General features: G+C 38.3%; 2 protein-coding genes and 1 pseudogene across 4 annotated transcripts in view; 2 read left to right on the top strand and 1 right to left on the bottom strand.

Annotated features, from left to right (window-relative positions):
* Positions 1-1,892, top strand: part of LOC148847743 (kinesin-like protein KIN-7L) — a 13,498-nt gene extending 11,606 nt beyond the window's left edge. Inside the window, exons 18-19 of the mRNA XM_088951537.1 lie at positions 1,195-1,353; positions 1,442-1,892. Coding sequence (XP_088807663.1) covers positions 1,195-1,353; positions 1,442-1,807 — 525 coding nt within the window. The 3' untranslated portion in view covers positions 1,808-1,892. The remainder of the gene's footprint in view (positions 1-1,194; positions 1,354-1,441) is intronic.
* A 10,068-nt stretch (positions 1,893-11,960) lies between these two features.
* LOC148847742 (uncharacterized) lies at positions 11,961-13,939 on the top strand. Of its 2 annotated transcripts, none has more exons than XM_088948821.1 (3): positions 11,961-13,029; positions 13,131-13,224; positions 13,370-13,939. In XM_088948821.1, exons 1-3 carry the CDS (start codon positions 12,442-12,444, stop codon positions 13,915-13,917), a joined length of 1,230 nt encoding a protein of 409 aa, XP_088804947.1. In that variant the 5' UTR covers positions 11,961-12,441; the 3' UTR covers positions 13,918-13,939. The 2 variants fall into 2 exon arrangements, with proteins under 2 accessions (XP_088804947.1, XP_088804946.1); XM_088948820.1 differs by having other exon boundaries at positions 12,080-13,029; positions 13,131-13,245.
* An 11,036-nt stretch (positions 13,940-24,975) lies between these two features.
* Positions 24,976-61,326, bottom strand: LOC148847741 (pre-mRNA-processing protein 40A-like; annotated as a pseudogene). The gene is made up of 30 exons (XR_016101162.1): positions 61,202-61,326; positions 60,524-60,572; positions 53,180-53,268; positions 52,951-52,997; positions 52,785-52,846; positions 52,305-52,637; positions 52,015-52,212; positions 51,737-51,813; positions 51,444-51,513; positions 42,109-42,161; positions 41,978-42,029; positions 41,537-41,877; positions 41,364-41,436; positions 40,359-40,457; positions 34,481-34,549; positions 34,317-34,394; positions 34,152-34,208; positions 33,992-34,026; positions 33,711-33,816; positions 32,821-32,901; positions 32,654-32,746; positions 32,265-32,498; positions 32,039-32,137; positions 31,261-31,308; positions 31,058-31,150; positions 28,394-28,501; positions 28,217-28,281; positions 28,036-28,138; positions 25,402-25,724; positions 24,976-25,279 (listed from the first exon to the last, which is right to left on the bottom strand). The product of XR_016101162.1 is annotated as a pre-mRNA-processing protein 40A-like (transcript).
* Positions 61,327-72,089: the final 10,763 nt, after the last annotated feature.

Here is a 72,089-nt window from a genome sequence, read left to right as displayed (position 1 = left end):
TTCTAAGGTTTTGGGCTTGCAAATAGGTCAGCAAAGTTTCAGTAAGGTCACTAATAAATGTTTGCCTTAAAATGCCTAGGCCTTCACTAGATGTAGGCAATGCATCTAAAACAAGAACCACTAGGTGATGCCCAACAACAAGGTCATAGGCTTGGCAATCATGATACACTTCTTTCAATGTTTTTACCTTTTCTTTTTTTGGTGAACACACAATAACTGCACTTGCAAGAAAGAAGTATGTCTTGTGTTAGAAATAAGTTGATTATATTATGTTGAATTTCTTAACACTTACTTACAAAGAAAAGATGTAAAAGGGGATAAAAGTTTGCAAAAAGAGTGATGAGAGTGAAAGGATCTAGTGTTTTGAAGAAGAAAGACTAGAACAGGGAACCGGGTAAATTAGTCCCATAGGAGACGATGAACTATATATAGTAGATTATATATCATTCATAACATGAAAGACTGCGTCTTTGGTAGGACTTGTCCAAGCCTGAGCTGGCCCACTCAGCTTGAAGGTTCATATGGTCAGGCCCTGCTTTGGGGCCTAAAATGAGTGAAGGTCAAGCTTGATACGTGCTTATCACTTGCCTTTTTAACATGCTGAATTCTAGCCCATGCCTCACCAAGGTCTTCCATTTGCCTTAACTATACTTGTGTAATTAATTATTCATATATTTTTGAAATTTTTAATTTCCTCAAACCAATAGGCAATTGCTTTACTTCTCCCTTGTTTCTCCATAGTGAAATTCTAATGTCATCTGATACTAGGAGTGCTAAATGTGACTTAGAGAAAACATGTCACAAGGGTCTAGTGAAGACATTCTGGAGATCTTGAATTAAAACTGATATCTTGCTAAAACGCATTGGATGGTACGGTTTTTTTGTAGCTGGGATCAACAAAGCAATAAAATGTTTTAACACTAATCTTTTGCTATTTCTGTACTATATTTGATGCCATCATTAGGAATTCCATATTATAATTGGCAGTATATAATTTCAGTTTTCACAAACAAAAGAGCGGTTTTCCACTCTTCTCTCATCATGCATTACATTTTTGTCAACTTTTATAATTGCAAATAAGAGTCAACTCTGTTTGTAACTTCTCTCACTTTTGTTGCTTGTTCCCATGTAATAAGAAACTTGACCTCATTTTCTTCACAGCAGTTTAATTTGTTTCCTATGAATTATTTGCAGAGAAGTCATGTAAAACAGCTATTCTTGAACAACCAAATATTGGTGGAGATATCTAAACTTCAACAAGAGATGCTATTGATTCGAGGGATTCCACAAAAGCTGTGTGTATCTGTAACACATTGCAAAGACATCTATAAGGATGCTTTATCAATCATGCAGGTAAGAATTGTGCATTGTTTCCAATCTTGGGCCTCATTTTCTTTTTAAAGAAATGACTCTTAGAATTGACTTTTCCTCACATGAACAGAGTTTTGTAGCTGATAAAAAATCTTCAACTGCAAGATTGCTTTCAAGCACAGGTGACATTGGTATCAATTTATTCTCAACTTTAGAAGCCCATTTCTCCATGGATATAGGTGGCTACAAAGTTTTAAGCGGGGAGAATTCTCTAATTCATGAACAATGGAAAGTGCTTGTTGAGCTGTTGAACAATGTAATTACAATTTTAGTATCTTCACAAGCATTAAATGTCAAACGTGATTGTCTAAAGATTCCAATGTGCACTAGAAAACATGTGGTAGCTGCCAAGTCACAACCATCAAGATTTCAGTTTTCCATTTTGATTATGTTCTCTTCCATGATATTAGGAATAGTTTATTTTTTGTGCTTCTAATGGTTTGGTTGTTATGTACTCTACATAGACATTGCTAAATTAATTCATTATGCAATTATACAAGCAAAAATATCTTAAATAAAAAGAAGTCCATGCACAAGTTTTATTTCTTGCTGCTTGATTTGATTGCGCATCTACGAGAACAGCTCACAGCTTTATGGTTCAACTCTTGTCTCTAAAAGTGTGTCATGACATAATCCACAAATAAATCAAGTTGTCGGTATGAGTTATCTAGACACATGCAACTTTTGTACGTTAAATTCTACATCAATTCTGGACTTCTTTTTCTATATTCCCTTGGTTTTTAATGCCAAGACCTTTTAATGACCTGCAAAATCTGCTCCAGCCTATCCAATTATTTTTTAAACCATTCTCATTGCAATGGAGAAACCCATCAATGGAGAATATGTTGAATTAAATGAGCATACTTATTGGTCCATACAAAAAACGAAAAATAAGAAAACAAATTCAACTAGCAGGGCTGTTCATAAGAAGCCCAACCCAATGATTCGGGTTTTCATCAGCATCGGTTGGTTTTAGGTTGTATAAATTCATAAACCGATGGTTCGGGTCTGTTCCGGTTTTCTTGTGTGAAAACCGAAACAGACCCGAACCGACTTAGTTCCTACTTAACTAAAAACTGAAATATCTGAAAATATATATTCCAATATCTATATTTAAAAAATATATATTATGAAATATGTCATATATATTTTCAGAAAATATATATTCCAATATATTTGTATGTATATTTTTGTTTATATTATATATATATATTTCCAAAAAATTAGATAGCCATGGGGGACATGGATGAACTTAGAGCCGAAACCAACTCAACCCGACCAGGTCAGTTTTGCTTAACACTGGATCGGTTTTAGTTTCCATCTCAGGTAACCCGACCAGGTCGGTTTTGCTTAACACTGGATCGGTTTTAGTTTCCATCTCAGGTAACCCGATCAGGTCAGGTCGGTTGGAAAAGCCTTGGTAAACCGACCCAACCCGACTCGTGAACAGTTCTACGACTAGCAAAGGAAATACAAAGAAAATAATGTTTGCAGAGAAACTCACCTTGTGTAATCAGCCCAAAACCTGGCTTCTGTGTATACTATATATGGATCGAAGGGGCAACAACAGACATTTGTCCTTTCAGACCTCATTAATGATTCAATGTAGTGAACCATGATGAGTAATTCCCAAATGGGTCGCAGCAATAGATGCTCTTATTTTGGAGGCCCTAATCTCTGTAGTCATTTGATCCCCTTTTACTATCTTAGCTTAAGTAATTCTAACCCTAATACCAAAAGAGCTTGGACAGAAATCTAATAGGATCATTTCATCCGCCATTATTAACAACTTCTAAGACTAACAAGCTGTAAAACCACAAACGCCATACCGAATTTCTTTCTTGAGTTACAACAAAAAATGTTCCCCATTCTCTCGACTAGGTGATCAAAGTTGAGTGTGAATTTATTTATTTTTTCTTCCTCAAACTGCATCATATTTAACCACTTTCTTTTCATGCGCAATTGTAAAACCAGAGCTTTTCTGGTTGATTCTTTCTATCTTATTCATTGAGAATTCAAAAATATACATGGTTATATACCCATCAAAATTCCCAAGCTTATGGCAACTAGAACTCCTAAGTTTATGGGGACTAAAACATATGTTTCCTATCTTAACTATACATGATAAGGAAAGGATAAAAAGATATACACTGAACGGAGTCCTAATTCAGCACATAATACTAACAGCAACTGATGTGGCTGAATGAGTAGAAATGCAGCGTGATATGCAGAGCATGAATTGCAGGAAATCTGTACTCCAGATCTGCTGCATTTTACGAGCTGAAATTTGGATTGCTTAAATATTAGAAGTCAGAGAAGATGTATGCCTTTAAGGCGTCCGTCATTTAACATTCTTTAAAAAATAAAAGAAAAAACAGAATAATCAAACTGAAGCAAATCCGAATCAAGTAGCAGCCATCTTATACCTGCAGAAGTGCAGAACATATTGTTATCATAAACGAAAACTTTTGAAAAATAAATTATGTATCAAACTGAAAAGAAACTTCCCCATTAGAATTTTATTAGATGGGCATACGGATCGGTCTTTTAAAATATTGTTCCTGAGCTGGGTTAGCGAAGATACGTTCATTAACTTAATTTTAAAGATAGTTGGACAATTCAATGCGTGAAAAACTTAAAATACCTTGAGTTTTAACGTACCGAAATTTTCAAATAGACTTATAGTTGATTCAATTTTTTTTTTTAATTTTCAAAAATCCTGCTTTGCCCTCTATGCGTTATTAATAGCTCATATTGTACAGTATAAATCAAACTGGGTTGGAAGAAAGCAGCTGACCCGACCCTGGGGTGTTATCAAGCCGAGCCGAGCTTTTGTATGTCTTGACTCAGTTCTATTAAAATATTATTAGGTTTGAATTTGTTTTTAACCCTATTTCCTAATTCGAGCCTCGTTCAATTAAATATTCAATAAATTTAAATTTATTTTAAAAGCTTGAAAATCAATAAATTATTGCGGTCGAATTCGAATAATTTATTTATCTTACTTTGATATTCAATATTGATTAGAATTAAACTCAAACCGAGTCTAATCGAACTTAACCTGAATATACGATTAGAGTTCAGTTGAATTGCATCCTAGCTGATCCACCTGTGGTCAAGTCTGCAAAATTCCTCTGCCAAAATGAAATCTTTTTGCATTTTTGCAAATTCCTATTTGACGTTTAAACTTCCCAGAAAATTTTTTGGTTCAATTATTTTAGGCCAAATACGCAAATCCATATCGGATTTCAAATGGGTTTCTCAGATTTCCAATGTCTTTTAGGGAATTTGTCTCCGAATCATCAAACCTATCCATCTTAATTGATTCTAGTTTGTTCCACTAGAGAGGGAAAACCATCATTTCATTTTTGCAAGGTAAATTCTAAAACGCATTCAACCATGAAACTTCCCTTTTCCATTAATCTCAAGACTGACAAATATGTTTTACATTTTAACAAAAGGAAAAACTGTCTTTTCATTTAAACTACTAACACCATGAAACTTCCGTTTTCCAAATTCAATCTGCAAGTACAAACCTTGTGATTTTGTTTACTCGTACTAACACCAAACCCAGCATTAATTCCAAATGGATAAAAGCCTTAACTTGATAGCAAGTGGACAGTTCTTCAAGCAGTTCCACGGTATATCATGCAGTCTTCCCTTCTGCCAAAGAAGAAGTGCAATGATCTAAACAATATCTGCCGAAACTTCTGGTGGTCCGACTCTGTTCTGTCAACCAAAAAAATGTGGTGGGCTTGGTTTTCGAGATATAGAAGCAACTAACAGAGCCCAAATTATTAAGTTGGATTGGAGATTGCTCAGGAGTCCATCTTCTCTTCGGGCAAAGGTGCTCCATGCAAAATACATAAAAAATTCTAATTTCTGAAATTTAAAATCCAAAGCTGGTGACTCCTACATTTGGCGGAGTAATCTCGCATGCAGATCTCACTTACTTAAAGGATGCAGATGGATTGTTGGAAATGGCTGGGAGATTGATGCTCTTTTGGATACTCGTCGGCCAAATGGTGCTTCTCGAGCTCCCATCCTTCAGCACAGAATGAATAACTCTTTCAAAGTGGCGGCCCTCATTTAACAACATTCTATGAAATGGTGAATCCCATATTCTCCCCCAATCAGCTCAAGCAATTTTTCTTTGGATTTTCCGTTGCACAACAATGGAGGATCATCTTGTATGGACCTTCTTGGATTTTAATCTCATAAGAGATTAAATCTAATGGGTTTGATTGGTCAATTACATGAGAAATTGCATCTACACATTTAATTGAAAAATTAGTTTTTCTCTTACAAAATTCAGTTTTGAATTTATCTCACATTGGAAAAATTATAAACTTTGTTCTCAGTATTTTAATAAGAGTTGATTTACACTCCTTAGAAATAGTAGAGAAGAGTATGGGGGTTTGATACCACGCAATGTGCACGTGCGTGCATGCACGTGTGTGCAACGCAATGAGGCGCTTTAGAGGTGCACTTTGCTCGCACTTCCCGTGCACTTGCGTGGCTCGCGAAGGGTAGCTTTGATTTTGTTGCAATGTTGACCGTTGATCACCGTTGATGAGATCAATGATCACGATTTGATCGAGTGTGATCAAGAGGCATAATTCAATCTTAACAGACATTAACTATTAACTACTTTTTAAACCGTCACAATGTTTGAAATTGTGATTGTTCAATGTGCCTTCTCTAAACCAGCACCTACCTTTTCTTTATACCTTTTCATAAACTATTTGAGCATGAATCAGACTTCAAAAACACACTTTCGAAATCCTCTCTCTCTCTCTCTCTCTCCGGTCCACTACAGTCTCACAGAAGGTTTCTCTAGAGATTCTTCAACTTTGCTAGTTGCAGATTCTTATCAAAGGCTCTGTTGTATCTTGGGAACGGATTTGCCTGTAACCCAACAGCAAATTTAATGAAATTGAGTGGGGGCAAATAACGTTTTAAAGACAGTTTCTTCAGACACGCCTCAGAGCTTCTCCTCCAAAATTACAGTGATCCCATTTTCCAACAGGCCTTTACTCCACATGGGCAGCTCACTACTGCATCAATTCATCGCCTCCTATTTTCGGAGCTCCCTAATTCATCAAAAGTGGGCATCCAATTCGGGAATTGTGAATGGTTCAAGTTTTAGAGTTTAAAATGGACTTGTCCCTAAATTATGATATTTTTGTGGAGATCCTTAAATGATGCTCTTCTCACGAAGAATAGGCTCAGAATGTTGAGGAAAAATATTGACCCTTGCTGCTCCCTTTGTATGATTGAGGAGGAAACCATCGAGCATTTGTTCCTCAAGTGCTGTATTGCAAACATGGTTTAGTTTGGATCTGAACTTGGCTTCCAATATGACCTTTATTAACAAAAACATTTATCAGAGTTGATTTCAATATGGATTTTATCAGAGGACTCCCCCACTATCTCATACCCTCTATACCTTTTGGCCTTCTCCATCCTTTGGCACCTTTGGTTGGCTTGAAATGTTGCTACTTTCCGAAATGAAGTTTAGTCTCCCGAATTGATTCTTGCTAAAGCCCAGACTTTTGTTGTCCAATCTCTGGACGATGTCATGCCCAATCAAGAGATTCCTGTTCCATTGGCGCCAAGCCCCCCCTTGCAGATGGTGTAAGTGTAAGCAGTCGGTTGGTCTGGTAAAATTTAATTTTGATGGGGCCACGTCTCCGAATCGGTCAGCTGCCGGATGCATTATTAGAGACTATAGTGGTTCCTTGATTTATGCTCGGGCTATGTCCTTTAATGTGTGCTCTGCCTTGGAGTCTGAAGCTCGTACTCTATTTGAGTCTTCAATTTGCATAATATATCTGAGTTTCTAAGGCAATTTTTGAAGGTTACTGTGCTGTTCTCATTAAACTCTTGTTGGAGGATTTTACACTCATCCGTAATTACAAAAATATCCTCAATCACCATCGTGATTTCTCACTAGTGTTTTCAGATAGGTCATCTGTCTCAGAATTCTTGAAGAAATTTGTAAAAAACGATACTACTGAGATTTCTGATGATTGTTAGGCCTTCAGGCTCTTTTATTCAAAAAAAAAAAAACAAGCAGAGAGAGAGAGAGAGAGCACATTGGTGGTATGTAAAGAAATCAATGAAAGAATAACACTGCTGGTGGTTGATCTCAGTAACGAATCGGAGGAAAAAGTAGTAGCGGGATGAAGTGGAAGCTTTTTTTGGCATTTAATTAGATATTCCTTGTATTTTTATTTATTTACTAAAACCTATCTTATATAGTATAATAGTGGGGAATCATACGAGATGCTCAGTCATTTTTAAGTAAAAGTAAAATAATAAAAACACATAAGAATAGATAATTTTTTTTTTTATATATTTTTCATCATAACATTATAAAGTAATAATATCCTAGGGAAGGATTATAATGTTATATTCTCCATGCAAAATATATACTATAAATTCTTTGTAATTTATGATAACGTTGAACAGTCTTGATCACCTCCTCATTGCCATTGAACATATAAAATAAAAAATCTTGTACACATTAGCTTATTGATATAGAGTAAATATTTATTAAATTACTCCTTATTAATCATTCTTTACCATGACAGAAGCAATTTTTCTTCTATAACAAAGGAGTTAAAAGACAATATTGTCACGTTGTTATTTCTAACACGTAAGTATACCTATTCATGGGCTAGGCCAGGCTTTTACCTTTATTAACAAATTTTTCTAGGCTCAAGCCCGAGCCTAACCCGACCATCGGGCCTACAATTTGGACCCAATCCCGACCCTCACAAAAAGTCCGAAGTTGGGGCCCGAGCCCAAAGCTTGATCTGACAAAATGATTGATTTTTTTTTTCTTATTATTTTTTACTTGAGTATGACCGATAACCAACATTCTCACCGAGCTTTGACGAAAACAAGAAGTTCGAAGATCGACTGTGTTGGAACCAATATCCCCCATCAAAAGAAGAACAACACATTGCAAAAAAAGAAAAAAATAAATAAGTATTATTATATGAGCAAATTGACCTTAAAGCCCACGGGAGAAAATCAAGGCACCCCAACCAAAGGAAAAAATAATAATCCTGCAGGAAAAAAATATATATCTGCCCATTCATAATCAAAATGACCAAAACAGAAGGTGAAGGGTCGAAGGAGTGGCTTGAATTTAAAAATAGGATCCTCCTTATCTTAAGTTCAAAAACTGAAACCCTTTGAAATTCCTCCAACCATAATGTTTCAGGGGCTCTGGGGAAACCAGAGAAACGGATGCAAATGATCATACGAGCTTGGGCATAAGTTTAATGGTAGAAAAACTCAACCCTCAAGGAAATCCAACCTGGTTCGGACATCCTTATAACAGAACAGAGAGAGAGAGAGAGAGAGGAAGATAACGAGAGGAAATCTAACCTGGTTTAGACCTGGTCGCTCGCCGGCTGCTGCTGCTAGCCTATGCTTAACGGTTGTCGACGCTTTGCCGGTCATCGTTGGTTCTTTGGTGGTGTTGGTGGTTACTACTTGCTAGCTATCTTTCGTTAAGATAGAGAGATTGAGAAGTGAGATCGATGAAAACTTAAAAAGAGGAAAAGGGTTAGGGTTTAGAAATTATAAAACATAATTATATATTTTGTATTATGGAAAAAGTCGGGCCAGGCTTTTTTTTGACAAATCTCAAATTCGACCCAAAAAATAATTGAGTCAGGCTTTTAGGCCTGCGGGCTAAAGAACATGTCCAAACCCGTCCAGGGACCAGGCTAAGTTGTTGGGCTACCTGGCTCATGAATATGACTACATGTGAGAAAAAAATTATATTATTAAACAAATAAATTTAAAATTACCATGTGTCACTTTAACACAACTTCCAAAGATAACGACAAATTCTTTTTTTATTTATTTAGCACAAAAGTCAACAATATTTGCAAATCTATTCCATAAAGTGAACCTCATTCTAATCTTTCGGTCACCGATGATATATTTAATCACAATTAAAGAATGTTTAAATAAATAGTATGAAACATTTATGATCCAATAAAATAAATTCCTTTCTTTAATTTAAATAGTAGAGAAGTATCACCCATGTAAACAATTATTTCAGTAACATACAAGTTAGAATAAAAAGACCTATTTTTTAATATATTCATTAAAGATAATAGCAAACTAAAACATACCTATAAAAACATTTACGTCTGCATAATCTGCAATATGATTAAACATAACAAAATTATAGTTGTATAGAAGGATTTCTGTGAACTTATCCATACTATATATAATCTTTATATTCATAGTGAATTGAAATTTTATATCAATTTGGGTTAAGATATACTTAGACAATCCTTAAAATTTGATTCATTTACTAAAACCTAATTTATATTGTATATTACTAAAACACCCCTATAGTCTATAACTACTTTACTTATCACTACTTTATTTATTACCATTTTTCTTAAAAGAAATAGAAAATAAAAAATAAAATATCAAATTTGCACAAGGATTATTTTTCTAAAATGTTGATCATCAAAAACTGAAAAATCAAATCGAATTGAGAAAAGTTAATCAAAAAATCTAATCAACCAAATTGATCAATTTGGTATTTTCAAAACACTAAAACTGAATGACTAGTTCGATTTTCAATTAACCTAAAAAATGGCGACTATATTAACCAGTTAATCGAAGAATTGAACCCATCAAATATCAAAACCAATCAACCATTTAAATGATAGTATCGCTTTAGTTTCTAGAAAAAAAAAACCACAGTTTAGTTTAGCACCCTTACATGTACATGGAAATACAAATAGTACTCTATACTTTGGATCTAATGCCACTGTAGTATTCGAACTTTAAAATGTGACAATTCAATACCCAAACTTTTAAAACGTGCTAATTCAGTACCTATCGTTAAACAACTGCTAAGTGGCATTTGAAAAAGACCCAAATGCCTTTAAGTGTTATCTAATTTTCTTTATCAACTAGACAAATGTTGACAAAAAATTAACAATCCCAAATCTTTGCTTCTTTCATTCAAGAATGTTGGGGTCACATCTCAGTGGGCATTTTGGACCCCCAACTTTCTTGAATAAAAGAAGCAATGATTTAGGACTGTTTTTTTTTTTTTTTTTGTCAATGTTTAAATAATTGATAAAGAAAATTAGATGATGACACTCAAAGGGTATTTGTATATTTTTCAAAGACATTTAATAAATGGTCAACAATTGGTTAACAATAGGTATTGGATTGACATGGGATACTGAATTATCACATTTTAAAGTTTGAAAATCAAAATCACATACTGAATTGGATGGTGATGATGGATATACCTGGCCCCAGAGATCATTAATGGGTAAGAGACCGATGATTATTCTGTGGTTAAAGAAATAAAATGATATTTTACAATTTATTTTTTTGTTAAACGATATTTTACATCATTTTACAGAAATGGGATCTAATGCCGACGCACGGTCACAACAAACGTCCCAATAAGCCATTGCAAGTTTGCAACCTGCATGAACAGGGTGGCTCGGGTATCTGTTTCAAAACCTATATACGGTTTAGAATCCATAACTAATATCTTATTATTTCTTATTATATATAAATAATAAATAAATAACAAAAAGTTTAATTATTTAATTAATATATAAATTATTAATTATTTTTTATATAAAATTTAAAATATTATTAAATTTAACACCTAAAACATAAAATTCATATGTTTTTAAACAATATGCGGGTGAGAAAGAATTATGGTTATAAAATCCCAAAACAAAAAAAACACTAAGACAAATAATGAAATTACCATCCCTAAAACATCTTCCCTGTCCTTCACGCAAAATTTACTATGGCTAATTGGCTACAATGGTTTGTGGGACCAGACCCGAACTCCATTTTATGGCCGTGGCCCACCATGTGGGTACTATTTGCCGCGTGTCTTCTAAAATTCTAATGATCCATCGGTGTTTCTGCACTATATATCCAATAACGGTAATTTTTTCCTTTTCTTTTTCTTTTTTTTTTTTAAATTATGTTTGATTTGAAGCAAAAGGTAAAAAGAGTAAAAACCTGTACAAAGTTTATAAAGATTTCCCTACCTTTTATTTCCTTTTCCTATTTTAATTGATACGGTGATTCAATTAAGGAACCCGGGCTAAACCCATAACCATTGGGTTGATTGAAATGGAAACAGTAAGATAGGAATTCATGTACGTACAAAGTAGAGTTTTAAAGGAAAAATTCTCTAATATAAATTTTATAAAAATAAGAACAAGGTAAATAAACATTGTGTGGACCACCTGCGCATAATCTTCAGATATGGTATCCCTTCACATGGAATTAATGTATATGTATTGTCTACTTCTAGAGTTCTAGGTCCTCCTGAGCTGCTTTAAAGAACTATGGATAAGACATAGGAAATGGTGGATAGAAGCCAATTTTGTATGCTTGTCATTCATTCTCTGCATTTGCAGGATAATTGAACCCTTAATTTCTGATTCCGTTGCTAATTAGCAAAACAAGAAAAAAGTAATTAGCATCTCATAATATAGGGTCTACTCCATCCACACCCACCTACATGATTACATTCTGAAGTAGCATCATTTCATAAAGCAGGCAGAAAGAGAAAACATAAACATTGATTTGGTAACCCAAACCCAGGAGGGCTGAAAACTGCAACCAAGCCCACCTCCCGCGCAGAAATAAATCCTTCAATTTGTCTTTTTTTTTCTCCAACCAGAGGGGTTGACGCGTTGTTGTGACTCCTCCTACAGCTGGACGAATTTTGGATGACTGTATTATATGTTTGTGACTTCTTCTGAGAAATTTTTTATTTTTTTCTTAAAAAAAGTGAGAGATATGAAGAATTTAATACCCAGGTGAAAGTCCTAACCTTCGCTGACAAACATTATATACAATCTTCAGATTCTATATAGTTGTTTAACTGCTTTGCTAGCTGTCGAGGATTGCCTGGATTCAAGGTGACTTCTATTACAGACCCCCCTCTCTCTCTCTCTCTCTCTCTCTCTCTCTCCTGACGGGTATGCTTTGTCCATCCCATTAAATATCCTGCACCTCATTGTCCTCTTCTCTCTGATGGTTAAACTTTCACACATCTTCGTTTCCATCTCCTCCTCTAAGCCATTAATCTTGAATAGCTTAATGGCAACCTCCGTCTCCAAACCAGGCCGGGTAAGACGGCTTGGCGAGCTTCTCCAAGAGCAACAAGAACCTTTTCAGCTGCAAGATTACCTTTCGGAGAGAGGGTACTTGAAGAAAATCTCGAATTCGGAAGCTAGAGATGGTTTCTGCACTTCCATTTCACATAAGAATTCTAAGAGTTCGGGCAGTTATGGTTTGAGGAGAAGACCTCCGCACTGCCCGAAGGTCCTCAAGTTATTAATTAACAAGCTTGTTTTCGTTGGTAGCAACCGAAAAACATCGAATTGCGATACTAGAGCTTATGAGGATGAAGGTGTTTGTGTCTGTGAGATGGGAGGCGCGAGGGCTCAACAAGTTGCAGATTTGGATCAGTTTTCGTCGGCCAGCAGCGTCACGTTATTTGATTCTTGTTGTGAAAGCGATGCAGAAGACTCTCCCTCACCTCAAAGAAGTGAGCACATTCCATCTTCTTCTGCAGACACTTTCAGAAGCTTAGAACTTTGCAATCTGAAACAGAAAGAGGTAGGATTAACGTCTTGTGCATTCTATTTTTACCCAATTAAGTGTAAAGTGTTCTTCTGTTTTCATGTACTGAGTTTGATTACTCACAAAGCTAATAACAGGATGACACGGATAGAAAGCTTCAATGTGGATGCATGGAAGATACCAAGCAACTCAGTCCTGTGTCAGTATTAGAAGAACAACCTTACCATGAAGGTTCTCGAATCCAAAACCAGAGTTAAATCTTTGCAACCTTTGTCTGCTTTAAGTTACACTAAAATAAAATGTTATCTTTATCCATTTGATTCTGAAATAGAAAAAAAAAATCGTTTTTATTGTTGTTTGTTGGACAACAAAACAGTGTGGTGCTGCCCCGCTACAAGAAGCAAGGAGACACGATCAACTTCAAGTTTCAATGTACCCAAGGAAGTAGCAGAAGATTCCACATTCTCGGCTTCTATGTGGGATTTACTTGTACACTCACTGGAAGAGAAACAGGGTTCTATTGGATATGCAGAATTACAGGAGCTCCTTGGACCTGGTTCTTGTTCTCAGTACCTGAAGACCAGATGGGTATTGCAGCAGACAAGGCAGCTTCTCTTTGACTGCGTAAGGGAAGCGTTGGAGACTCATGGAACAAAACGATGGAGTCTATTTGATCGTCAATTCTTAGGGCCTGAAGATCTTGGGAGGATAATCTGTGAGCAGATTTGTTCGTGGGGCAAGCAATGCGGAGATAAAACAAACATAACCCAACTGATATATTCTGATTTTTCATACTCAACAGAAGAGTGGAATCATTTGAAGCCACGGATGAGAAGTGAGATAGCGGTAGAAATAGGCGATGTTATCTTGGAAGAAATGAGGAGTGAGATTGTAACAGACATGATTGACTTTTTTTTGCAATAATAGCATGCAATTCATTCCATCACTCATCATCTTTTCTTTCTACTTTTCTTTTATTTCTTTTTACTCTCACCTATTTTTTCATTTCGTGAGTTGCAGAAAGTGTAGGTTTAGTGATATTTTCTTTCTGCTTTGATTTGCACACTAAGCCTCATTTCCACATTCTCGTAAGTCTTAACGACCGAGAATGGCTCCATTTTAGATAGCCAAAACTTGCGCTTTCAAATGCAAATTAAAAGTTTGGGTGATTCTTCATACAACCCATGGCAGCAGGTAAATTCTCTGAAGCACAGCATGATCACGCCAAGGTTGTAGGTGGAGCAAAAATGAACTCACTGCACGTGCTAAGATTAATCTCTTCTTTTTTCTATATATCCCCAAAATTAGAGTTCTGATCAAAGGGAAAATACGTACCTAAGTTAATAAGCTAGGTATCTTTTCTTGTCTTGCACAGGGTATATATGCCCAACTGTATCAAAATTAGGATGTGCCCTAATCAGCCCTCTTAAGTTAAAGATTAAAACTTTAGATGGCTAAATTAATCAGTTTGGAAAAGTGTCAATATTGTAAGTTACGGCATATTGATTGGCTGATACAAAAAAGGAGGATTGAACAAGCTCTCCTATGATCTGGCGGTGGGCGGTTTTGCATTAGTCACACCAACTCTCCAAAATATGATAATTGGCCTATTTATTTTATTTCTTTAATTTTTCAATATAAAATGGAGTTATGGAGCACTCCCCCTCATCAATAGTCAAGTAGTTTTCAGAAATAAATCCTTTTGAGTACTAAGCTTTGTTCTTTATTTATATATGTGATGGGTATCCTTTGTCCTTTCATTTGGGGTGTGGCCAAGGACAAAAAAAGAAGAGGTGTACCCAAATTGGAAGGGCACTCTACACAGAGAAACTTTTTAAATTATCTGTGATGAGAGGGGTAACGTGTGTGGAGGTTGATGACTTGATGTGTTAGCTCAGCGACCTTCATCACCTCCATGTAGAAGAAGGGAACTCCATGCAAATAGCAATAGATGTTGGCCTGTGCAACTCATCCATCCCCCTTACATTTAGTGTGGAAATTGCGTACTTGTACCACATGTACGTGAGTCTGCTAGTGGAGATGAAAATTTTCTCCATCAGAAATTGCTCAATTAATTAAATACACTTGCACTGTTGCACACTTATTTTGTTTTCAAGTTTTTTTTTTTTTTAATATTAAAGGAAACTCTTCATTGAAAGAGACACAAAGAACAAAGTTGCCAAATGCCCTCAATTTAAAATAACCTTAGTCTCGATCCCGTCTTGTGCTTATTTACAGTTAAACAAACAACTCCCTTGTCAGCTATTTATTCGCTTGGTGTGGTCAATGTGACCCTCTAGTCTACCAATAAGACATACGTACAAGATATCTTGAGAAAACCTCATTGGGAGTGCTGCCTCCTTGGATTATAATTGTTTTTCTCTAGTTTCATGTTAGAGGAACTGAGCAAGTGTTCAGCCCATTTGATTTGTTCACAGTTGCTTTTGCATAGTCTATCACAATGAACCCAAGACTAAAACCTATAGCTATAAGATCGAAAAAAGCAAACCAAATCCAATTAGACACCACCACAAAGAAGCAACAACCTACAACAGTTGAATAATAAGCAAGACCTCTGAAATCGGCATCAACGAAGAAATCATTAACAAAGAAATGAGGTCACAGAGACCACAAAGCCACCGAAGACTCCCGAAACAATGAAGCACAACCAAAACCCTGAAACACTTAAATCTAAACACACCATGCAAAGACTATTGACAAAAAAATAAGTAAAAACTTCAGTGAAAGCATACATATAGCTCAAGGAATAATTCTGGTTAATAAATGTTAATAGTTACTGTCTTTTGGTACACCGAAGGTTGCCTAGGTGGGTCGTCCATATACATGTTTCTTTAGTCTTTACTGCAGGATTGGACCCCTCTGGACTTTTGGAGGCACAAAATTAACTTGGTTAATTCAATCCCCAGAAATGCCCACCAGCTCGATTCAAGTCCGGTTTCAAGAAAATCCTTGGCCAGTTGGCCTTGTGATGAATTAGTTGGGTAAGGTTATTTAATTAGTGAAGATTCCTAAACGACCAAAAAATTTTCCAGATGGTAAGATGGTTTATGGCCCAAAAAGAGCCCCATGTGCTCCTTCTCCCACCCTCTATTTATTGGGAAAGTTTCAATCTTAAATCCCTTGTCAATACAAGGTTAAGATAGGATGGGCTAAGATGATCCAGGTTTAACATGTGGCCGATTCAAAGGGTTCCTTCTGCATTGACCTTTCCACTTCATCTCTCTACATGGAAAAGAGTAGATTGTTCTGACCCGACGACTAGTTAGTTAGAAAACAATTAAGGGGGTGTTCTATTTGCTTTTGTTCTAGAAAACAGTACATGCTTTTAGAACCATTAAAATAATGGTTTTTAAAACATAAACTAATTTTCTAGTGTAGAAATTATATAATTTATGTATTGTGATCATGGTTTTTAAAACTGGATTGGAAAAACCAGAAACTGGTTATTTGATTGGTTCCATTTTATCCTAAAACCACTTTTTGCCAAAAACTTTTGATTTGGTCAGCGAATCCAGGTGGTCGAACTATGGACCCAAACAACAGTTTTTGGCTGTTTTTATTTTTTATTTTTCAGTCAGAACAGGCCATCCGTTTGACCCAGGAACCAGTTCCCATAATGGTTTCCTGTCCAGTCCAATTTTAAAAACCTTGATTTTGTATTAAATAAGATGAAAACATGTTTTTTGACACTAAAAATTCAATTACATATTCCTTTATTTCAATTTTAAAAATAAAATTATAAAAGACATACACACAACCAAGCAAGGTTCAAAGTATTAGAAACGCTATGCCTATCGGAATGGCAAATTTAAGAGATGTATCGGGATACGCCTTGAATACACATGAATACGGATGAAAAATTAAGATACGCATGGAAACACATGGAAATGCTATAAATACTCTAATAAATCATAAATAAACATCAATATCACTAAATATAAGACGTAAATGAGCTATTTATGCATAAAAATAACACATTTTAGTGGGTTTTATGAAAAACATATTATAATCAATAAACGGGAAGTTGGGAATAGAAGCATACTATCTAATTATGGACATAATAGATCAAGTAAATATTTTACATGTTTTATTCTAATTCTCTAAAAGCTAAATAATTATTTATTTTTATTCAAATAAATATTTTGCATGTTTTATTCTATAAATTAAATTAAAATTAGGAAAAGTAAATATGTAACAAAAAATTGAATGGATTTATGGACACAATAGATGAAATAACTATTTTGCATATTTTATTCTAAAAATTAAAATTAAAAAATAAATATCAATGTTTTAAAACACAGAGGCATTCCACTACCTAGAGGCATGAAGCATAGTTTAGAATGCAAGAGGCATAAGCTTCCTTAAGAGGAGGAAGGAGAAAGGAGGAAGGGGGGATTTAATTTTTTTCTTTATCTTTAATAAAAAACTTTTATATTAAGAAAAACAAAAATGCATAATAGTTGTTAAAAGGGGGGTCTTGTCGAAGTGAAGCAAGACCCCCCTAACTCAAAAAAATAAATTAGGCTACAACGAAAAGGGGGACAGGGGGGTCTAGGGGGTGAAGCCCCCCAGCGAAGGGATAGGGGGCAAACCACTTTCTTTCCCCTTATCTTTTCTAACATTGGCTGAAAATGTAAAAGAAATTTGAAAAAACATATTTAGTTTCACTCCTTTTTTCACAACCTTGAAAAACTTGTTGAATCTTGCAAATTTATAGATGTTTTGGCAAATTTTTACAAGATTTGAGTCTTTAAAAAGGTTAAAAAGCTTTTTGAAGAATTTGGAAAAGAAAGAGAGATTCTGAATTGGGTTTAGAAACCCTCTTTCGAAAGGAGTTTTATTTGCGTTTTTGCCACATTAAAATCGTATTGTATCGGCCGATACACTATCGTATCAGTAGCATATCAGCCCATACAGTGCCGAAACACACCGATACTCAACGATACGGCCTCAATACGATGAATGGATACGGCATATTCAATTTGGTACCATGTGCCGTGCCAAAAACTTGCTGATCGATACGTATCGGTTGATATGGGCCGATACGTAACGAAATTTTGAACCTTACAATCAAGAACAGATATTTTGTACTTTTAAAAAATAATATATTTTCAAACTTAGATGAATTAAAAGATTCAATTTACTGACAGTTAATTAAACACATACAACAATAATGCATCATAGCTCTTTTATGGGAGATGAACCGACTTTATTGGTAACACTGACTGAATTAGCAGATACGCCATGATTCATGCATCAATTCAATGGAAAATGGGAGCCGTCAAACAAGACCAAGGGGAGATACTTAAGTTTCATCTTCGAATATTGAGACCTGGAAGAGCGGCCTTTGGTAGGGATGGTCTTTAGGCCCAGGCCCAACTTGGGTAGATCAGGATTGAGGAGTCAGAGACCAAAACTTGGCACATGTATCATTTTTAGATCAACGGTACCCTCCACTGAATTACTTGTCAAGAGATGGCATGGACTACGACATGGCTTTTGGTAATTTTGTTTGCAGTTAAAGTGTGGCCTATTCAATTGAATGGTGGGGTCTTAGTTCTCTCAAGTCAGACGTCAGAGGTCAGACCATTATACATGAGAGTTATCAGCCCTCTTCTGAGTCTCTGACGGTTCGTGAGGGTAGGATCTGCTACCAACAAAACGCTTCTATTCTGTAGGTATTTCCAATGTACGGCTGTAATAGCTGATTGGAACATTGTTATTGTTGTTGGGAGTGTGTATAGGCAGCTGATCCAAAGTCGCTTTTGAGCCTTGAAAGGCATTCATCCATTGAAGTCCATATTACAGTAGTTCTACTTCTACCAACTGATAGTGCTAGCTGTGATGTTTCACCAACAAGTGTAAGTGTAAGTGTAAAGAAAGATTATTCATGGGTAATTTGGTGAATCATGCATCATCAACAGTCTGTTGACGAAAGATGATGAAAAGTCATGGTGAGCCCTATTTTGATTTGAGCGAGGCCTTGGAAGGACAATTATGCCCCTCACTGAACGAGCGATAATTTAATGAAGTAATAAATTGTTTGAGGACTGGTGAGTGGTGGCACAAACAAAATCGTGAATCGTGATATGGGTAGCGTTGTTTCAAATTTCAATTCGTTACTGGATACTAGCTCATAAAAGCTGAGCCATGAGCCACCATGGAAATGTAAACCCATAAACCCATAATTGATGATGCGGTAAGGTAAGGATAACATGACAAAAGTATTTAACTGAATCGGCATTTGAAGCACAACTCCAATGTTTAAAATACGAACCAGATGTAGAACTAAAAAGCCAGCTTGAGGGTGGGTAGAGTTTAACCATACACCGACACAGCTCATCTCAAATTTGTCTACTAGTCGGTTGGACCTCAACCTAATTCAGAATTGAATACAAGATGGTACAGACTTGTGTCATCAGTTCATCTTTTACCAAAAAAAAATGACGGGTTTTATTATTATTAGTACAAGGCCAAGTTACTGGCAGATAGCCAGTCTGCTCGATTTGTTTTTCAACTTATTTGAATTTCCAATAGATGTTTTAATTACTTGAATTATAACTTACATCACGCCCCTCAGTCAAAGACTTCAGTTGGTGTCCAAGGATTAGGCTTCTTCTGCGTTTGTACATTACTCATGGTAGTTTCAGGTTTAATGTTATTGACCCACATAAGGAATGTGTTTAAATTTACAGCAAATTTGGCTTTTTGATTCATAATTCAATTCTTATGTCATGTGATCCTGTAACTCAAGTTCTCCTCTCCGGTGCTGAATACACATTTATCTGTTTCCAAATTAAGTCAGATGTGTTCATGACAGTTGGATGATGGAACTAATGACCAGAACAGAACAGCTGACCAGGTCCTGGGTGGGTCTATACCGGCTGAAACGCTAAGTCTAATGGTGTAAACTTATGTGAGCAGCATCCGATATCCCATTAGAATAAGCCAATTTTCGTTTGGTCGTTGACAAAATCCCAAGGCACAACCAATGAAGGGAAGCTTGGTTCTTCAAATTAAGTCACCACCACTTGCTTAGCATCCAAACATATTTACAGGTTTTCCTTGGACTAATGCAGCGCTTTCTCTATTCCTAATCCCTGTGAGATTGCAAACAGTTCAGCTTCCTCGATAGAATGCAAGATGGTCCTGTCCTGCCTCCAAAAATATATAAACAAGATAAGTCCGGAGACAAGCAGATAGCCGCATAAGATAAATAGGATTGAGAAATTAATTCTGCACACATTCAGGGGGAGTTTCCCTCTTTCAGTTCCTGAAAGTAAACCTGAATGTGGATTGATGGAACAAGCCCTGAGTGATGAAATACAATATGTAATGTCTTTTTATTTTTCGATTGTTGTATTATCAATCATGTAATAGAACCTTAAATGTAGTAGCTCATACTTGAATAACCACACTAGTGTGTGTGACAACTGTATCAGCTAATTCGCCTTTCATCTTAACGTTATTGTTCCGCTAGGAGTTATCTATTGTTTTATTATTTGTGTTAAAATAATTAAAAATAAAAAAAAATCATTAAAAAGGAAAACCTAAACGTGTTGGGAGTTGGAAGTACTTGGAACTCATTGGATTCTCGATTTCCAACCTTCTGCCGCTTAAGTTTCAATTATAAAAAAAAAAAACCTTCTATTGTTTTGACCGTTTTTTAATTTTTTTATTTTTTTGTCAAAACGGGCCATTCGACCCAGTAACCAGACCCTTGACCGGTTCGATTTCCAGGTCGGTTTTAAAAACTATGATGTTATGTCATTCGACCGTCTGACAACAAAAATTAAAAAATAAAAAAAGGCCAAAAACCATTGAATGGGTCAGCGGGTTGATGGTTCGACCACACGGGTCAATGGGTCATTGACCGACTCAACGGTTTTTGGCCAAGGACCGGGGTTGGGGTAAAATGGAACTGGTTGCCTAGACGGTTCCCTATTAAAAAATAAAAAAAAAATGGATGACATGTTCTAATAACAAAAATTATAGGCAAAAAATTGAGTGAGTGAGATCAAGTAAGTAGTACCATATGTGTTATGTCACTCAAGCGTGTGACTCGTACGACCTAAAAATGGAACTGTTCTGACCACCGGTTTTCGGGTTGACAGTTCAATTGTTTGGTTCGAACAGATGGCCCATTCTGACAACAAAAATAAAAAAATAAAAAAAACGACAAAAAATCATTGAACAGGTCAATGGTTCAACTGCTTAGGTCAATGGGTCGTTGACCGATTCAACAGTTTTTGGCCAGGGACCGATATTAGGATAAAATGGAATCGGTTGCCCAGATGGTTCCCAATTAAAAATAAATAAAAAATGACAAAAAACTATTGAACAGGTCAACGAGTTGATGGTTCGACCGCTTGAGTCAATGAGTCGTTGACTGATTCAATGGTTTTTGGCCAGAGATCGGATCGACAATTATCCGTTAGTTTATATGTATTACTACTAAAGCTCTTCATGTGTAGGAATCTTCTTTATTTTTTAAAATTTTATAATTTATACACTGAATCAAAGCTATCTATTATAAACAAAATAACAGTAGAGTAAAAATTAGTTTTGAAATTTCTAAAGATAATAGAGGATGAAAAAAGATTATAATTAATAGAATTAAATGCGATATTTATTTCAACGGTCTTCGAAAAAACACATGCAAATAATTGAATCCACTCCACCCAACCAAGTAGAATGCTTGCCCCAACCAACCAGTTGCAGCGGCTGAAGTTCCAGAGGTGGGAGAACCCTAAACGGCAGAAGGGTGGAGAGAAAGGCACATTAAATGGGACAGGTTTTCCTTTTTCATGATTTTTTTATTTTTAATTATTTTGGAACAAATAATAAAACAATAGAGAACTCCTAACAGAAGAAAAACGTTAAGATGAAAGGCAAATTAATTGGATCAGTTGTTACACAGCTCATGCTTACTTAGCTTACGTACATCCGGACCCGAATAACCATGGAGAAACTCCGTATCTTAGTAATAGTGAAATGAGATTTTACAGAACATATGGTTTATGCAAAAAAAAAAGAAAAATATCATTTTATACCAGTCCCTTTTCCAATATGAAACCTTTCTTTAAAAACATTACTTCAGCAAATACTGCCTAAAATTAAAAATGGTTAAAAACTAATTTTATCTTTCCAAATGTAAAAGAAATGCGCACCCGCAGCAACTGCTATAACTTAAAGCTCATTGCTCCGTATCTGTAGACTGTAGCAATGCTAAAACAAAAACTATAATGGAACCATTTCTTGCATTAGCTAGCCATAAGCATTTTTTATAAAATTGTCATAAACTGATCCAACCACCAGAAATCACTTCTAAATTTGGCATTGCAGACGGGTCTTTCACAACACTCAAGGTGTAAGTTATCTTGCTGGTAAATTATCTAGCTAATTGACAGGGAGAGTCAGAGACCCAGAATTGAGTTCCACCTTCCCCATTGGTTGCTTGGGGTTTAGAAGTTTGAAGGAAGACTACCCCTAAGGTGTAGGCCATTTGCCCGCCAAACGTATGTAGACACTAGTGTAAGGGCACGTGCACAAATGTAAGTAAAAAGTAAAGATATAAGCTAATATTATATAATCAAATTTAAATTTCATAAATTATGATTTGCACTAAAATCAAGGCAAATATCATCTTTATATAAATACACAATCGAGGTTCAAAGTATCGGCATGTATCGGCCGATACATATCGTTTCGGCACCCCACCGATATGCCCCTACAGTGGGTGTATCGGTGGTCTGACTGGTTCATGGTGTGGCAAAGACTTAAATCGACTCCCCTGAACCAGTTGGCAAAAAAAAAACCACCAAAAGGAGTATCAATTTGCCCGATACGCCCATATCGGCATATCGGGCATATCAATATTTTGAACCTTGTAAAAGATCAAGCCTATGAGACAAAAAATGATGAACGGGAATAAAATGAAAAAAGAGGGAAACAAAAAATAAATACATTAAGTAGAAAAACCCAATTTCCAAATAAACAAATTCAAAATTGTAAAGGATTTTTCTGATTCTCAAAGAATGAGGAGCAAGAGATTAATTGAGAAAGATATTTTGTTCCTATTATAAGATTGTGATTGAATCCACATATGTTTGGTAAAAAGAATAATCAACTCGTCATTTCCTTTGAAAAAAAGATTAATAATGGAAAGCGTTCAATTGGACCATGAACATGGCAAGTGGTAACGCAGGTTATGCAGCTACTATGCTTGATTATGACCACCATCATGCTACAAAATGTTATTCTCGAGGAATGAAAACATATTCTAATCCAAAACTTTCTATTCTCAATTGAAGTCATGTTTGATTCAATTCTCATTCTTATCTACGACGAAATTCTAAAATGAACAAGAATAACAAGAATGGGCAACATTGGGCAGAATGAGAAAATATTGTTATGAACCAAACATTCTTTTCCTAAAAATGAATTTTTTTCAGACTGACAAGTGTCTTATATTGCTTATTTTCATTCTTCAAAGAAGCTTTGTGCTAATGGGTCATAAATTGCCAACCTAAGTCTCCAAAATTATTGGCATAGATGCTTATTCGCGAATGGCCGATGGTCAATGTCCACTGGTGTAAGTTTCCATGGCAGTCTGCCAGTAAACATCCATGGCAATAGTTTTGTAGACCTATGTTGGTTTTATGACCACCCGCATAAAATTTCTTTAAAGAATGAAAATGAGCAAGATGGGGCATAATTATTTTTCATGTTGCCGGTTACCTTAATTTTTATGCTATAGGCTGATTTTTCATTCTAAAAAGAATGAGATCAATGGCAAGAATTTTGCAACCAAATACTAATGTTATTCATTCTCGCACATTCTTACATGGCCTGAATGTGTCAAAAACTCCCAATTCCATATAAAAATATCCATTCTTGTATTCCAAACCAAAAACAATGAAGCTGTAAGCAATTCGAAAAAATAAAATAAATGACGAAATTTCCAAAAGCCGTCCAAATGTGTGCTGAAAATGAAGAATAACTTCAACCATACTCAACCCCGTGTGACAACTGGTGGCGCAGATTCTGCCTGCAGAAGGTACTGCAATTTTCCAAAATGAGGGAGCTCGGGTAAAATGTGGCAACCTCAAATCAGAACCATACATGAACAAAATGTTCTAATGGTAATATAACAATGTGAAGAGCCTCTCTCCAAACTTTTAGCCAAATTTTTAAGGACCTGAAGCCGATTATGTCTTTTTTCTAAGTTAACCCATGATTTTCAAACTGTTGTTGACCCGGATGGTTGGACCATTCAGCTCAAGAACGGTCTAGACAACCGATTCCATTTTATCCTAAACCCATTTCTTGGGCAAAAACTGTTGAATCAACCAAAAACCTATTGACCCAAACGGTCAAACCATCGGCCTATTTGACTCATTCAACGGTTTTTTGTTTTTTATTTTAATTAGGTTTTTGTCAGAATAAACCATCTGTTCGAACAAGATGGTCAAACTATTGACCCAGAAACCAGTGGCCAGAACAGTTCCAGTTCCAAATCATTTTTAAAAACATTGAGTTAACCTGAAGGCTGAAGCAGTGGTTCATAGGTTACGGCCAACCTGTTCAACCATCAAAAACCCTCAATACAAGCATATGAGAGAGAGAGAGAGAGAGAGAGAGAGAAGATAGATATGTGTCCGTGGTGGAAACTGCGGATGTTCTCCCACACAAACCACAGTCGAGTGATGACATTACCGCTGCTTCAAGCCTCCAAGTATTTTTTATTTGCTTTGTTGGTTCTTATTCTAATTTGTCGCCCATAAACAGGCCAAATTGTATTGTGTAGCGGTTTAACGGCCGGTCAACGACTTTTAGCCTTTAGGCAGGTTTGCGATAAAATCAACCTGTTCTCTTCACCGGGTGGTGGGTCAAACAGTTGAACCGCCTAGATCAATTATCGAGTTGAAAACACAAACTACTGAAAAAAATTACTGAGAATTAGCACTGCAATCATGATCAATTAAAGAACTACTGAAAAAAAATGTATACATATCCAACATAGTCAAGTAAATAGTTAATTCGCAATATCCGTGAGGATAGAAAGAGAAAGCCAGACTGAAAGTACGAAAAGGAATTAATAATCTGCAGGGATAGATAAAAAGGAAACTACCGGATTTCCCCATACTCTCCAAGTTCTCCATCTTCAAGCTCCTCATAAGCACCATTTCTACGGGAACCATCCCGGTGCTCTCTTGTGTTTCTTATGCCTGCTTTCTCCATCTGATTCAGGTGTGTAAGCATGCTGCTTCATATTATATAGAAAAATTACAATCCCTTCTATAATCCTCCAAAGTAAATTACAAACCTAGGTATGATAATATTATCAAGCTTAAATAATTTTAATAAGAATACCCATTAGTGTACCTTCCTCGATTTTTTCTGTCACTGTTATGTCTACGAGATTTTTTTGGCTCCTCTTTCTCATCTTTTTCAGAGCTTATATCATCCGCTGTACTATGATGTCGTTTTCGATGTTTCCTTTCCTTGTCTTTGTCCCTGTCCTTGTCTTTACCCCTCTTTCTATCCTCTTTGGAGACATAAACGTCAGTTGCATCAATGTTCTCACTCTCTGTTCCATCCTTCTTAGATCGCTCTTTTCCCTTTTCCCTTTCACGTTCTTTCTCCTTTGCCTTTCTCTCCTTTTCTTTCCTCTTTTCTTTCTCCTCTCTCTCCTTTTCTTTTTTGGTCTGTGCATGACAAAATTGGGAAATATTAGTGTCAGTGGTAGAAAGAGGACTCCATTAAAAAAAAAAACTCAGTAAAACATGAGGAAGGATCATTATTTGTGTGTTAAATTTTCTTAACTGCAAGCAACAAAATTAAAAGATTTTTTTTGATAGGTATGGAAATAATCTAAAACCTTCTTAACAATATATCATTTCTAATTCCCATCGTAGTATCACTTTCTCTGTAATGACAAATTTCTTTGTACAAGATACAATTTAGAAAATGAATGAACAAATAACTAGCTTACCCTCAAAAATTGGAATCATGACTAATTGAAGAGCACAAGACTGGTTAGTTATAAGCTCTTATTATTACAATACAATAATGAATAAACTCTCATGAAATATTAGCTCTTTTACTTTATCCTTGGGAGAGCCAGCAGGGTCAGGTTTACTTATTACAGCTAAAAGGTGTGGATCTAGTGCAGCAGAACCAACCAAAATAAAACATAAAACCATAATTCCATTTTTTTTAAAAAGGTTACATATTTTGATTAATATAAACAAAAAGGAGAGCCTTTGTACACAAAAAAAAAAAAAAAACCGTATAATGGGCCTGTACAACGATAAACTGTATATTCATATTTCTATACAAACAGTATATTTCTTATAAAAAATCTGCTATACGGTATCCCCTTAAACAACCTGAGTCATCATCCAAGAACAAAAAATGCCTTTGACTCTGTTGCAAACCACATCCTCAGAATTAGCCATGTCATCAAAACTCCACTGTTTCTTTCTCCTCAGATGGCCAGATGCACCAAAAGATAAACTAGAGGTGCCATACTCCATACCACTCTGCCCCTTTCACTGAAACCTGACAAATGCTATTCTCTTAGAAGGTTTAGCACCACTGGGAAACATCCTTTTCCATCCAAAAGTCTCTAACCCAGGACCCAAACCCTTCTAGCAAACTCACAGTGAAGGAAGATATGAATAGAAGACTCTTCTACTAACAATCACAGCACACTAGAAGTACTATTGAGCATCACTCCCCTTCCAAGCTGTTCATTGTTAGGCATTTTCCTAAAGCTGCTATCCACACCAAGAAGCCACCTTAGACTGGACAGATGCCTGCCAAATCTCAGTTCCAGGGAAGTCCATTACTCCTTGAGCATCCAGCCTCTTAAAAAAGCCTTCATTGAAAAAATACCAGACCTGTCTCATTTCCAGACTCTCTATCTTCAGTCCCTAATTGAGGAGAGATTCCATACAACTTGTTTAGAAAACTCGCCATCTCATTTTCCTAATTGTTGAGATTTCTTCTCATGATGGGATCCCACACCACAGACACATTGACAACCTGAAAGTTGTCCTTTACCAATGCCATAGTTTTGAAGGTGCAAAGGCAAGGCTAGGTGACAGAGGGACACCTAGTTGCCTAGGCAATGAAATTTTTTTAAGTATAAAACATATATCCTAGGGTAGTTCCCTAGGTTCCATAACCATATTTCCTTAATAATATCCATAATTTTCACAAGAATAGTATAAACTTCATGTTTAAGTATAGAAAATCAACATATTCATGAGAATAAAATGAAGAGAGAAAAGGGGCTGAAACCCTCTATTTTCACTATAGGAAAAAGAAGAAGAAGAAAATGTGTTGATTAACAAAACTTTAAGTTCTTCTTTATTGGTTCAGGTTTTGAAGTCTTAGAGAGTTCAATACAGCACTTAGCAATGTTTGTATCGATTAAACCCTATTAAATAAGAAAATAAAAAAAAAGAAATTAGTATATGAACACACAAAATGAATATTTAGGTTAATGTCTATTTTATAATTATAATCTCAAAAAATTAAGAACATAAAAGTATTATGCTTGGCGATTAGGCGAGGCAAGTCTCCAAGGGCACCTTGTCACCTAGGCACCCGCCTGGCATTGTCTTGACAACCATGACCAATGCTCCACCATTACTTGCAGCCAGGCATAGAGAGGGAAATAATTCCATGCCACTACCAAGTTTCTATAAATGGCCGAGTCACAAGTAAGCACCACGGTATATATCTAAAGCATAAAACATCCAACATATATTCAAAATTAAGTCACTTGAATCCACACACATAGTTGCAACCAAAATCATGGCAACAAGAAACACCCAAACATCCATTACTTGCAGCCAGGTATTGAGAAGAATCTAAACCATGGCAACCAAAAGTTGCATCACCTACATCATTAATAAGAAAGCAATCATGAAACTTCTATAATGTGTCCAATATCAAATATACAAGCAAAAAGGATTAATGTAAAGAAAATTGAAATGATTGAGGTACCTTTTCCTCCTCTCGCTTGCGCTCCTTCTCTTTTGCCTTTTCTTGCAAGTGCATAATGTACTCCTCAAAGATCTCCCTCCTAAAGCTCCCTTCCAGGATTGATCTGAAGTAAAGAATGTTATGAAAACATAAGACAGACAGTTTGACTTGTAAAAAGCACTACTTTAGTTAGCATCCATACCTGTACTCTTGGCTGTCTTCAAAAAGTGATTTGGAATCTTCCCATTTAGAAGATGCAGTTATTCCCTACAAAACAAGTGCGAATGAATCAAGTTAATTCAACAAAAATGCCACACATTACCCAAGTGTTGCTTATTACGAATGTCAATAATATTCATTACGAAAAAAGTTGTCATACCTTAATTGAATAAAGTAGTTCAGAAAAATCATCTGCCAGACACTGACGCTTTTTAGCTTCCTTTTCCTCTTTCTCCTTGATCCTTTCTAGTAGCTCAGCAAATATAAGCTGCAAGTAGTGTCAAACATGGAATTAAATTCATGGTATAACATATAAGCAAGTATGCAGGGATTAGAAAAAATGGAGAATAGGGAGGAGATTAAATAACAAAGCCATAGTCAAGCCATTTCTAAACAGTGTTAAGTTGACCATATATGGATTTATAAGGAACAAAATAACATGATTTAACTAAGATCCTTTTTGTTAAGTAAAATTTGTCCCGATGAACAAGAAATGTAAGGAGGGTGAACACGAAAATGTGAATAGAAGTCCAACTACATTAGGTAAACTGGGAAAAAACAGTAAGAACTAAGAACCTGCTAAGAATGACAACTTATGGTACAATGACATCTTCAATATCCTTGAAAAACGTGGCTTTTTATCATTTGAAACCAAGAGCTAAGAATCCAAAATGCACATGGAACCAGTAGTGTTGACACACCCCAGGAAGCCTAATCCCCTCCCCCCAGTTGAGATCCCAATCTCTCTTACTAGTTTGTCAGATATATTAGATCCCTTTTCCTTAGTTGCAAGAGTTTTTTTTTTTTTTTGATAATTTAGTTGCAAGAATATTTTATGATTTTGTTCTCTTAGGCATGGGAATCGAGTTCTCCAGCTTGAAGAATTTTCAAATAACCTTTGAAATATAAAGTCAAGTTTGTTGTTCTTCATAGCCCCATTTTTCCTTCTATCAGTAACAGTACTTCCTAGTTTTATTAATGTAAGATTTGGGAAACTCCACCATCCCAAAATGTTTGGAATGGATTGAAAAGGTACAACAGTAACCAAGAATATTAATCTTACATATTAAACTGCCCCCTAGGCTAGGTATCCTCACAACCAAATGATACCTTGTTACCCATTCCCTAGTTAGAAAATCTGTCATGCTATTACCTACCCTTTGAGTTCATCTGAACTAGCGGTTCAGGCATGTTCAGAATGCATCGAAAAAGTACAAAACATGCAAACATAATACAAATTAAACTAACCCTAGACCAGGTGCCCCCAAAACTAAATGATACCTTGTCACCCATTCCCTAGTTAGAAAATTTGTCATGCTATTTTCTGCCATTGGAGTTGACCTAAACTAGCAACTAAGGTAAGCCGACAAAGAATTTTCTTCTCCAATTAAGAATCCAAGGGTCAGGGGAATATCTGTGCTTAAGAACAACCATTGAACCATCACTTGTCATCCCCATCTATTATGAGACAAGTCAGATGTGAGTCTGCCCTTCAAATCTGATATACAACAGATAAAAGAAATAAGAAAAAGTGAGAGAGAAAGAAAGGTTACAGCAGAATAGAAGAAGAAGAAGAAGAAGAAGAGAGTTCAATGGTTCTCTCTCTCCCTTCACTAATCTTTTATTAAACTTAATTAATCATGCTAATTACAAGTCTGCCCTTTAAGTGGGTGGCCAGTAAAGCAGTGACTTAAAACAACTTAAAAAGAGGTTAACAGGCTCATTAACACATAAAACAGATATAACATTACTTAAACGTAAAAGAAATATTAGGGCCCATTAGGCCCAGTCTCTCTACATAGTCTGACCCAAGGAGAAAGCTAATTTTAATCCTTGGAGAAGTTCCAGCAGTTCAGCTTCAAGGGATGTGCCTTCACCTGATGAGCTTGAGAGAAAAAATATTTCCCACCATTTCTGATTTATAAGATATACCATTTATATGCTTTTAGTGTCCATGCCATAAATTATGTTGTAGAAGCATCCATTAAGTATCCATTGTTGTATCAAGTACTAATTGCTTCTGAGACAGGTACACAAAGCATGTACAGGTATTCCGACATCATAGAGGTAGATTCAATTTGCCTCCTTACAAATTCCTAACTTGGAATGCAGAAGATGTGGTTGACAATAACTTGGCACAACTTTGAGTGCCATCAGTTTTTCCTTTCCCAAGGCAGTGGCACTACTTTAGGTTGCCCTTCTTTGACAAGACAAACAGAGGCATTCCCATTCCTAGATGCATCACGTCTAACAAATAGAATCGATTGACCATCTTCTTTTGTGGTGCAAGACAGCAACAGTTGCTTGGAAATTTATCTGTTGCATTTTTAGGATGGCATGGCATCATTCTTTCTAGCTCCTTTGTGGCTTTGGGATTAACCAAGTTAAATTTTATGGAAGGAACAGAAGGGTTTTAATGATCTTTTCCTTTTGCCAAGATTTCTCATATTCGTTACTCATTGATCTCTTTTTTTTTCAGTATTTACTCATTGATCTCTCATAGTGGATATAACAAGCTAGATTATATTTCAACAAATTAGGTTGTTTTTTAAGTGCAGAAAGTGGATGGCAAAATGTAAATCACTTAAAGTGGGGAAAGATTCTCATCCTACAATTTTTGGCATTTTGATAAAGAAGGACAACCACTAGACATCTAACACAAGACAAGGGTCATCACCTAGGTCCCACTCAAGCGTTCCAACATCATATACGCTTCATTTTGAGACAGAAGCACTCACAATGTAACACTAAAAGATTGGTTGAAACCCATAAAAATTGCCAACAAAACTAAAATATGTAAATTAACAATTAGAGAAAAAATCACCTTTAAGTTGACATCTGATATTGGTGGGGAACCAACATCATCAGCAATAGCAGATTTGAAATCATCAAGTGTCCATGTTGAAGCCATATTAATCTGAAAAAAAGATGCACCATCAGACATCTGTGGTGACTGAACATTTTCTGAACTAAAGTGGAAAGAATGAAAAAAAGGAAATAGAAAAAGAAGAAACAGAAGCAAGATACTTTTCCCAACTTCATTGCATCCTTTATTCGAGTCTTGTCTTCACGATACTGTCAACATAAATAAGGAGAAAAAAAGTTAGAATAGGATTTAAAGATTTATAGGAAATGTGAGTTTTGGTTGTCAATCACTCAATTAGTTGCATATCTAATTATGCACATATCATGTAATGTGCACATGCCAAAACCCAGTTTCATGATTTACAAACACTACATCTTGTGCACAACATGGTTCTTTGTTCCTTTGACTCTTGATACGACTTTCTTCTATACACTCCCTAACAATCTCCTTCAAAAGAAGAATGTATTTGCAAACGTATTATTTACAATTTCTTCCTTCAGCATCAATTTCATGACAAAAAGAAATACAAAATTAAAGCAAGCAATTAGCAGATTTCATAAGCATCGTACTGCATATCCAATGAGCATCTTTTTTTTATCAGTAAAAATCTTTCTATTCAATGAGCATCTTGACTATTGTCGGGATATGACAAGGTGCTCTATTGGTAAAAAGCATCCATAACAATCAAAAGGAACCATTCACAGTGTTCTAGAATTTTTCCATCAGTATATAATTTAGTTTTTTGTGTAAAATTCCCTGGGAGTATCCACCATGTGCTAACATGCCAAAAGTCAGATCCATATCCAGTCCACCCTCTCCCAAGACCCCAGATAGCCAGATAGCAGGGACCAGCATTGGGTAATGGCCTTTTTCTGTAAAATCTCATTTGCAACTAGAACAATGAAGATCCACAACAGAACCATGGTAAAAGAGACTAACCTGTTTCTCCAGTTCTTCAGCAACATCCTCAAATAAATCTTTTGGTGTTGAACCAGATGAGTTTGATGCAACTGCCAGATAAGCAGGCAAATCCTTAACCTGTATTCCAAAAAACAAAGAAAAAGGTAAGAAAAACTTCTACCAGGCCATAAGTAATGCAAACCATAAAAGGATAAGCATGTTAGGTTAGATTTGGTCTTAAGACTAAAACAAACTATTGCATCACCTTCATGCAATAGTCACGCCAATGAATTTTGGCTATAAGTGTCCCAGCAGCTACATGTTCTTCCAATAATTTACGAAATTCCTCTCGGTTTTTACGCTCAGCCCAAATGAGAAACTGAGGAAGTAAACCTCCAAATGGAGTAGTTCCAAATTGCAACCACAAAGGAGTACTTTCTTTCACCTTATGAATCTTCTTTTGCTCCTCTTCTTCCTTCTCTAAGTCACGTACATATTCCTATATAGCATCCAAGATTAGACCCAAGCTCAATAAACCATATTACTAGGATACTTCAAAATAGGTTATTATGACTTTCAGAAAATTCTATATGCAACATAACCTCTACTGACATTGTATTTACGTTAAACAAGGAAATCACATGCAGAGTTTACCTGGAAAATTTCCAACCGATCAATTTTTTCAAGACGTGAGCACCTTTCATCATCCTCCAAGCGATCTTGAACTTAACGCCACTGGCTGTTTGCCTGTAGACAAAAGGGAAATCATATAATATGTAGCAATCCCACTTTGCCAAAATAAAAATAAAAAATAAAAATACCTTGATAAAATCACATGACTCAAGAAATTGTCTGTATTCCATTATGTTCTGCTTATGTTCTTCCTGTGCTTTTGCACGTTCCTACATTAAAATCCCACGACATAAAAGTTAAACAGGAAAGACTCAACATCTATTGAACTGCAAGCTGCTCTAAGACCTAGCATTAAGAGCATAAACAAGAATGAAAAAAAAAAAAAGAATGATCATGAGAAGCTTACAATAGAGAAACATCTATAGGCCAAGAGAAAATATGGGTTTGGCTTTACTTTTCTTGGAATTTGGCCCCATGTAATTTGGCATGAAAACCTCTTTGATGAAACACAACCAGTGGTGACAATGACAGAAACCATAAACATGCAACTTTACCTTTTGCATCAAAGAGCAGCTCAATGATGGCTTAGTTCCAACATCACCAAATAAAAGTGGCAAAGTCCACTCTTTATCTGACATTAAGATATTCGCAAGTGACACATTCTGGTTATAGGCAAGGTTCAAAGTATCGATATGGGTGTATCGAATCATTCCACAGGGGGGGGGGGGGGCACCAAAATGCTTAATATGAAGGGTTTCTAAATTTTGATGATTTTAAACTTTAAATGGGAGTATTATAGAGACCCTGTAAAAATATGAAAAAAAAGTAGTAACACACGATACACAAATTCATGCATATCAGGTGTATTGATTTTTTAACCTTGGTTATAAGCATCTTTTTTCCATTGATTGCTTCTGTTCTATATCCTTTTATTTTATACATATAATTTTTTTCTTAATCAGTTTAACTGATTAAAAAGAACAAAGAAAAGGTACATGACCAATAATGCATTCAGCACCCAGTCAGCTGAATTGCAGAAGAACATGTAATATTTAAAAAAAAAAAAAACAGAGATTACCTTTTTCTGAAGTTCCACCAAATAGTTTTCAAAAAGATCTTCTCGATCTCTAGGTCGTTCAACAGCCTTGAACCTTTCATCATCCTCAAACATGGAGATAGCTTTACTGAAAGATATTGATAAAAAAAAAAAAAAGCTTTACTGAAAGATAGTCCAGAAAATCAATAAGAACATCTAAATAACAGTGAAAATTAGCATTATGGCATCTGGACTAGAAAAATGAATTAATGAGCTACAAAGGGAAAACTAGGCTTAAACATATTGTAAAGCAAGACAAGAACCTCCATCTTGTGGATGATGTCAGCTCTTTGGACTCCTGCAACATAATCCAAGCAAACAACAACTGATTCAGGAACATAAATTTAAAAAGAAACAACATTTGCCAGGAGCAATATCCAATATCCAACTCATTTCTAGCATTTTTGTGAACTCTTTGCGTGCCTTTTTCTGTCTCATACGTCTCTCTTCAGCCTCCTGTTTTTTCCTCTGGCCGAGGTACTGAAACATAAAAGAACAGGTCTTACTACTAACCTGATGGAGCAAATCAATCTAAGTGCTTAGGCATGCAATCACATAAAATCAACAAAATACTCACTAAAGGTTTACCTCATTAAATGCTTGCTTCCGTTCTCCGAGTGTTTTCAGAGCACCGTATCTCTTGTCATTGATTATTACCCTCATGGCCTGGAATTTTCCTTACAAATATCAATATCAAAAACTAATGCAGAATCCACAGAGGTTGAAAATAACCTTCATGCAGTTCAGCTTACCTGCTCCCAAGTCCAGTCAGATTCAACATTTGCTGACTCCAAAAGTGCTTTGAAAGCACTTTTTGCTTCCTGAAAGATATGTGTTAGAGTTAGCCGAATAAGGGTAGATTAGTCATCTCACCTTGGTTAAGTTATGAGCTTATGTGGCAGTCTTATTAGAGGTTCTCTGTCCCATACTTAAGTAGGGGCAGTTTAGTCCTTGTACATTTAATTAGAAGCCCAATCACTATTAAGAGGTCGACTGATAGGGTTTAGCTATCAAGTTCGACAGTTCTTTCATCTTCTTCTTCTTCTCTTCTCTTTCTTCTTCTCCTTACTGGGTCGGACTACTGTGGCTACAGTAGCTACAGTGAAAACATGGTATCAGAGCGTGACAACTTCAGTTCGTGACCTGTTTTAGTTCGTGACAACTTCAGTTCGTGACCTGTTTTAGTTCGTGACAACTTCAGTTCGTGCTTCAGTTCTCTCCTTTTCTTCTCTAGGCTGTCAATGGAGAAAAGTGATTCGTCCCAGGCCTGAAACATCACAGTTTTTTTCTGGTGCTCAGAACCTTCTTTCCTAAGAAAACAACTTCAGTAGTGAATGGTTGGCTGAAGCTCTCAAACGAAGGTTGGTTATCTCTCCTCTGTGTGCTGTTGGTATTTCTGGGTTGAAAATCTTCAAGAACTTGAGAGGACTGATTAGAACCTAGAAAACTAAGTTGGTTGTTGCCCTGGTTCTTGGAAAAAATTCCAAGAACAAGTTGTGTTTACAGTGACCAAATGGTGTAAGGGCTGCTGCTACTGTAGGTGGCCGAATGGTGCAAGGTGTAATGCAATGGTACCAGTTGAGTTTTTTTTTTTTTTTGTTGGTCTTGTGGTGCCCTCTTAAAAGCGTTAAAGAGGTCTGTATTGTGTGTGACAGCTATGGCTGTGTGGTGGTGCTTGTAATGCACGAACTCTTGACAGCAGTAGTGGTGTGACAGCTAGTTGAGATTTTGCTAAGTAGTTGTGGTGGTGCTTGTAATGCACAAACTCTTGACAGCAGTAGTGGTGTGACAGCTAGTTGAGTTTTTGTTGAGTAGTTGTAAATGAGCTTGCATGTGGTTAGTAAGTGCTGAGTTAATGTCGGTGTAGTATGTGTTTTTTTTTTTTTTGTGAAATCAGTAGTGGTGTGGATAAGAACAAAGGCGTGTGTATCTATCATTGTGTTTAGGGACTGCTGTAGGTTCTGGAACATCAAACTCTTGACAGTAGCACTTAGTTGGTGATTGGGAATTCAGATTAGAGGCAGCATTGAAAGAGTATCATGGCAGCAATGGGAGATGGTTGTAGTGATCAGAAACCTAGTGTGGTGGTTTCCTCTGACTATCTAGGTGTACAGATGACCTCAATTAAACTGAATGGTGAGAACTATGTTCCATGGGCCAAGTCGGTGGAAGTTTTTCTCAAAGCAAAGAGAAAAGTGAAGCATGTGAAAGAAGATAAACCACCGGCAGACTCTCCAGGGTTTGATGATTGGGAACAGGAGGATGCTCAAATCATGACATGGCTATGGAACAGTATGGAACCCAAAATAAGTGCCAACTTCATGTTCTTAGATACAGCTAAGGACATATGGGAACATGCCAAGAAGCTATATTCTGGGCAAGATAATACTACAAGGGTATATCAGCTCTATCAGGAGTACTTTGGTCTGCAACAAGGAAATAAAACCCTAGAAGAGTACTATGCCAGTATGAAGAACCTCAGAAATGAACTCAATGTCTATCATCCTCTCACTCCAGATGTTAAAGTTCAGCAACAACAGAGGGAACAACTAGATGTCACAAGGTTCTTAGTGGGGTTGAAATCAGAGTATGAACCAGTTAGAGCCCAAATATTGGGGGGCTCTACCCTTCCTACACTTGAGGAAGTGTTTGCTCGGCTCCACAGGATTTCTTTGGGACTGATAGAGAATCCCACACGGTCTGATAGATCAGCTTTTGTAATAGCCAGAGGAGGTGGACGTGGTACGAAAGGGGGAGGACATGCCTCCCGAGGAGGTCATGGTGGTTCCAGATTTGGCCGTGGTGGTGGTCGTGACTCAGGGGGAGGCCGTGGCAAAGAAAAAGGCATCTCTACAAGGAAGTGTACCCACTGTGGCAGGGAAGGACATTCCGTAAATTTCTGTTATGATCTTCATGGCCGCCCTCCCTCTAAATGGGCCAATCATGCTATTGCTGGTAGGGTTGATGTCAGTGATAATCAACAAGCAGACCTAACTCCTTCCACATCTACATCTGTTTCCGGAAGGGAGATGGTGAGTGTACCGCGTGATGAGTATGAACGGTTCCTTAAGTCCACTTCACAGCACACTACTGCTACTCTTGCCCACTCAGGTATAGCTTGCCTATCATCTAAAACCCCTCCTTGGATTATTGACTCTGGAGCCTCTGATCACATGACCGAGACTCCAGGTGTGTTCTCTTCTCTCTCTGAAACTTCCACATCTCAAACTGTTACCCTTGCCAATGGTTCCTCCTCTCCCATCTGTGGTGTTGGCAATGTTGACATGGCTTCTCTTTCTTTATCATCTGTTCTATATGTTCCTAAGTTTCCATTCAATCTTATGTTTGTTAGTAAATTAACCAAGACTCTTAACTGCTCTGTTACTTTTTTCCCTTCCTCTTGTGTTTTTCAGGATCTCAGGACGGGGAAGAAGATTGGTGGGGGACATGAAGCTGGTGGATTGTATTACCTTGACGGTGGTGGATCGTCAATTGCACTTCAGACTTCACTCACTCCTCTACAGTGGCATTGTCGACTGGGACATCCTTCTCTCAAGGCACTCAAGATATTAGTTCCGTCTTCGAGTCATTTGTCAGTGTTACAGTGTGAGTCGTGTCAGTTTGGGAAACATTGTCGTGTTTCCTTCAGTCCTATAGTTGAAAGTCGTATTTTGAGTCCTTTTGTTTTAGTTCATTCAGATGTTTGGGGCCCGATCAAAATAGAGTCTTATAATGGTTACAAGTATGTTGTCACTTTTATTGATGATTGTTCAAGAATGACATGGATTTATTTAATGAAAGAAATGAGTGAATTATTTTCCATTTTTCAAAAATTCCATGCTGAAATACGTACACAATTTGGTGTTCCAATCAAAGTTCTTCGTTCAGATAATGGTCGTGAATATTTTCTAACTTCCTTTCAACAGTATTTAGAACAGCATGGCATCATTCATCAAACTTCTTGTGCATCCACTCCTCAACAAAATGGGGTGGCTGAACGGAAGAACCGTCATCTCCTTGAAACAGCTCGGTCTATTCTTCATCATATGAGTGTTCCTAAACGGTTTTGGAGTGATGTTGTACTTACTGCGTGTTTCCTCATTAATCGGATGCCCCTCCTTTATTCTTCATGGTCGGTCTCCCTTCTCTATCTTGTTTCCCACCTTGTCTCCCTTTCCATTAACACCTCATATCTTTGGCTGTGTGTGCTTTGTTCACAATCAGAGTCCTGGAATAGACAAATTGGATGCACGCTCCATTAAGTGTGTCTTTCTTGGCTACTCTCAAACTCAAAAAGGGTACAAGTGTTACAATCCCATTACTCAGAAGTGCTATGTTTGTCCTGATGTCACCTTTTTTGAGTCTGTTCCCTTCTTCTCAGGAACTGAAGCATCTTCGTCTCCACCTTTACTTCCTCTTCCTCTTCCGGTCAGTGATCCCGCTCCGGGTGTTCCTGTTGGAGTTGACTCGTTATCTCATCCAGTACAGATCCCTACTGAACGACCACCAATTCGGCAAGTGTATACACGTCGAACGACACCGGCCCCTCCTCCAGCTTCTACCTTGTCCGTGGATCCTGTCGTTGCTCCTGTTGCTGAACCTTCAGGACTTGACCTACCCATTGCCTTACGAAAAAGTAAACGTAATTCTACTCTCCATCCCATTTCCAATTTTGTTTCAGTATCTCGCCTTTCCGCCTCACATCGCCAGTTTGTTTCACTATTGTCATCTATTTCCATACCTAACAATGTCCAAGAGGCTCTTAATTCACCTGGGTGGAGGCAGGCAATGGAGGAGGAGCTCTCTGCTCTTCAACATACTCACACGTGGGAGCTCACTACTCTTCCCCCTGGTAAGCATGTTGTGGGTTGTAAATGGGTGTATACTGTTAAATACTTGCCAGATGGTAGTGTGGAGCGTCTGAAAGCCAGACTTGTTGCTAAAGGGTATTCACAGTTGTATGGAGTGGACTATATGGAGACCTTCTCTCCAGTGGCTAAGATTAGCTCTGTCCGTGTGTTAATTTCCCTGGCAGTTATGTATGATTGGCCCTTATTTCAACTTGACATAAAAAATGCCTTCATTCATGGTGACCTTATAGAGGAGGTATATATGGAGCAACCACCTGGGTTTGTTGCTCAGGGGGAGGCTGGTAAGGTGTGCAGACTGAAAAAGGCAATTTATAGGTTGAAACAATCGCCTCGTGCTTGGTTCGGGAAGTTTAGTGAAGTGGTGAAGAATTTTGGAATGAAACAATGCCAGGTTGATCACTCGGTGTTCAGCTATGACTCAGAAGCTGGAAAGATTTTATTAGTGGTCTATGTGGATGATATTGTCATAACTGGCAGTGACAAATTGGGGATCGACAAACTCAAGGTCTTTCTGCAAAATCATTTTCAAACAAAAGACCTTGGGACATTGAAGTATTTCTTGGGTATAGAAGTTGCTAGATCAAGACAAGGTGTAAACCTGTGCCAAAGAAAATATGTTCTCGATCTATTGGACGAAACAAGACTGTTAGGTGCAAAACCGGTTGAGACTCCTATGGAACCAAATGTTAAGTTGAGCATTGATACAGGGGAAATATTTGATGATCCTAGAAGGTATAGACGACTAGTGGGGAAGCTGAACTATTTGACTATCACGAGACCAGACATCTCCTTTGCAGTCAGTGTGGTGAGCCAATTTATGCAGAACCCTCGTATATCTCACTGGAATGCAGTTCTTAGAATTGTAAGATATTTGAAGGGAGCTCTGGGCCGTGGGTTATTGTATAAACCAGGAGGAAAACTTGAAGTAGTTGGGTACACGGATGCAGATTGGGCAGGCTCTGTGTCTGATAGAAGATCTACTACAGGTTACTACACATTTCTTGGAGGAAATCTTGTGACGTGGAAGAGTAAAAAGCAAACGGTTGTGGCTAGAAGCAGTGCTGAAGCCGAGTACAGAGCCATGGCACACACTACATGTGAATTAGTGTGGTTGAGGAATCTCCTACAAGAAATCGGGTTCCACATGGATAAACCTATGAAGTTGTACTGTGACAATCAAGTTGCGCTCCATATCTCATCCAACCCTGTTTTCCATGAGAGAACAAAGCACATAGAGATTGATTGCCACTTTGTGAGGGAGAAGGTTCTTACTAGAGAGATAAGCACAGAACATGTAAGCTCAGGTGATCAGTGGGCAGATTTGTTTACAAAAGCCTTAAGCTCAGGGAGAATGAACTATATATGTAACAAGCTGGGATTATATGATATATATTCTCCAGCTTGAGGGGGAGTGTTAGAGTTAGCCGAATAAGGGTAGATTAGTCATCTCACCTTAGTTAAGTTATGAGCTTATGTGGCACTTATTAGAGGTTCTCTGTCCCATACTTAAGTAGGGGCAGTTTAGTCCTTGTACATTTAATTAGAAGCCTAATCACTATTAAGAGGTCGACTGATAGGGTTTAGCTATCAAGTTCGACAGTTCTTTCATCTTCTTCTTCTTCTCTTCTCTTTCTTCTTCTCCTTACTGGTTCGGACTACTGTAGCTACAGTAGCTACAGTGAAAACAATATGAAATGCATGCCATAAGTCCCGAGTTTACACAACAAGTAAGACATGAAAGGCAATTTCTAAGTAATACCAGCTTATTAGCATAAACCAAGGGTTCATCATCAATTGTTTTCTCCTCTGCAGTAGTAATATTGATTTGGCCTGCAACAGCCATGCCCTTTTTTGCTTCCTACAAAGCATAAACAACATCAACTCTTCAACAAAAATACAACATAATGTAAAAAAAGAAGCATAGCTGCACAACAGAAAGTGGCACCAACAGGTGACAAAATCAAATCTAGCATAATCAGTATTGCAAACACTAAAAGTGAGGGTGGGCAACCTGACTTCATCCCAATCACCTTGTATTTGGAATAATCCCTGCTATACTCCCTATTTTTAACCCTCCGTGTGCATATTGTATATTCCCACCTCGCAGACAACCCTCCAAAACATTTGACTCTTGATAACCCCCTTTCTTGCCAAAGCACCAACCATAAAGTTGGCTGATCTCACGATCCAGTTACAAACTGTTATTAACTCCATTACCAATCATATTACCTCCCTCAAGACATTTATAATTCAAAGGACCCACACTGTTGCATTAAGTCTTTCTATGACAATAAAGCCAATAAAGTGGTCTCCTTTTATAAGAGTGAAAACAATGAGATTCTGCCAACAAGATTCATAGGCATCTATTTCATTTGTTCTGGAGGATGCTAGAAGATGTTGATAACGCCACTTGTCAATTGTAATTGTGTTACATTTCATAAATAAATCTGAATAGCCACTGCCTACCCAAACTTCCCTACCAAAAATGCACAATGTGGACCAATCAAGAATCATCACATACATAAGATGCATGTAGCAGGAAAGAGTATAACAAGATAGATTGGTGGAAGAGCTGAAACAGAGAAAGGCTATATTTATCCCAAGAAGGTTTGAAATGTTGATAATGAGCCATTCTTGTTGATATTGATCCCATTTGTTACAATACTAAAAACCAAACCGCAGATATTTGAAAATAACACATATCAGAGCATAATTCATATTTGCATCACAGTTAGATAAATTCAATTGTCCAAATTAGCAATACCTCCAAATCCTGAGCAGACACTCCATCTACAGAAGTTGTGACATCTTGATGAGGTACAATCTCAATATTAGTCCTGCAAATTGGACAGGCAAAGAGAAGCACTAAAAAAATTACCAACATGATCCAACCATAAGCAACTCAACAATGTCTTAAGAGCTGCTAAATATGCATACGTTGTTGTAGTAGTTGTGTTGACCAATGTAGCATCAACCGCTGCTGCAGTAGAATGAACACCTGCTGCACTTGTTGTTACAGCACCAAGTACAGCAGGAACAGTTTGTGACCCAGAAGCTACCATAGAGAGTGGATTAACAGCAGCTACAACAGGTGTCACTGGAACAGGGCTTGATGTCAAACTGAGTATAAGAGCAGATTGGGTAGAGCTAACAGAATTAGCCGAAACAGATTGTGGCTCAACTGAAGAGACAGTGACAGAAACTGAGGTGTGAGAGGCCATGGTAGTCTCAGGCTGAATACTCTGACTAGCTGCTTTTTCTGCCTGTTCACGAGACAACTGAATAATAGCATGTGTGGCAAGGTTAGAAAATACAATAAAAATATTAAAATTTGAAATAAAAAGAAAGAGAATTTCTCAATGAGTTGTATTAAGACACCTTCAATTCCTCAGGCATCGTCCATTTGGATTGCTTGGTAACCTTGCTATACCTGCAACAACCTCAATGTTCACATTAATATTTCGATGAGTGAAAATTAAGAACTCAGAAAATCAAAAGTTATCACTTACTTCCTCCCTTCTGGAGTTGTAAATTCCTTCCAGACAGTTGATGCATCTGCCCTCTGTTACAGTAACAAACTAAATGAGTTGAAATGAAGTTGAACCAATACAACAAATTCCATAGAAAGAAATTTCTAGGGAAAGGACATTAAATCAATAGACATGTTAGGATCCAATTCATAATAATCAAACTAAACACCAGCCTGCCAGACAGTACAATTAGGAACTTAACACCATTAGGCCAACAGATTCAACTAAATGGAGCAAGCAGCACCACCGAAGAATCCACCATTAATTCTTGGATGCTGGCCATTAAGGATTTCAGAGACATTTCCATAGGCAAACATAGAAAAAGTCTATCTGAAATCCTATTATCTTCCTCCCATGTGCACCGCTCATCTAGAGTCATATGGCCTCCCCTAACTGTTGTTGGGGCCAAGCTGCAACTTGATAGCAACTCTGGAGGGAAACCCAGTCCATCTGGAATTGGTGGGGTATTTTATAAAGCAGATGCCATCAACATTTGGTGCTCAGTAGGCCGATAGGGGATGCTAATTCAAAAGAAGCAGAAGTTAGGATTCAACTAATGGAAGTTCATATAGCTAGACAACCCCAAATCTCTTCCTTAGTGATTGAGAGCTACTCAATATCAAGTGATAACATGGGCAGTGGTTAATGGATGTCAGTGCACTGCCTTAATGAAAAAAGAGATTTCAGGGGTATGCTTAATGTCCAGGCCAGATGAACCCCAAGAGAGCTTAAAGCAACAGAGTGACAGTGAGAATTCCCATCACTGTAGAAAAAGGGGACAAAACTAAACTGATCTTTATCTCAACAAAATACCAGTACACAGCCTAACCAGTTGATTGATTCAGTTTATAGGCACAATGGTATACTTGGTGTGGAATACAACATAAAGGAGAAAAAAGGCCATTACCCAGTATTGGTCCCAATGATCTAGGGTCTTGGGAGGGGTGGACTGGATACAGTCCTAGCCTTTATTGTTTATTCATAGGAAAAAGAAATAGCAGGTACTTATCATATATCAAAGAAAGGAAAGTGCACGAGATGATCTATGTTATCTTGATAGTTGATACAATAAGAACACGAATGGACACAATATTCAATATGGAATTTATACTAAAAGTTGACGCATTCAACACCCATTAGCAACAAAGGTGTAATTTGGTAACACAAAATAGAGCATTTCTGGTGTTCCAGGAACAGAAAAGTAAATATTCTTTGCTCCTGGGAACATTACCAAATGGCAACTAAATGCCCTAATATGTTTCTATCTTGTTACAAATTAATTATGACAAGCTACCTAATCTCATCCCCCTATTGCATATTTGCATATGTAATAATACGGGTCTTTCCTGAAAGACCACATGCCTCGTGTCTTCTAAACAAAATTAACAGTTTCATCCATCTAGTAAAGATGTGCTGGAGAATTAAGGCATCCATCAGCGGTGTCCCCAAACTAACCCTTTGGGTCATTTAACCAGAACATTGCCTTGTATAATTTAAAGCAGTGATGGAGAGCAACCTAGATAAACTACCAAAATAAAATTATTAATAATTTAAAGAACCAAAACTCAGACAATTTTATCCATAAACATGTCTTCCTCCCCTCAAAGTCAAAAGACAAGGCAAATCTCCCACCAAAAAAGGAGGGATAGGAACCAGCACAACTCATACAGAACAATTTTTGTTATAACTTTTTGTGTTCCACATTTTTGTGTAGGATTTGTGCATACTACTCTCCATATCAAATATAGGAAATTATGCACATTATCCAGTTTATCCCATGCTTGTGTATTTGATCCACATTTAATTGCAGTATATCCCATGGCATAAATGAGGATATGCCCTAACACCACACACAAGTACAGATCTATCCGCTCAGTAAAACTTGCCAATAACAAGAAGTCCAACGGCCAATAGGTAACACAGAGTACAGTCGAAAGACACCTTTGATGTTGTGATCACATAAAACATGACATTGCCTTTTACTGTTCCTCAACCAGTACAAATAAATACTCCTTATCAAATTATGCTTAGCATTAAGTTTATGAATATTGTTCCTTCAAGACTCCTAATGAGAAGATATAATGAGCTAAAAAACAAGTTAGCACAAATTATTAAGACGTTAAATTTTGAGGGGGGTTAGAGCATAAAGAAAATGTTCAGCAAGGCAGGGACATATTGAAGATACTAGCTTGGTAATTACATAAAACCTTAAGCATGAATGAAACAGACATAGGTTGTTCCCTACCCTCACCTGCAACGACACTTCAGTAAAGACATTCACCCAATAGCAACTTACACACTTGAAAGCACAATAAAGGCATGAAGTATGAACATATAACAATTTTGAGGTATGAATATCAACAAACTGATCGAATGATAGGGGAGAAAACAATCTTCAACGAGAAACAAATTGATAAACCAAATAACAAAGCTTCAAAAGATTGGAAGAACTTTCTAAAATTGCATAAAGCGTAGTATGATAAAACATTTGGTATTCCAACACCCCTACCAGACATGTTTAAAGTTTGAGCCAAACATAACAGATAACATGTAGAGATGGCATCATTGAATGACAAATGAGAAATACAGGTTTTAGTATCAAGTATTTTGAATTCCAGAGAGGAAAATAATATTGTATGTTAGTACTGAATAACCAGTGATCAGGATGACACAAAATGTATTTCCAAATAAGATCAGGAGGACCATTAGATCCACCATTAAATGGTCAAACAAAGCCTAATTCACCAAACAACCAGCTGTAGGAAATGCTATTTTTAAGTAAGACGAAACCCCTAGTGGACTGCTATTTCAAACAAAAGGTTCACCATATTTCTTTCACACTTACAGCACCAAGCAGGAAAACAAGGACATAGGTTTAGCACAAAATAATGTCAATCCAATTTACTAATAGAAACCTCAAATGTGATAAAAGAGAAAAGCTTACAAGGAAAAAGAGTACTAACAGATGTTACCATCTACCAATCTGTATTAAAATTACCAAAAGACTCAGTCTCATGCTACGCTATAGCAACTGGATTAAGTATACAAATTTTTCTCTACAGAAGAGTGGAAAACAAATCATTTCCAAAATCCAAAACCTGATGAGCATACAATTCTAAGCTGAACATACTGCCTTATATTGGTTCCGCATATTATTGTGGAAATTTTAAGGTTAATGTGCAAATCAACAAGCATCTACCCTGTTAGATCAAGCAACTCCTAGCAAACATCAAAGGCAAGGACCCCTGATAACCAAGCAGGAGGATCAGCAGCAGAGAATATGGAGTCCATTGATCTCAGAGATCTACATGCACCTCATGGACTGCCCTTTTCCCCGATTTCCTAATATGGAAAAAAAAATCCTAATATGCCCATCCAATATTCACAGTGAATATGGATTAATAGTGAGCTTAGAGCACCATTAATAGAAATAACTGAAAGGAAACTTTTCAGCATAACAATTCAGATAGTAAACAGTATTACCCACACTTAACTCATTTGCTGCCTCCATCCTGTTGGTTTTAACTCGTTGGGTTAGATTGATGGCACAGCTAAGGTTGCAACTTGGGCCTGGTTAAGTTGGGTTGAGATCAATCCAAGGCAGAGGTCCTCAACCCTAGCCCAATCCAACCTAATTCTCAATCCAATGAACCCAACCCAACCATCAAATATGTAACCCTAACCCAAGCAGCACAATTTTCATAATCAGGTATCATCTAACCCTCATTCCATTCTGTTTAACAGCATATCAGTTGTTAAATTATGAACATCTAAATCATCTCTTACTACTTTGACCCATGTACATTTGGTCTGCCCCTAGCTTTTCTAGCTCCGTCAACTTATTGTAATAGATCACTTCTTACAGATGCTGTGGGCGGTCTTCTATGCACATGACCAAACCATCTTTGTCTACTTCTCTCATTTTATCACCTATTGGAGCTAGTTGTAGGTTCCTTCAAATGACTTCAGTTTTGACCCTATCCTTTCTAGTTTTTCCACTCATCCATCTCAGCATACAGTTTTAGCCTGATAAATGCATGACAAAAAATCCAGTATTGCTTTTTCTTCATGAAATGACTTTTTAGGTCACATTAAAACTAAAATCATATAAACATTGAATAGTACTTCAACTCAACTATGTAGAGCTGGCCATAAACATCCAATAGTACTTGAAGATATTAATAGGTGCATATTTTTAAAGTAAAAGAAATCTCTTGCTTTCAAAGAAAAAGTAAAAGAACATTTTTATTAAGATATAAGAAATACAAGATCTGGAATTCTGGATATGGTGATCAGATGGCACCACAATCCAATAAGAAACTTACTACAAAACATTTCAGAAACAATTAATGCAATCAACTATGAGGTTTCCCGATGCAGTTCTAAAGTGGTCCAAAAGGATGACCAAAAAGTTTCCCACTGGACATCTTTGAATTCTTGATGCACAAGAATCCAACCAATATCATATTTCCAATTGATGTATACAATCTTTCTCTACACTTCTGAATACCATAAAAAACTCTTCTATTTATCTACTTCTAGATGCACCAAACTACAGCAAACAGAATGCAGGTCCAAGAGATTACTGCCTTCTTACTTTCCTGGATTGTAGGTCAAGATGCAAAAATTGACTAGCCTGCCAAGTGGCAGCCACGTCTTAAAAGACAAAAAAAAAAAAAAAAACAAATAAATTTGGTAAAGACACAAATAATTAACAGATTACTATGATACTATCATCTTCTTCATTATTGTTACATAAACAGCATTTACTAGGAAAGTGGAATCATCTATTGTTCAGTTATTTGCTGTAAGAACAGTCCATGGCAACCAATCACACAAAGGGTTCCACTCTAGGTTGAATCAGATTACCCTCAATGCCAATTTATATATATCTACCTGGTTCAAGATAAGTACATTGTAAAAGGATTTCACCAAAAATTGGCTGTTTCTGCACTCCTTCCACCACCTTGCATCTGCTCTACCTAGGAGGTTATCTCTTTTTCAAGCTTCTCCAGTAGAACTAAGCATTCATTCAACTCAATCTTTTGAAAACAGTAATTTATTGTAATACTTTTCTTACTCACTCAACCTGTTCAGCCTAGGGCATAGCTCACAAGATCTTCCAACACTGCTCCATTCGTCCTCACAAAACCATATTCTAGGACCCTTCCCAACTTTGAACTTAGTTGAATTTCAGAAAGCTAGCTGAAAACACACAGTACCTGTTCCGCACAAACCCCATACAAAGAGGACATCTCTCTTGTACCTGAACCAAATCTCATCACCTCATATTTACAAGCAATAACTTTTTTTCTCCATAATACATCCCTTTCAGCCCCAAACCTTAAAAGCAATTTTCAGAGAGCCTAATTCAAGCATTTTTTTGGAAAAGGTAAGGTAAATTTATTGATTGAAATCAGAACCATACATAGAAGCTCCCTGAAGGGAGCAAAGGCTGAGAACAGCCTCTCAGCTTACATTACAACTCAAATATACTATTAGATCTTAACTGAGGCCCCAAGACCCTAGGATGAAAGCCTTTCACACCTGCAGTCCCAGACACTAGTTTTCCCACTGCACAAGACACAAGACAGTCCACCTCCTTTTCCTTATTCTGAAAGATTCTTCTGTTTCTCTCCGCCCATATGGAACTGATTACAGGTGCAGGGATAGCCCACCACACACTTCTAGCCATCTTTGAAAGACCTAACATATCCCAACTCCTTAGCAGCTCTGGTACCTTTTTTAGCATGACCCAGGAGATACCTTCCGAAGAGAGAAAATGATTCCAAATTCCAGCCGCGAAAGGGCAATGGATGAAGAGATGATTGTTGTCCTCCTCTGCTTGCCCACACAGCTCACATAACCTGTTTTGAATCAGAATTCCTCTTTTTGCCAAATTCTGTTTTGAAGTGGAATGCAGAGGAATCAGAATTCCTCTTTTTGCCCAATTCTGAATCCAGATTCTAGCAGGAGGAAAATTTTCCATTCCTCCACTAGCTAATCTTCTGGCAAAAGAACTTACTGTGCAAATCCCATCTGCATTCCACTTCCAGGTCCATGAGTCTTCTTCCAAGGGGTTCAAAATTTGACTTGAGAGCAAGTCCAACAGGTTCACCACTTGGTCCACTTCCCAATCTTAGAAAGGTCTTCTGAACGTAGGGTTCCAGGCAAGACTATTCCCGATCAGCTCACAACAACCCACCACCATCACATCTTGATTCTCTGCCAGTTGGAACAGGTGAGGGAACAGCTCTTCAAAGGACCTATTGTTACACCATTTATCTTTCCAAAACTTCAAGCGAAGTCCTGAACCCAACTTAGGGGACAAACCACTTTGGACCAGAGGATAGATTTCCATAATGTTCTTCTACAGAGAGCAACCCAATGATGGAAAGTTCAAGGTAGTTATCCAATCCTCTCCATCTGTTTCATACTTGGCTGCAATTAAAGACCTCCACCAACTATTTCTTTCTCTAGAAAATCTCCAGATCCATTTACCCATTAAAGCTCTGTTAAAAGTTTTCAGACTTCTCACCCCTAAGCCACCTCTTTCTTTTGGAGAACACACCTGTTTCCAACTGACTAAGTGTATTTTCTTTTCCTCCTCCCAACCCTTCCATAGGAAATCCCTTTGGAGCCTTTCTAATTTGTTCGCCACTTTGATAGGAATTAGAAGAGAGAGAGGAAGTAGGAAGGGAGGTTAGACAGAGAACTCTTCAGAAGAGTAATTCTACCCCCAAAGAGAGATATTTAGCTTTCCAGGAAGCCAATTTCCTTTCCAATCTTTTCACCATCGGATCTCAAATTAGAAAGGAAGAGCACTTAGCCCCCAAGGGAAGCCCTAAATACATTGTTGGAAGATACCCAATCGGACAAGCAAGGGCTTCTGCTAGCACTTCAAGAGTCTCAACCTTCCCCACTGGGATTACTCTACTCTTGGCCCAGTTAACCTTCAAACCTGTTACCACTTCAAACCAACTTAACACCCCAAGCATGATCTCCAGTTGATCTAGATCTGCATCAATAAAACACATTGTGTCGTCTGCAAACTGGAGTAACTACACCTTTTCCCCTCCTGGTACTGATTCAAACCCCTTCCACAAGCCTTCTTCACTAACTCGGTGAACAAAAAGGGACAACATCTCCATTATACATATGAACAGCAGAGGGGAAAGTGGGTCCCCTTGTCTGAGGCCTCTAGAGCTTTTAAAGAAGTCAGCCGATTCACCATTAACTAGCACCGCAAATTTGGGGGAAGAAACACAAACTTTGATCCAGTTCCTCCATTTCTTACCAAAATTCATCTTTTCCAAAACTAAATCCAAACATTTCCAATTGGCATGGTCATAGGCTTTTTCCAGATCCAGTTTACAAATCAACCCTGATTTACCTTCCCTTCTCCTTGAGTCTATCAATTCATCTGCCACCAGGACACTGTCTAGCATCTGCCTTCCCAGCATGAATGCAAATTGATTTTTTGCAATCACAAAATTCAGCACTGACTTCAATCTTTCTGCTAGAGCTATACAAGTGTATATGTGTATGTATGCATGCATACATGTACATATGTATGTAATAAAGAGAGAGAGAGAGAGAGAGAGAGAGAGAGACAGCAGCCCAGTGCACAAGGCTCCCACCAATGCGGGGTCTGGTAAGGGACAGATGTATGTAATATGTATATATAATAAAAAGTAATGCATATATGAGTCAGGTTCAGGTTGCCCAATGCTTCAACCCTAATCCAGCCCAACCAAAAGCAGGTTGGGTTGAAATCTATAAAACCAGCAACCAACCCACCCTGAAAACAGGTTGGGTCAGTCAGATTTCAGGTTCACCTGACACCAAGTTGTAACTAAAGGACAATAAGCCAGTACAAACCCTTACTAATCCATCAGACATCCATTTCTTTTCATCAATGCCATAGGATATCAATTTCCCAGATATAAGTAGAGACATACCAAAACCATGAGAATCCACATTTTACCACCTTCAACATGCATCCTTGCAACAAAAGATGTAAAGGAATACAACCAATCTTGTTTATAGCAAAACAAAAACATGAAACATGAGATAAGATAAAAGAAAAATAATCTATAACTAAGAAAATCAGAAATTGTTACCTTTACAGCATTATGAGAAACGAATTAGCAAATTACACAAGCAAACTAAGTGGTTGAACAAGATGCTCAGTAATCAGGTACATTAATTCAACAGTTCTAAACATATCTCGTAAGATTCCTTGATTTCAGAAAATAAAACACCATGAAGCCCATGAAGAACGAATTATATCAACTAATTGCATAGATATGATAACAGTAGATATGAAAATCAGCAAAGATCCATAGCATCCCATACCTTTCAATTGAGTAGCAAATGTACCTGTGACCAACCTTAAAATGCTATAGAAGTCAAGTAAGTGACATGAAAGCATGTGAAGGTAAACAACATTAAAAAAAAAAGCAACATCATTAAATTTTCTTGATCAGTAATACATCATTAAAATCTAACAAACTAAAGGTAAAAAACAGAAACTGGTTAAAAATACTCTTAGCAGTTGGAGATAGATTTAATAATCAAGTAGTAAAAGGAAAGAAAGAATACATCTTCAAGGCATGATAAAGCATGTAATTAACTTCAGCATGCGAGGAAATTCCAGTAAGCACTTGGATGCATCTTCAGAGTAGAACATAAATGCTTGCAATAATTATGTGATAATCGAGTGGTCATTAAACCTCAAATTAACTACTCAAATATCTAAAAGCAAACATAAATAAAAGCATAAAGTAGGGAATATGAGTACATAGCTATACATCTATCATCAAAACATTATGTCCATCAGGAGAACTTACCATCAACTCTCTCATCACAAGAAGAAAAAATAGAAAAAGCATCTCACCTAAAAAGTCTAAAACTCATGAACAAAACAGCACCACTAATCCCTTTCCATGACACATCCTATCCAACCACCAAATTTATAGGAAAAATGTCCCTACATTATGAAATAAAAAAGTAAATAGCAATAACTGCCTGCCTTGAGAAAGTGCAACCCCACCTTCAAATGTGAGCAAATAGAGCAGTCATTTTTTTCTCCTGAGTTGCCATGACATCTACAAACCAGTGGAAGAACATGCAAAGAAACAGAGAATCCACATAAAACAATTTTGAACAATTTAAGCACAGCTACAATTGCCAACAACCACAAAGGAGAGATATGTATTCAACTTGCAAAGCAATCAATAGACTGATTGACAAACCATAGGAGATGAAGCTTTTCAATTATGTAACAAAAAATATTACTTAACATAACTCACCTCAATAGGGGTCATTAATTCTAAGGGCTTCTCCCAACTAGATTGCCGTGTCTTCTTGTTGTAATAATATCTGAAAATTGTAGAGAAGTATCATTCAAAGGTAGTTCAAAAGCTATAAAAAAATGGACTAGATAAGACAATAAACAAACTATTGACCAGAAATTCACCAAAACAATGGAAATAATATGTCCACGAGATAGTTTCAGATTTTCTTGATCAATATAAAATAAATTCACATTCAATCTATTATCAAAAATATCAAAACATGCATAACAAATGGACTCAAACTATACTTTCTGCCATCAGGTGAAGTATGTTCCTGCCAGTCTGACGAGGACTGTTGAGTAGAGCTAGGCTGAACAGCTGTTGCCTGAAATGCCAATAAAAGAAACCCCATAAACAAGAAATGCAAATTGCAAAGAGGAGAATGAGAACAAAAAAGAAAAAAGAGATAAACATGCCACAAAAAAAAAAATTCTTTAAATCGGTAACCTTGGGCATGAATCATATATATAAGCAACTAGTAAGTTAAGGAATGACCCAGAAATGGAACATGAAACATAACACTTACTGGAACAGTAGGAGCTGTAACTGAAGGTTGTTGAACAGTCTGTTGCACAGGAGTAACAAGAGGTGTGCTTTGGCTTCCAGGTGGCAACCAAGGTTGTCCTGCAGCTGGTACCACATGCGCATGCATTTGAGACACTGGCTGGTAGTGGGTAAAGGTATTTATGTTATTCTGTGGCTGGCCATAAGACAGTGGTGTAAACTGCAAAAACATCATTACATGAAAATAAAACTGAAACTTCTCCAACACTCAAAAAGTGTAGCATCGACATGAAAGAAACTGTTAAATCTTACAGTATATGATGATGAAAGAGGTATGCCCATGCCACCTATACCAGTACCAGATATAGCTTGAGCATTTTGCTGAGGCTGTGAAGATCCAGATAAAATAGGCCTGTTTGACTGAGAATAAGAAATTGGAATTGCTTGTGATGAAGGTGGGCCATGACCTGGCTGGCCAGGCCTTGGAGGTAGCTGTTGAGTTGGTTGGAAAAACTGGAGTTGCTGATTTTGGGCAGAAGAAATTCCTGCATTTGATCCAGAAATTCCTTGGCCAATCGGATAAAACTGTTGAGAAGCAGCCGGAATAAATGGCTGTGGTTGCTGCACTGGAACCACAGGTCGAAACTGCAATGAAGATTGAATAATAATAATAATAATAATAATAATAATAATAATAATAATAGCATGCATTAGAATGCTTAAGAGAACAAGTTAGTAATATAAAAGAAAAGGTGGGAAAATTTTGAGAACTCATAAAAAGACACCACTTACTTGCATGGATATTGGAGGACCAAAGTTTTGAGGAAGAACAGCTGAACCAACTATTGGAGTGGCTTTCTCACAATAAAGGGAAAAAAACAGAAAATCATTTATAAGGGTTCAGCAAAAATCTAAGCAAATAGAAGAGCTTCTATGGAAAAAAGATTATAAATGCTACCTGTGCCGCAGATGATTGAGGATTACTGGCCATTGCAAGGCAAGCGTCTGAAACAATTCAAAAAAAATTAGGACACCATATAAAGTATTAGCCCTCAGAGTCCCACTTAGATGTAGCAGAGTAAGACGACCTAAAAACTGTTTTATAAAAGAAAGAGCATAAAAACCTCATTTTTAAACCCACATAAAAAACACTTAAATCATGGCTTAAATGAGGAGAAAACAATAACCTGGAACAACTAGTAAAGTCAGTGGATGTAGTTCCCACTGATCTGGGATCCAATCCAGCCTTCACCTTGTCCCTCTCCCCTAAATTTGCCTAAAAAAACAGTAATCTTCAAAATAATCACCATAAAATTGTAATAGGAAAGAATAAATAAAAAAAACTAAAAAGTATAATAGAAGTACTGAAGAATCATAACAGTCTATGAAAGGAGGGAAAAGGCAAAGAGTAAATCTGATCCATGAGAGGAGGGAAAAGGCAGAGAGTAAATCTGATCCATGGAGAGCAAACAATCTCCTTGTGAGAACAAATCTGATCCATGAAGAAGTATAAAAATAAAACAGCATTCTTCTGAGAGCATAATAATACTTCGTAGTCCTAATGAGATAGCAACCCAAGTACCAAGAAGCAGGAACTGGACCAAAAGCAGGATCTGAAACAGAAAGCTGGAAATCCTGGGGCATAAAATCTGAAAAAGCTTCGAAGGTCTCAAGTGGCATCAGAGCATGGATATACGTGTGGGTGGACAGGAGAGTTTTAAAAGGCATTAGGTTTAGTTAGTTAATAGTACCTTCGTAATTTTCTTTTTACATGCTGTTCATCCTTTAAGAGATTCAATCTTTCATGATCAAATTAAATAGAGAGACAGAATTTGATAAAACAAGGCAAAGCAAGCAATGTTGTCAGAATCATTATACTTTTTTTGGCTAGTGAATCTAATTCGCTAAATCTAATGCATCCAGTTTATGGCACCAACCCATCAGAACATCGACTTCATGCCTTAAATTCTACATAACTAATTAAATTCACTTAATAGATCAATTTAATTGTTTTAACTTTCCTTGATTATAGGATACTCAAATCAAGTAAACGTTGTCTTTCTTTTTCCTTGGAAGTTATTTATCATATCTTAGGATCTGGATTTTTTGGACCATTGACCAGATTAACTACTCTGGTCTACCCTTGTAATTTAAATAAACCACATCTGCCACCCTAGTAAATGAAAATATCCTCAGTTAACTATGTAAATACAGTAAAATGGAAAGAAATAACATAGAAGGCCAGTGCCAACCTTATGTGTACATGAAACCCTTTCATATACTCCATTAAAGACTGAAAAAAAAATACTAAAATAAACTTCAGTACATTATTTCAAGTTCTATGGTTCCTTTCCTATATCTTTACCTTCTTTTCTAGATTCAGTTGAGAAATCAATAAAATGAGAAAGGTAATTCTTTTTTTCCTCTCTCTAGCATAGAATAAGAAAGGAAAAGAGCATTAAGCTATATTCTGAAGTAATTAATACAAAACCAAAGAAGGGTTTTTGTAAAAGTATTTTAAACAAAAAAATAGTACAATTAGTCAAAAAGAAACTTTCTTATCACAAATACCTAATCTAAAAAGGTGCTTTGTAAATAACAACAGAGATTAAAACACATGCATCCATGTAGAGGCTAACCATTAAGGGTCTTCCACATACACCCTTGTCAATAAAAGGTTGGCCTTGGTTAGGTTCTGGAAGGACTTCTGGTGTGGAAATCATATCCTAAAGGATGAATTACCGGAGTTATTTGAGTTGACAAGGATGCAAAGGTGGCTGGTTATATACAGATTTCAAATGGAGAATGTGTCTGGTGTCCCCTGCTCAGAAGAGCCTTAAATGTCTAGGAGATTGAACCTTTTGGAGCTTCCAGAAGCTTTATAGTTTGCAAGTTGATACCAACATAGAAGACAGTAAAACTGTGGCTGATGGAAAAATCTGGACAATTTTCTGTAAAATCCTTCTATAATAATTTGACTTGGCAAGATGATCAGGAGTTTCCTTTGAGTAAAATATGGTACAAATGCATTCCCTCAAAACTAGCTTCCTTTGTTTTGTCAGCATACTTAAATAAGCTCTTCACAAGGACAACCCACTAAAGAGAAGAGTGCAGATTGACTCAGTGGCCTGTGTTCTATGCAACAGTATGGAAGAATCCGCTAATCATTTGTTTTTGCACTGCAATTTTACTTACAGTATCTGGGAGAAAGTGTTCAAGCTTTTTGCCTTAAAGGGATATTGCCCAGCATCAGTGGAGGACTTTGAGCAGTGTTCTGGTTGATCTGGAAGGAAAGAAACTGTAACCGAGAGCAGGATAGGATTTTACAGAACAAAAGCTGTCAACTGGAGGAAGTATGGCAGAAAATATTGGGCAAACTGATTTCTTGGTCATCAATACAGTGGGGCATGGACAGACAAGTTAGTGTTTCTATTTTTGAGTTTTTTGTATTTCCCCTGTTGTACAGCCTCTGGTTGTACAACTTTTTTTTCTTATTAATGAACGAAACCTTTTCTCTTCTCAAAAAAAAAAAAAGAAAAGAAAAGGTACATTGCCTGGTTGACTATATTAATGGCAGTACAAGTACAACTACCTGACATCTTACAACACAAGCTAAATAATCTGAATGGCATCTTCACTTTTGATGAGATGACAGAATCAAAAGTTGGAATATGGGTTTTAGAAGGGATCTGAGAGTCTTTGAGCTAGACCAAGCTGCTCTGCTACTTAAAATCCTTGACCCGGTTTGTTTAGACCACTCCAAACCTGATGCTAGAATTTGGATTCCTAAATCCTAACACTTAGGGAATTTTTTCTTGTGCTTCTTTTTTTCTCACAGGTGTGTTCTGCCCCTAACCATCAGCCTTTCTTTTGTAAAGGAATTCCCCCCCCCCCAAGTGGGAGCCCTTTGCTGGGAAGTTTCTCCTGGAAAAGTAAACACTTTGGACATCTTGCAAAAGAAAAGACCTAACCTTAGTATTTCCCCAAATTGATGTATCCTTTGCAAAGCTAATGAAGAAAGCTGTCACCATCTACTAATCTCTTGCCCCTTTGTCATGGGGCATTGGGAGAAGATTTTTTAGTCTTTTTGTTGCAAGTTGACGTTACCTTTGCAAATTGAGAGACAGTATGAGAGGAAAGCAATAACAAAATCTTCAATGATAAAGAGACTGATGAGGATTCTGTTTGGGGTTGCTTGCAGAACAGTCTATTAATTGGACTAAAGCATCAGATCTTTTTTCACAATTCTCTTTAATTGACATGTGGAGAAACTGGGAAGTGGTTGCAAATTCTTCTTCAGTTAAGAACAAGCCGGTTGTTGCCTAGAAGCCCTCTGAAGAAGGCTTTATCAAGTTAAACTTTGATGGTAGCAGCCTCAGTAATCCTAGGCCTTCTGGTATTGAAGGAGTTTTCAGGAATGCAGAGGGTCAGATTGTTACCTTGTTTTCTGGTCCAATCGGAGTGGGGGATGCAGTTAGTGCAGAGGTCCAAGCAGTTTTACAGGGAGTATATAGCTGGCAAAAGAAATGAACTTCACGAGATTGGTCATTGAAGGAGACTCTAAATTGGTAATTGGGTGGCTGGAAGAGCCAGAGACTGTAGTGGGTCCTATAGGGGGTGATAAGAAGATTTAAGTGGCTAACCTCCAATTTAACGGTTAGAGTTCAGTGGGAGAGGAGATAAGCTAACGAGCTGGCAGACCTTTTCACTAAGCAAGGGGTGCATAGGGATCATTTGTTTTGGGCTCAGTTGTAATTTTGCTGTGTCTTGAGGCAACACCTCACACCTCTTTGTGGGAACTCTATTCTGAACCTTATGTTGGTTCATCTTGATTAATCTTAATAAACTACTTTATTACTTATCAAGAAAGAGATGACAGAATCAAAAATAAGTTTGGTTGGGTATGAATCAGTTAGAAGGTTGATAATCTCCATCACGTGCTTGACCTTGAACCTTACAGCCTTCAATGATATAAAGCAAACCAAACAGCTACAGGTCATCAAGAGTAAGGCTGCACTCTAGTTCTAGGATAAAAAGAGTCTTATTGGAGAGAGAGAGAGAGAGAGAGAGTTAAATTCCTTCCAAAGAATTAAATCCCTCCTTAAATAAAGGAAAAATATTTCTTTTTGATCAGCTTAAATAAAGGAAAAATATTTTTTTGACCAATAGAAAAGTGACTTTATTAAAATATCTGGAATGAAGGAATGATTAGTACAACTTTTTAACCATAGTGTCAATCCCTACTTGCAATCCCCAAATTACATGGATGCCCAAAACAGTTGTTGCCTCATTACCCCTTGTTTAGCTAATGAGTCAGCTAAATCATTTGCACACCTGCACACCTTCTAACCCTTTTAAATTCAAGCACCATTTCTTTTGCAATCTTTTCCACCTCCCTTGGTACATACTGGAGGGACCAAGGAATGCGCCTATTGGATTTAGCCCAAGATATGACTACTTGTGAGTTTCCTTCCACCTCAATCATCCTAAATGCCAGTTGTTTAGCTAACCTCAAGCCTTGCAATAAGGCCAACAGTTCAGCCTTCAAAGCATTTCAAAAGCCAATTGCTCCTGGGAATATAGCCAAGAGTCTCGAATTTCTGATAACCCCTCCTATTCCAGCCATACCCAGGTTGCCAAGAGAGCTCCTATCAAAGTTTAATTTTACTGTGTTGCCTTCTAGGAGTTTCCAATCCATCCCAATTCTGTCTTTTGCTCTTGATGATTGTTCTATATCAGTCCAGGCCCTGAAGAAATCAGTTACTGAGAGTGTCTTGAAGATATCCAAAGTCTTAGCCCAAAAAACTACCTTTATTTTTATATTGCCTATCATCTTCTTCCAGATTCCAGCTCTTTTCTAGGAAAATTCTGTTACTCCTCACTTCCCTCACTACCCAACAAATCGATGCCTTAGTGGCTCTCAAAAGCGCTTTCCCCCTTTTAGGTTGTCTCAAGAAGTTAGGGTTGAAAAGACCTTCCACGTCTTGGGGTGGAACCCACTTGCAACCAAAAAGAGAACCAAGAAAAAACTCCCACATTCTTTTTTTTCATCAAAAGAACTCCCAAATTCTAAGCACAAACAAAAGGACAGGAGAGTAGTAAATGAGATAATGTCTCGTCGTTACCCCTACAAAGGAAGCACATGTGAGGAGTAGACTTGTTCATGGGCCAGGCTCAGACTTGGTTTTTCCCAAAATTTGAATGGGACTGGCTCGAATCCCAAGCCCGAAAGAGTGTAAAGTCAGGCCTGAAGCCCGGCCCATGAACAGGTCTAGTAAGGAGAGAGGCAAACAAAAGGCCTTCTTTTCTGCAACATGTCACAAGTATTCAACTTACTAAGAAAATTTTCCTAGAAGAAAGCTTGAATTTTAAGTGGGATAGGCTTACACCAAATTTCTTTCACTCGAATTCCACGCCTTGGATGTTAGACAAGGTAAGGGATTTGAAGGAGGAGGAGCAAGTAAAGAGGCCATCTAGAGAGGATGACCAAATTCTAGAATCCTCAAGGGAAGAGCCCAACAAAACCTGCTTTAGGGTATCAAGTAGGTAAATCAAGGAAGAACATTCATTTTCCCTTAACCCCCTAAATAAAGGAAAAATATTGACATTAATGGATAACCATTGATTGAATTGTCCATGATCTGATGTGACCAAATACATGGTCACATGGTAGATCAAAAAGACTGATAACTAAGCACATTCTCTGAATATGCCACTGAAAAAGTCTGGGCCCAGTAGGAGATTTGCACATCATCCAAAAGCTCATAAATTTGTTAAAAAATGTGGACAGAAATTATTGAGCAAGACGTGGCAGAGGATGGGTATATTCTCCATAAAAGAGAGGATGTTTGGGGACTGATCTTTCATGCCAATGTCTTATTTGCCATGTGCCATTTCTTTGGCGCATCAGACTAAAGGTGACCAACCTATGGGACATGTGGCTTATGTAAGAGAGATTCCAGTTTCTGCACGGGATATGTGGCTTATGTGAAGAGGTAGAGTAGAAAAATCATTCTGGTCAACAGTTCAGAGGATCTGGAGCTCTACACTCCATCTCTTACCACATCAAAGCTATAGGCTTTTTATCCTTTTTTGCTAAAAGTGGAAAACTTAAGAATGTTTTCATTGAGAAACATGTACACTTACAACTTGTACAGTTACATATTATAATTATGCACATATTCAAGTTCAAAATATCGATATGTACCAGCATGAATTGTACGATACATATCAGTTTTTGAACCCACCAATAAGCTAAATACTAGGAGTTAGGACATGTGGCCATTTTTAAAAGGTAATACCTCTCCTAGAGATTTCCTGGCTCAATTCTTGAAACTCTAAAAAAAAAAAAAACAACCTAAGTGTGTGGCCCCTTTGAAACACACAATATGCAGTTAGTGTATCGCACATATCAATACTTTGAACCTTACATGAATCCTATGGATGAAATAATAATGGCCAAGTGACTGCACTGATTGATTTATTCCTTTAAGTGGATAAAATAGGTAATATAATAAACTATTCAGGAGTATAGCAAACAATCCGACATGTTGTTCAGCCATAAGTACACAACCTACTTGATGGCTTATTCACCATAACTCAAAGCAATATGCCATTCAGTCGGAGACATTGTACATGAGTAAGGTGGGAAAAAAATTAGCAGTTTTATGTGGATTTCATCTGGAGCAACTCCAGAGGTATTCCAAGCACTAGAAACACCCACATAGATAGGGCAGGGCTTGGCACAAAAGTCAAAACCGAATGTATTTAAATCAATTCTGATGGGAAGGCAAGTTTAGTGCATTGTGTCATTATAAAAAATGCTAACTGAAATTAGGAAAAAGATCCAGATGCACAGAACATCTTTGTTTACAGCGTTCCTCGATAAATAAGTTTCCTCATAAAATACATAAATGGGAAAATTAGTTAATATCCACATTTCAGAACACCTCATATCACATGTTTTCTTCCTTGGCATCTATCATCTTAATGCAGCTTCTTTCTGTTATATATCAAAGAAAACATACAACTCCAGACCGGATTAAAGATTTGTTTTGTAAAGGTTGTTTTGGACCATAAACAGGAAGGTTAAATTCCAGAGCCCGGATCTTCGGCAAGCAAAAACTCTGCACACATGGCATCCAGCCACACATTGGGAATATCTCCCATACATGTATGTTAAATTCATAGGGTGATATTGCCAATGTGTGGCTGGATGCCCATGCTTGCAGAGTGTGCAGAAAGTGTACCAACATGTTTTCTTTTTTCTCTTATTTATGGGGTGATGAGGATTGAGGTAGTAACATACATATAATTAATAAAATAAACCATTTTTAATTTCTATATTTAGGGTTCATTAAAGAGCAGAAAGGGAAAAGAAACTACACAGTTCACTATGAAATAACATATTGATTCTACTGAGAAACTCTTGAAGATGTAAGCCCCCATGAGTTGTTAGATTTACAATAAGAGAAGAGGTCATCATGATCATATAAAAGAGATGAGGTTTGGCTCTTTGCAAGTTGACTTACAAAGAGACGGTGCACCAGGTCTTCTCATGAAAACAACCTGCTCACGAATCTGCATCATTCCCATGTGGAAACATGTCAACTCTTCTGTCAGAGAGAATGACACTTCGCAAGCAAATTCAACAAGCCAACCACTTTCTTCCTAAGATAAGTTCTTACATAAAGATCAAGAAAGGTATTTAAGGCAAAATTAAGTGAGAAATAAAATAAAACATCTCAACCCTATTCTAACACTCTAAAATCTAAAATGAGGACAAAAGTAATAAAGACCAAGCCAGCTATAACTGAAAACGAATATCGCAAAGAACCTACTTCTAACTGTACTTCAGAAGTTCCACCATAAATTACAACATCTTTGCAGCTTGAACTCAAACCCGAACAAAAACCCTAACCTGGGATCGTCATCCAGAGTCCAGACCATAAATCAAACCCTAACTGTAATCGTCACTCAGAACTTGACACGAGTCAGACGACACAACGACTTGTATATTGAACTGTGCATTGATCCATTAAGCCATAAGAGACCTATGGTATATCTAAAGGGTCGCCATTAAATTAACAGAGAATTGGCCCAGCGCATAGAATGTAATTCAATTAAAAAAAGATAGAAATAACGATAATTCGATGAAGAAGAAGAAGCAGAGAAAGTAAATAGTAGAAGCATATATTGAGAGACCATACTGATTTCAGAATTTGTATTAGAAATAACTGAATTTGGTTTGCAGATGACTTCGCGCGTTCTCCTGCTCTGCAAAGGTCGAACTATTTAATTTTGGTTAATTACTAGTATAGGTTTGAGAAATTACTGATATGCCATAAAAAAATTCAAGTTATATAGCTTGTAGCTTGTTGACCGGACCCTATAATATAAAAAGGGTTAAATATTTAAATTACCCCTATGATTTAAGTAAATGAACAAAAAAGAACTTATCCTAGGTATTCTTAAATTTTATGATAATGTACAAAATTCTCCTTTACCTTTGGCATGGCTACAGTTCGTTCATATGTGATGTTACGTGATTAATATAATTTCTTTTTTTATTTATTTCAAAACTATGGTTCTTTTAAAACAAAATGATATTATAACCTTATATGAAACTCAGAAGGGCTAATATGAAACTTAGTGGTTCATATGTGACGGTAGACTTGAATCTAAAAATATATTTTATTTTTTAAAGATAAATTCCATTTCAGTTTATTAGTCGAGGCAAAAGAATTTGTTTGAGTTCTGGCTTAAAATGGGTTTCTCTTCATCGGATTGTTGTCAGGGAGCCAACCAAAGCACCAAATATTTGCTTAGAATTAGATGGCTTTGACCATTAGCCCAGCTGACTTAGATGGCTCAACCGATGCCTTCAAATATTTTCAAGTCTTGGCACATGGAATGATTTCAATGTTGCGAGCAAGGTTCCCAAACTATAAGTTTACGATTTTTTTCTTTTTTTGTTTCTTTTTCCTTTATCTTTTTTGATATGCTGGTCTAAATATATGTTATAAAGTTTGGCTTAATACAGGTTGTTGTTTTCCATCAATGAAGATTTGGGTAACAAATAGTGTTTGAGACTTTAGTTGAGTTTGGGATTAGTAATTTCATGGAAGTTATAATTATTCTAGCAGCTTTGTTGTTATATTAACAAACTTTTTTGTGATTTGGATTTTATTTTAAAATTTTGAGAAATAATGAAAGATAAATTTGACATTTCACTATTTTCCATCAATTTATATGTATCTACTAATACAAAACATGGATTCGTAGTGTGCGTGCCAGGTTCTTCATTTTTTTATGTACGTGATATCTGTTCCAACGTGTGACTCTTCCACCCTCTTCTTTTATCCCTACCCCTGTCCTATCACCCCATTTCTCCCCTTTCGCCAAATGCCAATAGATTTCCCTTTTATTTGCCACAGGTTTCGGGTTGAAGGTCCGATTGTCTTATTCGAATAGACATCCTGTTTTGACAATAAAAATTTATAAGCAAAAAATTATGTAAATGTTCTGGCCATCGGTTTTCGGTTTGTCAATTTCACTGTTCGGTTCAAATGGATGTCCTGTTTTTGACAACAAAAATTATAGGCAAAAAATTGGGTGTGTGAGGTCCATTAACCAATATCATACGTGTTATGTCATTCGAGTGTGTACTCATATGACTCGAAAACGGAACCGTTTTAGCCACCGGTTTTCAAGTCGGCGGTTCAACTATCCAGTTCGAACGAACAGCCCGTTCTGACAACAAAAATTAAAAAAATAAAAAAAATGACCAAAAACCACTGAACGGGTCAACGAGTTGATGGTTTGACCGCTCGGGTCAATGGGTCATTGATCGATTTAACGATTTTTGGCCAAGGACCGAGATTGGGGTAAAATTGAATTGGTTGTGTGGACGGTTCCCAATTAAAAAAAAAATAGTGGTTTGTTCATCCAATTCATGAATGGCCCGTTCTAACAACAAAAATTAAAAAAATTAAAAAAAAAAACGGCTAAAAACCATTGAACGGATCAATGGGTGGATAGTTCAACCGCTCGAATCAATGGGTCGTTGACCAATTCAACGATTTTTGGCCAGGGATTGGGATTGGGATAAAACGGAACTGGTTGCCTGGACAGTTCCCAATTAAAAAAAATGGCCAAAAACCATTGAACAGGTCAACGGGTCGATGGTTCGATCGCCCAGGTCAATGGGTCATTGACTAATTCAAAAGTTTTTTGCTAGGGATCGGGATTGGGGTAAAATGGAACTAGTTGCCTAGATAGTTCCTAGGCCAAAATGTTCGTCCGTCCGGGTCAATAATGGTTCAAAAACCATGGTTTTTTGTGCTTTTGGATTTTTACTATTCAAAAGTTTATTCTAATGTGGGATTTATTCAAACATGTGTTGTAAGTTCCTTTTTTTTTCATTTTCGACTTTTTTTTTCATGTTTGGTCTTCTTCAAGATCCTCCAAAATGGTCTAGGGTTTACCACTATTTTATTTCTTCCCTTTTGTTTTTTCTTTGGGTTTTCTTGTACAATGTTTTTTTTATATTCTTACAAGATTATTTGCTTTGTTTATTTCTTTGATTGCATATGTGTTTAGCTCCATTTCAAAGCAGAACTTTGGACTCGATTTTCTGATTTTTTCCTTGGTTTTTCTAGTTTGGTGGATTTACCACCATTTTTTTCTATGTTTAAGGTCACTTTACATTTGTCTTTCAAGATTTTATTTCTTCCCATGACCATCCATTTCAAATGGATGGCCCGTTCTGACAACAAAAATTAAAAAATAATTAAAAGTAAAAAATGACCAAAAACCATTGAACGGGTCAACGGGTCATTAACTGATTCAACGATTTTTTGCCAGAGACCAGATTTGGGGTAAAACGGAACCGGTTGCTTGGACGGTTCCCAGGCCGAAGGGTCCTACCATTCGGTTCAACTGGGAGTTCTCGATGTAAAACAAAAGACAACTATGAAGTAGAACTCAAAACCATCATTGTATGACTATGCTCTTTTATATGAGATGCTTTGCTAAAGCAGAGCACATGATGATCTATTTTAAGTCTTTATATGAATTTCAAGACTTGAGTACTTATAGTTACAAGTTTATTATTAAGAAAGTATTGTCTTTTTTAATGTAGTAAATACCAATGTTACAATTCCAATCCAGGTGCCCTTCGCTAGTATCTAAGAATGATGTCAATTGTAAAAAAACTTAAGGATACCTTAAGTTTTTGTGCATTTGCTAAACCATAGGGCTATTTCCATTATTTAACCCTAGACGCCTATCATTGTACAATTTAGAGCCATTAACAGCTCACTTCAAAAAAAAAGTTTATAATACCAAAGTTGCCTCTTTTTTGTTTTTGGTACAAATACAAATATGTACAATATAAATACATAAAAATAGTACAAAATACATGATTTTGCACTCTACATATTTGTATTTGTACTCCTTCCAAACTTAGCCTAACTAACTTGCTCATTTGGGCAGATGATTCTTGGGCAAGAGATTTTAAAGATTTTGGCAAGTGGATAAGCAAATTACCCACCCCAGAAGATAACAAGGTCTATACATCCATTTGCAAAATGCCTACACCTTAAGCTTCACATTGCAATTTTCAAGAGGCCTATACCTCTTATGACATCTGATGAACGATGATTTGACCCGACCTATGAAACAACAAGGAGCCAGTCAGCAGTCAGTTAGCAGTCAGCTAGGAGTGCCCGAATTGCGCTACATCATTTGGCACCATCTATGGGAACCACTTCAAAAAGCCTTTCTCTCTAAACTTTTTCAGTTACTTCTTCTTCCTTGAAACGATCCAACGCTCATGGCTTCCTCTAGCAACATCGGATGAAGCACGGAAATGGATAACCTCAGGGAACAACCCCAGCTTCCTACTGTCTGTATCGGACAGTTCACCGTCCCCCTCTTAGCGGACGGAATCCCCAACTTAAATGTGCCTCTCACAATGGCACCTGTCATCGCCCCACTTCCTGCTATAGTCGGAACGACATTCACCGAACCTTCAGTCGTGCCCCTGGCAGCCAGCCCGAACCAGCTGGAGGACCTAGTGCAGTGCATGAGGGCCATGCAGGCTCAAATGCACCAGTTCCAACAACTTCAGCTCTATCAATAGCACGTGCTGCACCAGGTCTCCCAGTACCAGCATCAGCAACAGTTCCCCCAACTGCCCCAACCTCAACTTCAACAGCCTTTGCACCTGGCCTCGTAGCAAGCCAAATCTTACTGCTAGAGCGAGCACTCGGGCCAAGGAGAGGCCCCCAAAAAACTAGGCCTCCCCCCACAGCAGACGGGAGAGACCGGCTACCCCGATCTCACCGCGGGTGGACAGGACAGGAGGACCCTGGCTCGGCAGGTCTACGTCGCCTCGACAGTCAAAGTTTGGAACCCTGATCCTTGAAAACCGGTTTGAGATCCTGGAAATAGACTCCAAGCAGGCCCCTTCTGTCCGTAGCCATCACCAGCAGACTGGGCTACTCCCAGCACAAACCATTCTGGACAGCGCGGAGGTGAGCAGCACAAACGCCGAAACCATCAAGAAGTAGAGACGCCACCGCTGAGATTGTCAATCTGTCACCAACGATTTGCCCGAGCTCATGGGCAAAGAAGAGGTAGGCTCGGTTGAAGCCAAAGCTTCCCTCCTCTCGGTTCCGTCCCCCTTGTCTTCTGAACTCTTGGCAGTCCCAATGCCCAAGGATTTCAAGCTCCCCACTCTTGACAAGTATGACGGGTTGTTCGACCTGAATGATCATGTAGATGCCTTTCAGTCATAGATGCACCTGGTGCAAGCTAGTGAGTCGTGCATGTGTGTGGCCTTCTCCACTACTTTCAGGGGAGCAGCCTGCATGTGGTACCGGAACTTGGCACCTAGGTCGATAAGAAGTTGGGCGTAGTTCGCACAAGCCTTCACGTCCCGCTTTGTCACCAGCAAACGGTGCCCGCGAACTGAAGAAAGCATCTTCAACGTAGCACAAAGAGAGGGAGAGTCCATCCGAAGCTATATCAAGCGGTTCAACGACGCTTGTATGCAGATACCACGCCTGGACCCTACCGTACGCCTTGCAGCAGCCAAGAAGGGCGTGAAGCACAAAGAGTTCAAGTGGCACATGGTCGTCAACCAACCCGCGACCATAACCGAGTTTCTGAAACTTGCAGATAAGTTCATAGCCACCGAAGAGGAGATCAACCAGAAGGGTGAGGGCGCGCCCCAAAAAAGAAAGAGAGAAGGAGAGCCTTCCAGTCAAGAGGACACCCAAAGGAAAAAAAGAAATAGTTCGGGGGGCAAAGCCGGGTCAATTGTTCAGAGCTCCTGCACCGAACCGAGCTGATTACACCCCACTGAATGCGAAGCGAGCCGAAATCCTGATGGCGATCAAGGACGTCCCATACGTGAAGTGGCCACCCCGTCTAAGGGGAAATCCCAATGAAAGAAATAAGAGTTTGTATTGCAGTTTTCACAAAGACCACGATCATAGTACCGAGAGTTGTAAGAACCTCCACAACGAGATAGAAGAGCTCATCCATCGTGGATATTTTAGAAACTTTGTACAAAATAATAATAATAAAAATAATAGTAATAGAGCAGGTCGACAAGGGGAGCACGGTAAAGATGCTCCCGAGTCCAACAGCAGGCCGACTGAACAATCGCAGAGGCAGCCTCCAGAGGAGAGGCCAGTTCAGGGGACCATCCACATGATAGAGGGAGGTTCAATCGTTGCAGGTTGTACCTCAGCAACAGCTCGGACGTCAGTTCGTGAGGCCACCCGGGAAGAGCAGAACCCCCCAAAGCGGCCGAAGATGGAAGATCCAATTTTCTTCACAGAAGACGATGCGCGAGGGGTCCATTACCCCCACGATGACGCGCTCATAATAAAGCTAAGAATCAACGACTTCGAGGTCAGGCGCATACTCGTCGACTCAGGCAGCTCGACCGACATACTCTTCAAAGCTGCATTTGACCAGCTCCAGTTGCAAAGAAGCGACTTGAAGCCCGCGGACACCCCTTTAGTGGGCTTCAACGGAGAGGAAGTTCGCCCCCTGGGGAAAATAACAATACATGTAGAGATCGGCACCTGGCCTTGTGTGGTCAGATTTGAACACAACTTCCTGGTGGTAGCGACCCCCTCTTCCTACAATGCTATAATAGGTCGATCGATCACCCATGTCATACGGGCAGTGGTCTCCACTTACCACTTGCCTATGAAGTTCCCAACAGACTTCGGTGTGGGAGTAGCGCGGGGTGACTAGCTCGAGTCCCGCAAGTGCTATGTTGCCGCCCTAAAGGGGAAAACCAAGGTGGCCGATGACCTTGAACTGGAACAACCCACGGAGCAAGGTGAAGAGCAAGCCACTCCCATGGAAGAAACAGCTGTGGTCCCGACCTCAATAGCAGACCCAGCTCGGACGCATTAGATCGGCGCTTTCGTCCAAGAGCCCCTACGATCCGAACTGGTAAGCTTTTTACTTCAAAATTTAGATATTTTTGCATGGTCCGTGACAGAAATGCCCAGTATAGACCTCGAACTCATAACTCACAAGCTGAACACTGATCCTATAGTTAGGCCCGTTAGACAAAAGAAACGCAACCTAGCCCCAGAACGGTGGAAAGCGGTCGACGAGGAAGTCGAGAAGCTCCTCGTAGCAGACTTCATAAGAGAAGTCTAATACTCGAGCTGGGTAGCAAACCCCGTCCTGGTAAAGAAGGCCAATGGCAAGTGGCGCTTGTGCGTCGACTACACCAACCTAAACCAGGCTTGCCCGAAAAGACTGCTTCCTGCTCCTCAGAATCGGCAGTTTGGTGGACGCGACCTCAGGGCATGAGTTGCTAAGTTTCTTGGATGCTTATTCCAGCTATAACCAGATCAAGATGGACCTAGCAGACGAAAAAAAGACTGCCTTCATCACAGAGTTCGGCCTATACTGTTACAAGGTTATGCCCTTCGGGTTGAAAAACGCAGGGGCAACCTTCCAAAGGCTTGTAAACAAATTGTTTGCGCCGTTAATCGGCAGAAAAGTAGAATGCTATGTAGACGACATGGTCATCAAAACTCAATTCTACATGAATTAATACAAGAATTGCATTTTGTTTTTGAAATTTTGTGTAAGTTTAACATGAGATAAAATCCAAACAAGTGTGTGTTTGGTGTGACCTCGGGTAAATTCCTGGGATACATCGTTAACCGGCACGGCATTGAAGCTAACCCCGATAAGTTTAAGGCCATCTTAGACATGAGACCACCCCGTAAGTTGAAGGAGGTTCGGAGGTTGATTAGCCGCATAGCCGCCCTGAGCCACTTCATGTCCAAATCGGAGGACCGTTGTCTACTGTTTTTTAAGGCAATCAAGAGCAAAGGGTTTGAGTGGACCCGAGACTGTCAGCTCGCGTTTGACGAGCTTAAGAAATGCCTCGCGAGCTATATCGGAGACCTTACACGCTCCCCTACTTACGCTACTTGCGACCTACCAAAGCCAAGATCGTACTCCGTGACACCCATGAGGGTCTGTGCGGTGGGCACTTGGGGAGCATGGCCCTCTACCAAAAGACACTTCGACAAGGATACTATTGGCCAACAATGAAGGCAAATGCTATTGAGCTCGTAAGAAAATGTGACAAATGCAAGAGACATGCCAACATTCACCACCAACCCGTCGCCGACCTCATGTATCTCACCAGCCCGTAGCCCCTTGCGCAGTGGGGCATCGATCTACTCGGGCCATTCCCGTCAGCAACGGGTGGAAGGAAGTTCTTAGTAGTAGCAGTGGACTATTTTACCAAGTGGGTAGAAGTCGAACCCCTCGTGACAATCACAACCCGAAATGTTCAAAACTTCTTTTGGAAGAACATCGTGTGCCGCTTCGGATTACCTCGGGTATTGATCTCTGACAACGACAAGTAGTTCAATGACATAAAATTCCAAGACTAGTGCCGAGACATGAGAATCCAACATAATTTTACTTCAGTCGCGCACCCCCAAGCAAACGGTCAAGTAGAAGTCACGAACAGAGTGATCATCCACGGACTAAAGGCACGGTTAGACCGAGCTAAAGGATTGTGGGCAGAAGAACTACCCAGTGTCCTATGGGCCTACCGGACCACGGAGAAGACTGCCGCCAGAGAAACACCCTTCAATCTCACCTACGGCACCGAAGCAGTGATCCCCGCAGAGATCGAAGTACCTATGTTGCGCCTAGAAGCATACAATGATCAAACAAACGAAGATGAGCTACGTACCAACCTCGACCTACTTGACGAAGTAAGGGACCTCGCGTACATTAGGGCCACAGCCTACCAGCAAAGTGTAGCTCGGTACTATAACGCCAGGGTCAAGAAGCGAAACCTCCGCATTGGCGACCTGGCCCTTCGTAAAGTTATGGTGCCTGAGCCCGGTGCTGGCAAGCTCTGGTCCAACTGGGAAGGTCCTTACCGAGTGAAACGAATGCTTTGGGAAGGAACATACGAGCTCGAGACCCTTGAAGGGAAACAAGTACCTCGAAAATGGAATATTGTCAACTTGAGGCAATATTATCTGTAAAAATCGAGTAGGCCACAGGCCACTCCCAAAGCCTAAGGGCCAGAATACCGAGCTAACATGACATCGGCACAAGAAGACCTTAGTTGCCACTTCAGCCTGGGAGAAATCTAGGAGCGGACTACGAGTCCATCCCTAAGCCTAAGGGCCAGAATACTGAGCTAATATGACCTCGGCACATAAGACCCAACCACCCCTATGGCATGGGCAAACTTCACAAGTGAGCTATGAGCCACTCCTTCAGCCCAAGGGCCAAAACATCGAGGTAACAAAGACCTCGGCGTGAAGAAGGACAGCGACTTCAGTGGCGAAGGCAAAGTATGAAATATCAAAGGCGTAAGCAGCTCAGTTCAAATCCTACAAAGCATAGCTCGTCTCGATACGTTGGTCGAACTGTGGAATAACCAATCAATGCTTAGTTTGGACATACGTAGTAATCACTTTGTGGTATACCACAGAGACCTTAAACATGACAAAGAGTCCTACTTCGGGTATGTAACTTCAATAGCTCAAATGATGAGATCGCTTTAGCAAAAATAAAGGGAGTTCATCATACTCAGAAGGAAGAAACCTTCATTGTCAAAAAAAAAAAAAAACAGTGCAGTAAAAGGAAATTAACAAGTGCAGTAACTGAGCTAAATAGCTCGGGGAAGGTTTGATCATCACAGAGCACAACCGCCCAACTAAAAGCTTGTGAAAGACCGGGTTTACGACACCCGGAAGCCACAGAAGCCCAGAGAAACGCCACCTCAAGGATCCGCCTCCTCATCCTTCGGAGAGTCAGGCTCCTCTTCATCTGCTTGGTCTGCTGTCTCAGGGGACAGACCCTTCATAGTAATGCCATCGAGGTTGAGCCTAGAGAACTTCTTCCGAACCAGCCACCGACAGAGCTTAAACCCTGAGTGGTACGAACCCGAATCATACTCCGCCTGGAGGTCATGAAATTCCTGGGAGTCTTTAAAATCCCAGACCGCTTTCTCTCGTTCAGCCTCCACCATCTGATCAAAGTTTCGGGTTTGATTCAGAAGAGCGGACTCCAACTCCCGCACCTGCTGCCTGAGGAGTTTCCTCTCCCCCACCATCCTAGATGATTCCTCCCTATAGCATGCATTCTCCTCAGTAAGCCGAGCGATTTGAGCCTCCTGGTCGTGGACGAGTAGCTCCTGAGGCTCGCTCCCCTTGCGGGTGTGATGGAGCTCACCCCAGATCCGATTGATCTCGACCTGGAGCTTCTGGTTGGCAGCACGCTGGTCGAGGGCGTCAACGCAATGGATGCGCGTCTAGAGAACCATGGCATGGATGACAGAATTTACCTGTTGACAAAAAAGATCAGAAGACAACGGAAAAGGGCAAAACAAGAGAGAAAAAGGAAAAAAGGCCACTTACCACCATGCAGTGGGCAACGACAAACACAGAGAGATCCCCGGGCTCCATGTTTCCCCACTGAGTGATCTCGTCATTATTGATTGCCTTCCGACTCTTCCGACGAGCTACCAGATAATCATTTACCCCTTCCTAGTTTCCCACTGGGAACCGTGGGTAAGGACGGGGCTGAAGGGGGTTAAAGGGTACCTCCCCGAGTTGAGGGAGCTCGCTTCCCCTAGGGTTAATCCCACTAGTCCCCTTAGGAGGGGGCATCGGAACCTCAGGTGGAGGAGAGGGCAGGACCGGCTCGGTAGACTCAAACTCAGTGCTTCTCGAAGGAGGGGTCCGGTCGGAGCGCGTCCTCTTCACATGGAGTCTTTGGCTACCCAAGAGAAGGCGGCGCGAATCGGCACTAGACATGATTGCTGCCAAAAGACCACAAGATATTAGTCCAACAAAAAACAAAATACATGTGTACACAATAGTCACAAAACACTACGCGACCTAGAATGCTGACCTACTCGGGCTCAAGCCTGCCTGCACGAGCTTCTCCTCGGCCAAGTAGTCCAAGCAAAGGAAGCCTACCGACGCCCAGGACAGCATCATTTTCCGAGTCTCAGGGTCCAGCTCAGCCCCAGGGTCCTGGATGGCGCCCCTCCAAGCAGTGGGAAAGGGCCACCCCTTGGGGTTATGGACCACAAAGTAGTCCCGCTTCCAGGCGGGAATCTTATTCGGCAGTTCATACAAGAGCTTATAGCCGTGACAGGGAGAGAGGTAATAAACACGCCTCTCTGGAGGAACCCCAGGAGCAGCGTTCTATATACAAAGGATAGAGACAAAAATGTCAAGGTCCAAAGGGAGGTAGTACTCATACACAGGGATATAGTCCCAACCATGTTTCAAACGGCGTTGGGATGAAGCTAGTCAATAGTGACGTTGAAGTGATTTAGCACCTCCACTATCAAGGGGTGCAGAGGAAGACGCAAGCTAGCCTCTAGCTGTTCCTGAAAGATTACTATGTCATTGGGACCATGCTCCCAGGGGAAGTTGCTTGTAGGGAGGTTGTAAACCAGGTCCCCAGGGAGGCGAAAATAGTAGATCAGAGACCTAAGTCTCTCCGCTGTCATTAAGGAAGGGCCAAAGGTATCAGGCTCCCTCCCCTAGAAGTAGACGC

Source organism: Nelumbo lutea, chromosome 6 (genome assembly GCF_056320005.1).
Source record: "Nelumbo lutea isolate HS-2025 chromosome 6, American lotus-T2T, whole genome shotgun sequence".
Classification (NCBI taxonomy): Eukaryota; Viridiplantae; Streptophyta; class Magnoliopsida; order Proteales; family Nelumbonaceae; genus Nelumbo; species Nelumbo lutea.
Note: the sequence above shows the minus strand (reverse complement) of the source record. Positions and strands in the feature narration are given on the sequence as shown.

Excerpts from the sequence above, each read along its gene's own strand:
- LOC148847742 (XM_088948820.1), top strand. The coding sequence starts at position 12,442 with ATGGTTAAACTTTCACACATCTTCGTTTCCATCTCCTCCTCTAAGCCA. Across the intron at positions 13,030-13,130 it reads GCAATCTGAAACAGAAAGAG|GATGACACGGATAGAAAGCT; the intron begins GTAGGATTAACG and ends AGCTAATAACAG. Across the intron at positions 13,246-13,369 it reads TTCTCGAATCCAAAACCAGA|TGTGGTGCTGCCCCGCTACA; the intron begins GTTAAATCTTTG and ends ACAACAAAACAG.